At 43.1% G+C, this 71,756-nt stretch overlaps 4 protein-coding genes, 1 long non-coding RNA gene and 1 pseudogene across 6 annotated transcripts in view; 3 read left to right on the top strand and 3 right to left on the bottom strand.

Annotated features, from left to right (window-relative positions):
- On the top strand, positions 20,597–22,061 carry LOC110433628. The gene is made up of 3 exons (XM_021456125.1): positions 20,597–20,956; positions 21,060–21,470; positions 21,647–22,061. The coding sequence occupies exons 1-2, from the start codon at positions 20,597–20,599 to the stop codon at positions 21,351–21,353; spliced, it is 654 nt and encodes a 217-aa protein (XP_021311800.1). The 3' UTR covers positions 21,354–21,470; positions 21,647–22,061.
- On the bottom strand, positions 23,148–24,252 carry LOC110433988 (annotated as a pseudogene).
- LOC8054689 (peptidyl-prolyl cis-trans isomerase CYP20-3, chloroplastic) lies at positions 26,456–31,766 on the top strand. The gene is made up of 6 exons (XM_002455437.2): positions 26,456–26,719; positions 26,799–26,943; positions 27,041–27,129; positions 29,448–29,502; positions 29,915–30,000; positions 31,336–31,766. The coding sequence occupies exons 1-6, from the start codon at positions 26,522–26,524 to the stop codon at positions 31,489–31,491; spliced, it is 729 nt and encodes a 242-aa protein (XP_002455482.1). The 5' UTR covers positions 26,456–26,521; the 3' UTR covers positions 31,492–31,766.
- On the bottom strand, positions 32,005–34,785 carry LOC8054690 (death domain-associated protein 6). The gene is made up of 2 exons (XM_002457638.2): positions 33,779–34,785; positions 32,005–32,655 (listed from the first exon to the last, which is right to left on the bottom strand). The coding sequence occupies exons 1-2, from the start codon at positions 34,584–34,586 to the stop codon at positions 32,570–32,572; spliced, it is 894 nt and encodes a 297-aa protein (XP_002457683.1). The 5' UTR covers positions 34,587–34,785; the 3' UTR covers positions 32,005–32,569.
- Positions 69,018–71,236, bottom strand: LOC8078133 (transcription factor MYB61). Of its 2 annotated transcripts, XM_021457512.1 has the most exons (4): positions 70,815–71,236; positions 70,560–70,689; positions 70,190–70,467; positions 69,018–70,075 (listed from the first exon to the last, which is right to left on the bottom strand). In XM_021457512.1, the coding sequence occupies exons 1-4, from the start codon at positions 70,945–70,947 to the stop codon at positions 69,447–69,449; spliced, it is 1,170 nt and encodes a 389-aa protein (XP_021313187.1). In that variant the 5' UTR covers positions 70,948–71,236; the 3' UTR covers positions 69,018–69,446. The 2 variants fall into 2 exon arrangements, with proteins under 2 accessions (XP_021313187.1, XP_002457686.1); XM_002457641.2 differs by having other exon boundaries at positions 69,018–70,467; positions 70,815–71,235.
- The window catches only part of LOC110434024, a 1,046-nt gene continuing 711 nt past the window's right edge, over positions 71,422–71,756 (top strand). Inside the window, exon 1 of the long non-coding RNA XR_002451470.1 lies at positions 71,422–71,663. This is a non-coding gene — a long non-coding RNA (uncharacterized LOC110434024). The remainder of the gene's footprint in view (positions 71,664–71,756) is intronic.

The raw sequence follows: 71,756 nt of genomic DNA on the forward strand, positions 1-71,756 counted from the left end.
GGTTAGCCGGTGCGATAATTTTTAGAAAGGACTATTCACCCCCCTTTAGTCCGCCATCTCGACCCTTCACGTAACTACCTCACCAGCAGGGATTGCTTCCACTGTTGTGTAGTGAACACGCCCCGGACGAACGTTCCCTTGGTTGCCCTTCTTTGGCGGGTAAGGACAGTTGCTTTGCCAATGCCCTGTCTGGTTATGGTTCCAGCACGGACGATTGGCAGGTGGAGTCTTGGCATAGCCGGGCCCAGTATTCCCCTTAGGAAGAGCAATGGAGTATCCCTTGTGGAACCCCGTCTTCGCCTGATTCTTCTTTGCTGGAGGGCGGTATCGTGTGTTAGGAGTTGGAGCACGATACTGGGGCCTGGCTGCCACTGGAGTCTTGGAGTGAGATGCCCCTGCCCCGACCTCAAAAGCTCGCTTGCGAGTCTTGGTCGCAGTGTACACAGTGTTGTAATTCTCTTGGGTAAGAGCATCACTGACAAACTCATTGAAAGTTGCACACTTAGTGCGGCCCATAGTCTTCAGCAGCTTGGGGCCAAGACCCCTCTTGAAGCTAGCAATCTTCTTCGACTTAGTGCTTACAAACTCAGGAGCATACCTCGACAGATGATTAAAAGCATGCAAGTACTCCTACAGAGTTTTGTTGCCCTGAGTTAACTGCATGAACTCAGTATGCTTCATTTCCATGACCCCAGGAGGTATGAAATGCCCCTTGAAAGCTTCACAAAAGAGATTCCAGCCTACCACAGTGTTGTCTGGGAGAGCTTCCCTATGCTGGTTCCACGAGATACCTGCTGGACCCTACAGTTGATGAGCTGCATACTCTACCTTCAGGCTATTAGTCACCCGAAGTAAGCAGAACTTTTGTTCCACCGTGTTCAGCCATTCATCTGCCTGAAGGGGTTCTTCAGCCTCTCTGAAAGATGGGGGCTTGGTATCCATGAAATCTTTGAAACTGCTGTACTGATTAGGTGCTGGCGGATGTTGTGCATTACGACCACCCTGGTTTGCCATCTGATTAATGGTCTCAGTGAGCAGCCTCTGACTTTCCACCATCATTTGCATCAACTCAGCTGGATTTGGTGGTGGAGGAGGAGGGGGTGGATTCATATTCGCACGATTTTCCGCACCTCGAGTGCCACGAGACATCTGTAAAGACACAGTCAGTGAGTATTGATGATGACAAGATTTGCCGCAGAAGAACTTATAATCATGCCTGAAAGTATTCGAGAGAGTAACTTCAGAGAAAAAGGCACAATAATTCAATTCCACAAAACAACATCACCAATTCTAACACATGGCACAGATATCCATAAAATGCACGACAACAGAAAGTATCGTCACAGCCGTTCGAACATGAATAAGTCATACAACATCAGGTCCATGAAGTTATTACATCACCACTGTACAGGCACAAGTCAAAGATCAAGGTTCAGGATTACAACACAATTACAAAAGCACGACTGCCATAGGTCAACTACAAAAGATCCTCCCAAGGCGGCTACCAACTACCCACTACACTCCAGGCTCGTCGTCCGAGTCAGCGTTGAAGATCGCCTCTCCATCCTCGTCGCTAACCGGCTCAAGCTCCTCGTCCTCCACGTCCTTGTGCAAGGGTGGTGCAGCTGCAGCCGGTCCATCTACCTCCATACCATCATCATCGGCCACGATCACCTGAGGTCCCACCTCTGGGTACTCTAGTACAGGGCGAGGAATAGGGTGTAGCAAGTTGTTGAGGCGGTGAATCTCCACAAGACCAGCCTCAATCTGATCCTGCAGATAGTTCTCCCACTCAAGCGACTGGATACGGTGCATCTCCCATGCTCGACGCCTGTTCTCCGACACACGGAGTGTAGTATCCCTCTCACAAGTGATCTGCACCAAGCGCTCCTGCACGGTCTCCTTCTCCCTAGCCAACTGACTCATCTGGTCCTGCTTATGATCTCTCTCTCTACTGGCCTTCACCCACTGCTGCCTTCGATACTCTGCAATGTCCTCCCAGTCATTGCGGTCCTTCTGGGCCTGCTCTAGAAGTCTAGCTTGCTTGCGAAACTTGCGAGCACGCTTTTCAGCCTTCCGTTGCATCTCCTAAGCCTGGCGAACAGCCACCATCACCTGGGCATAGGTGTCCTCTCGCTGACTGAACAGCTTGAGCACAGCCATCATAGCACTCATAGCAGGGCTAGAGCTCTCAGCTCGCTCTCCTCGCCCTCGGACCAACGCACAACCATCAGCCTACTTCCACTCCACCGCTGCTGGGTCAGCATGGGGAATGGAGGCCGCTGGCCCTCTTGTCAGCTCATCGCCAAACCTCTAACACATATTGAGCAGCATAGCATGGGCGGCAATCTGAGCTGCTTCCCATGGGGTCTACCCATCTGCATTACAGGACCACCCTTTCCATGCAGGCCAGCCCCCGTGTGGTGGGACAACTCCCTACACAGCGAACCACTGCAAGCCTCCTGTCATGTCCACCTCCCACCACGAGTACTGAGGTGGCTCAGTATACCCCACTGACTGCAGCACCCTCCAAAGCACAGTAGGAGTGCCAAACTCGCTCAGAAAGGTGTCGCTGGGGAGAGGTGAGGCGGGCACGTCCATCTGTGGAAAGGAATAACTATGGGTAAGAGAGGATTAATTAAGCAACATTTATTTAATTAAAATAAACGATATTATAAGAGAAGGAGTAGACAGAATGTATGTATGAATGTAATATGATGCATGCACGAACCGTACGTCCTCACAAACTTAGAGAATTAATATTCTAACGGATATACGGTGGCATACATTCATCTCTCGATACGGTAACTATCGATTTACACGTGCGATGTTAGAGTACCTGCAGAAAACTTCATTGCAGCCCAACAATACCCAATATCTCACTCAAGAAAGCAGTAAACTAAGTGCACATTGATTATACATGCCCCGACCATGCACAAACAATGACACCACAGATACCCGAAAAAATAAATTCTCCCCCAATTAAGTTTCTTTCATGGTTCCATGGTTTAACATGCAACCACTCTAGAAAACCACCGCGAACACTCCCCTAGACCGCCATTTGGACGATCATGCTCTCACAGCTCACACTTACCAGAGCGTAGGTGCGACGTTGCATAATTTAAATCTAGCGACATATGCGGCTAATTCACATACAAAGGCTACATCTACCATTAGACCACAGGGTAGCATAGTGCGGTCATCACACATCCATGCCTGAGTACCGGAGATGCATAATTAAAACCCCCAAGTTAGTACTTTAAATAGCCACCTAAAATCCTTATATAGGCAAGAAGGATCCGACCACTGCATAATTTAGGTATTGATTTTCACAATTTATTTAAAAACTCTTTTGTTTTTAAATACACAAACGCTGCATTTGTAATGTCGAACTTGCTCTGATGCCAGCTGTCACAGAACCGACCAAATTATAAGAGTTTAAGTGTAGAAACGATCAATCTAGCAATCAAGTTTCCAGACTTGAGCGCATATAATCCCAGTAATCAACCAAAATCACGAAGGACTTCAAACCAACTTTGCAACATACCAAGATCGTAATAGTTCAACATAATACAGCGAATGTTACATAGTTTATTCATTGCCGACAAAGCGGCACCACATCGGAGTACTTAGTTATTACAACATAAATTTTGAAGTAGCGGAAGCAAATTAGTTTACACACACATTTCATCAGTTCTTATTACTGCCAGAGTCTCATCTCATCCACCAAAAGCATCAGGGTGCGAAGTTGTTAGAGAACCGCGCCCAACGGTTTAGTCCTCATCCCCAGCGGGATGGAGACAGGTCTTGCAGAAGCCATCATAAAAGACATCATCTGCAACAGGTTGGAATAAACCCTGAGTACGAGGATGTACTCAGCTAGACTTACTCGTCTAACCAAACATAAAAGACACCAAGGATCATGCAAGGCTGAGTATAAGTGTAGCTGGCTTGACTCAGATAATTTGCCAAAGCTTATATTGGATAGTACACTATTTGTAAAAGCATCATATTAATCATCATTAGCCTACCACTAGATTAGCACCTATACTAAGCACTTCACTGAATTATTAGCAAACAATAATAACCATATCAAGTTCCATCATATGTTCTTCCTTGCTATCCTCAACATCATTATTAAGAACTATTGTACTTAGTGAATGTTACGTTTGCCGCTGCTCTGTCAAGTTCTCACTATCCAGGAAAGATGGCGATTCGAATCAATTCATATCCAGCTGGAGGGTTATTCCTAGCACTCACCCAAGCATCCCTCGTCGGAGAGCAAGCGGGTCACCTTTGGTACAACTCAGGAATCGCGGCTCCGATCAGCGTCGCAATCCCAGGGCTGCCACTCTGCTAGGACGATCAGGACTTTTAAATCACCTGCCCTTGGTCTTACGCCAATGGCCCCCCGCACACTGTTGGGTATTTTAAACGCAAACAGAAAAATTCGCAAGCGCACGGATACCGATGTAGCCTTCACCTAGGAGTATTCCAGAGTATCGATTTTCCACAGGGAACGTGAGTGTACTAATTAAGAATCAAGATCGCCCAAGGATAACTATATAATTATTTTTGGTGGGAAGAGAGGAAGTTTCCTGAGAGTTCTCTAGTTGATCTAAGAATCAAGAATTACTTCAAGATTATCTATATCGGGACATCAGAGCACTAACCACAGAAAGAGATGAGAAGGGGGCCAGCAAGGTCTGACTACGGTCCTACAAACACCGATCCGAACGTGGTGGAATACGTCGACCGTTGGGCTGTCACTACCCTAAGGCTACCACAACAATCCACAGGATTGGGTGCAATTCCAGGTAATCGCAAGACTAAACACCACGTCTAATCTATTAATTACTACTCTAGCGTTATAAAGACTAGAGCACTTGATGCAAGCGGGAATCCAATAAATAACTTGAATGTAAATAAAAGTAATTAAAGAACTCAGGAATTATGAATTGAAGAACCTGGAGAATGATGAAGGACGAACCAGTTGCTGCAAAAGTACCATGTTGAGGAAGATCCGACAGATCCGGCTCCTCCTCCGCTCTCCTCTTCTCTCTCCCTATTTTCTTGATTACAACTAGAACTAACTAGAACTAGAACTAGAGGAACTAGAACTAGAACTAGATGAACTAGAACTAGATCTAGATGAACTAGAGGTAGAACTAGAAGAACTAGAGGGATCCTCTCTACTTGGATGAAGAATTGAAACCCTAGCTTTGATTCTGTAGAAGAGGTATGATCTCCAGGGGCCAGGGGGGTCTAGTTTTATAGTCCCTTCAAGTGAATCTGGGCCGTCGGATCAAACCGACATTGATCATGTGGTTTTCCTTCAAGTATTAGGTCGGTGGAGCGTTGTCCCTGAATTGGACTCTGTTTGGTCCAAGGGGGAGGGCGGGCGCCCAGTAAGGTAGGGCAGGCGCCCAGTGCCTGAGCCCTCTCGGCCTCCGCTTCGGTCCCGTGGCTTCTGGAGTCTTCTAGATGGTACATAATTGTACGGCACGTTAATATCTCTATGTAAACCCGACGTGTGGGCCTTTCCTCCATATTTCCTGATAACCCCCTGCAGAAATAGACAAACACCAAAACTCGTGGAATTCTGTCAGATAAAACCCTAAGTCTAGGTGTTGGTTGTATTTGGATCCTTTTCTATGATTAGTTGATGGTTAAATGTAAGCATTAAGGACCGTCAACAAGCTCCCCCAAGCTTAACCTTTGCTCGTCCCTGAGCAAAGATGAACTCAAGAGTTTCTGCAGTGGTTTCATAACTTAAAGATACACATGCGTTTAAACAAGATCTCATCTCTGGTTAGAGTAAACTGTTAAGACTTAAAACTTACTCATTTACCTTTCACCATGGGACTTGTAACCGTCACTTCTGTCTTGAGTAGTTAAAAGATAGAACAGTCTAGTCAAGCACCATGTCTCTTGTTCTTCGATTAACTATAGCTCTGGAGTTTTTGCAGATTTTCAAATAAAACTCGGAGATTCCTTGTATGACTCTCTCTCTAGTCTCTCTTTTGTGGTATTTCTGGATCCTTACCAAGGCAGTAAAGGTGTATGCCTTCTCTCAAAGTATGTGGTATTTTTGGTATGAGGCATAGTGGCATTGCCTTCTCTCTCACCCTACTCTAATAAGTATTTTGATATCTGGAGCTCATAGGTGGGAGACAGCTAATACATACTTACAAGACATTTATTGCATAGTCAAACCATGGATCCAGAAGAACAAGTCAATAAGTCAAATCAAGATGTGCATGTGTGGCGAATGAATGGTGATAATGGTGAAAGTAATGGTGATAACAATGGTGAAAGTCTAATTCTACATGTGCTCTTTTGAGGGGGTACATACCTTTCTTGCTCTTTTGAAACTTTTTGAGGAGAATGAGATGCTCTATATTTTTTTTCTTTTCTCTCAGGTGGGTATCTTGTACCCCTAATTCTACTGTCGGACACTTGTCCATTTTTACCTCTCGTCTCACTTTTTCTTTTCTTTCGAGGTTCCGGGCACTTGCCCCTTTTTATTTTCTCGTATTCTTCTTTTTTCTCTCTTTTTTTAGAGCACTCATCTCTTGAAATAATGTAGCAAGTGGTAGTAACCAAGATAACTTGAGCATTTATTTCACAGGGGAAAATTGAAATGTTTTTGGCTATTCTCTCCCGGATTAGGAGTAGAATATTTTTAGGTGGTTCTGGAGATGGAAATGGGTGGATATATGTGGATGCGTACTTCCGGAGTAGAAGCAGTATGTATGAGTGAACGTGCAAGTGAATCTTGATTTTAACCACATGACATGCTCCTAAGGGTCTACACAGCTTGACCACACTCAATGCTCATAAGCAGTAAAAAGTAAATGTGTGGCTCAAAGTCTAGCAAGCATGTATATATGGCTGTGGTAGGAATTTAAACTCTCATCATACAGGAACTCATCATGCAACATTTTAAAGATTTTCAAAGATAAAGTTCTCCAGAATTCTAGCATCTCTAGGAACAGATAAACAGCAGCTCAACCTTCCCATATCATATCCGTTAACGACTTAGACTTCAGATCAAGTACTCTTCCCACAAGTTCAGGTTTAGAGCAAATCATAATTAATAACAGTCATGGCTAAACTTGAGAGAGATTTCAATTTTTGAGAACTAGTCATGGCAGAGCAACTATTCATCATTTCCATGTGAGAGCTTATCATGAGGGTTCATAGCAAACTTTATTTATTTATTTAGCAAACTAAGCAAAGATATATATAAGCACAAAATCTTTATTTGGGTTTTTATGATTATGCATCTTTTTATTATTTGAGTAAAGTATAAACGTGAGTAGAAACACTTAGCTGGATAAATGGGGGTGCTCTCCCCCAAGCTGGATTTTGACGAAGTTTCTTCTGATGTAGCTAGCAGGTGGCGGAGATGTATTTGAATGTCAGCAGCACCCTGACAGTGATTAGGATGTTCTCCGTCTGCTAGTCTTCTTTGATCCTTGAATTCTGTGGAGTTCAAATAGACAACAAAGCTTTGTGGAACTGGTTAAGTGTTAGCATAAATACCTAGCCTTTATCATGTTGAGCCTCCTCAATAAATGTTACTCTCTTTAGTAGGATCATAAATTTATTTTTATATTTTCATTTTTTATAGGACAGGAATATATTTATTTCATTTTTATGCCATCACAGTGAATGTACTTATGGGTTTTATGCCATGAGCATACTCACATGAGCTTACTATTTTTAACATTTTTATTTTCTTTTCAAGATGATATAAACCTGATTAACTAAGCAAACTATTTTAAAATAATTGAAAGGAAAAGATAACTACCAAGTTTACCTCTTGGCAAGGTGTTCGGTGTTTTTAAGTCCTCCGAATGGGACTCTCCGTTTCCTCAGTCGTCCTGGGATTTGCTGGATGGCGTAGTCGGTGGTTCCGGCAGCACCTGGTCTTCATGTATAACTATCTTCTCTCTCCACACCTAACTCGGTGCTATGGTCTCCTCAGGACAGTTCTGATCAAGCTGTATGTGTTCAGACCTTACTACTTCTCCTTCGTAGTCTGCTCATCCGTCCTTGATGATTTGCCCCCTCTGGTTGCGGTTGCGTCGTCTTCTTTTTGTCCTGACCTGCTTAGAGTCTTCAACTATATAGTTAGGGTCAGTAAAATAGCGGCGTACCTTCTCAGAGAGGAAGTGCATGTGGACTTCTCCAGTTCCAATGTAGATGATTGCTTTAACGGTGCTGAGGAACTATCTTCCAAGGATGATGGGTGGATCGTACTCGTCTTCTCCCATGTCAATAACCTTCAACCTTTCAGAATGTCTGATGTGCCATCTTGAGCTGAATGTATGTCGGTTTTAGGGGTATGGTTCCAAATAGGAGTTGATAAGTGACTGCGGCTATTATGTTGACGCCTGACCCGATGTCGCAAAGCTTCTTCTGGAAGTTGTATCCATTAATGGAGCACTGGATGCTTGGCATACTTGGGTCGTCCTTTTTGGTCACGAATGGTGACTTAAGTCGACGGGCTTGTCCTCCTTGAACTATAGTGACCATCTTAGCTGACTTGGTCCACATTTGCTTGTTCCTATTCCTCCTGTTGGTCCTCTTCCTTAGTTCATGTCGGAATTGCTCTGACATTTGTGTAGTCTTGTTCTTGAAGGAAAACGTCTTCTTCCTCCCCTTGATGTAGAAACTGATCTTGGCAGTACTAGCGTAGATGATAGCTCCTGAGGTGTTCAGGAATGGCCTCCCTAGGATGGGTGCCCTCTTATCAGTATCAGTCTCTATCACCATGAAGTCTGCTGGAACGTATAAGGTACCAACTCGGACGTAGAGGTTCTTCAATATTCCCTTTGGGAAACTTAGCGTACGATCTGCAAGCATGCCGGAGGAGATCGGGATGACGGTGCATCCTGGATTGCCTCTCTTGACCGGCAGAAGGTCAGTAATTACTTCCATAACGGGGTTACTCCAGTAGTTACGTCCTCAAGCATCTCAAGGCAGTGATTGCCTGAGTGTCCAGTATCTCCAGTGTGTTTGTGCTCGTAGATCTAGGTTCTTCACTCGGTGGAGTCTGGGAGTTGTAAAAGTCCTTCATATTTTGCTCGAAGTGTACCTGCTCATAGAGACAAGGCAGAGATCAAGTGCATGGGCCCTGTTGGTGGAAAACACCAATAGAACCAAAAGTGTATTTGTTCTTCTCTAACCTTAAGCATAGTGAGCAAGACAAAGTTGATGGATAATAAGATCATGAGTGTAGCATTTAAAACATTTGTCAGATCAGATCACTCAACCTAATGGAAAGATAATCTATCTATACTTATGTTTTTTTATATCTTCCAAAGATTGAGTGTGCAATATTTTAGCTAATATGATTAGGAGTGTGGAATCACAAAGGTGGAAGGACTAAACATGTTGAATCGATTGGGTTGGTTAATCTAGAGTTGTAGATCATACATGTTTGTCTCTTTTATTCATGTGAACGCCAGAACCAAGGAGAAGCTTATAGAAGTGATAGTCAAGTACTTTAAGATGTTACCTTACTTGAAAAGTGATAGTACAGTATCACCTTGTGGAAGCTTTCCTTTCTTAGCGGTTGTGCATCGTGTTTGTGGCACCCTCCATGGATCATCTCTTGTGAGCTATGCCTTCCTTGTGTAAATTGTTAACCTTCATGCGTCTCTCTCTTTGTCTCCAATGTGAGTTTATCTCAGGACTTCCCAAGTCGATATTGAAAGTTTTCCTGCAGGGGTTAGTCCAACAAAATATCCAATATCTACTATAGCATACTATCGGCTCAAAGATCAACCTAGACACCATGTCTAATTTTATTTAGGAGGGAATTTTAACCTAAGCATCATGCTTAAATTAAAATCCTTTGGAAGTAAGATCATCATTCCTAAACTAAGCACCATGCTTAATTAAGAGATAAATGAAACTACTCCAACCTAGACATATACTAATGCAAATAAAGGTACCATGAGGGCATTTATAAAGATCTACTCAAGTGGAGATGAAGTAGTGTGATTAGTATTTAACAAATTTAGCATGTCTCAAAGGTAGGGACAACCAACATAGCAACATGGCAAAGAATGTTTTTATGTAAAGTACTCCCCCAAGCTTGAATTTTGCAAAATTCAAGTTTGGATGAATTAAATTCAATGTTGTATGATGATTGGTTAGACATACCTTGTGCTTGTCATTCATCCGATCTTCTTGCTCCAATCCTGGAAAGGTTAGTGACAAGAATACCCGAAGGAATTTTTCTACAATTATCTTTATATGCTCAATACACAAGGCAATGTTGCAAATAATTAAAAGCTCATGTTACAATCTGATCAGTGCTTGTTTTAGGACACTAGCTTGTCCTTGGGAAACCATCAATTTATGTCGGCGAAGTGGTTTCCCCTCCAACGCTGACCTATATCAAGATCAACTCAACGAGATCTGCAATATTTATTATAGACATATGTATCGACAACCGCCCTTTTAATGTTTTTATAAATAGAAAGGATGAGGGGGTTGGTGATCTCGAATGTGGTGATGTTGGAGAGACCAATGGATTGGTAAGATGTTGCATATGAGCATGGAGCAAATGAAGTGACTATGAAATAAATTCCATGCTCATTGATGCTTAGAGTGAAATCCATGTGGTATGGTGAAAGTGATAAGGTGAGTATGGTAAAAAGGAAAAGAAAAAGGATACACAGACGACTTGGTTCGAAACTAGCACAGCTACCGTTCTCTGGCAATGGCGCCAGAAAGCTTGTTGGGTATTTTAAACGCAAACAGAAAAATTCGCAAGCGCACGGATACCGATGTAGCCTTCACCCAGGAGTATTCCAGAGTATCGATTTTCCACAGGGAACGTGAGTGTACTAATTAAGAATCAAGATCGCCCAAGGATAACTATATAATTATTTTTGGTAGGAAGAGAGGAAGTTTCCTGAGAGTTCTCTAGTTGATCTAAGAATCAAGAATTACTTCAAGATTATCTATATCGGGACATCAGAGCACTAACCACAGAAAGAGATGAGAAGGGGGCTAGGAAGGTCTGACTACGGTCCTACAAACACCGATCCGAACGTGGTGGAATACGTCGACCGTTAGGGCTGTCACTACCCTAAGGCTACCACAACAATCCGCAGGATTGGGTGCAATTCCAGGTAATCGCAAGACTAAACACCACGTCTAATCTATTAATTACTACTCTAGCGTTATAAAGACTAGAGCACTTGATGCAAGCGGGAATCCAATAAATAACTTGAATGTAAATAAAAGTAATTAAAGAACTCAGGAATTATGAATTGAAGAACCTAGAGAACGATGAAGGACGAACCAGTTGCTGCAAAAGTACAATGTTGAGGAAGATCCGACAGATCCGGCTCCTCCTCCGCTCTCCTCTTCTCTCTCCCTATTTTCTTGATTACAACTAGAACTAACTAGAACTAGAACTAAAGGAACTAGAACTAGAACTAGATGAACTAGAACTAGATCTAGATGAACTAGAGGTAGAACTAGAAGAACTAGAGGGATCCTCTCTACTTGGATGAAGAATTGAAACCCTAGCTTTGATTCTGTAGAAGAGGTATGATCTCCAGGGGCCAGGGGGGTCTGGTTTTATAGTCCCTTCAAGTGAATCTGGGCCGTCGGATCAAACCGACATTGATCGTGTGGTTTTCCTTAAAGTATTAGATCGGTGGAGCGTTGTCCCCGAATTGGACTCTGTTTGGTCTAGGGGGGAGGGCGGGCGCCCAGTAAGGTAGGGCGGGCAACCAGTGCCTGAGCCCTCTCGGCCTCCGCTTCGGTCCCGTGGCTTCTGGAGTCTTCTAGATGGTAGATAATTGTACGGCACGTTAATATCTCTATGTAAACCCGACGTGTGGGCCTTTCCTCCATATTTCCTGATAACCCCCTGCAGAAATAGACAAACACCAAAACTCGTGGAATTCTATCAGATAAAACCCTAAGTCTAGGTGTTGGTTGCATTTGGATCCTTTTCTATGATTAGTTGATGGTTAAATGTAAGCATTAAGGACCGTCAACACACACCACACTTCCTCCGGTAGTGCGTACTTTATACTTGCCGGTCTTCCGGCCTGAGTTATACTACTAGGCTTCGCGGTCGGAATGAGTTATCCAGCCAACTAAGTGTCAGGTATGCGTTCAACATGACAAGAGGACGTACAATGATCGGTCCTTAGCTGCCACAGACGGAGTTACTACCACCTTGCAAAACTCCGCCCGGCTTATGTCATTTCAAACAGATTCTTTCCCACGATAGCACATATAGTCAATCGTGATCCAACGACAGCCCTATCTCACGCAGGTGACAGGGTATCACCCGACTTCTACCGATTAAAGCATGGCTAAGCAGCTACTCGATCCTAACTCTACTACCAGGTAACGATAAGATATCTGGACAAGGAAAGGGTATAATGCAGCGAGGGCTTCATCACAACTCCTATACGTAATGCATCAATAGATACAACATAATCAAGTATGCTTTTGAAATTAAAGTGGGAGACTTAAGATGCTTCGGGGTTTGCCTTTCACGAGCGAAGCTGGCTCGTGACTAGGGCACTCGACCTCCTCTACGGGCTCCTCTTGTCCTGCTGGCTAGGCCTCCGCCTTCTGAGTGATCTCCGCGCCTTCATTGATCACCCTCTCGAGCTCGAACGAGGTTGTCGCTTCCGATGCACCTATTGCATGCATGATGAGTGATAAATGTGTGCACACTAGATGATGATGAATGCTTAGTAACATGCCTATAAACTTCACTGGACACTCATTTTAGGAGTCAGCTTCCATCACAAGCTCATAAAAGATTACCAAGTTAACTAACAAGACTCAACAAATTAGACCAATAAACAGCAACAACTAATTTAACAGAACAGCTCAAAGAACAAATCATAACTAAAGCTATACGGATCCAACAGACATGAATGGGGACATTATAGAAAGCTCATAAAATTGTTTACATATCATCTTTAGACATCACAGGTCAACTAAACAAAGTTCCAGGTTCTGTTCCAGAAAAACAGAGAGCACCTAGTTCTGGAACTCAACTTTGAAGAGCCATAACTTTTAAACTACTAGACCAATTGATCCCAAATTTAAACTGCAGCTAGCTCACAAAGTTTACAACATCTTTGATTTAGACAAGTCTTTCAGAAAACAAATTTATCATCAAACAATGATCAGATTACTCCCTTGCTGTCCAGAACAGCTATATAACCTTCAATTAATTATTTGATGACATAGCAAAAACATATTCAGTACCAACCAAGTGGCTTATAAGCACAAGCATAAACTAAGAGTACCAGAAAACCACATGTGGACTACTAAACACTTAACAACAAGACATTTATTAATTTAATTCCATAAAAGGTCATATTTACAAGTTACCAGCAAGATTGCTCAGAAAAATCTACAAAAATTACCAAAGCATAAACATGGCACCTGGACATCACCATAAAATTTTCAGAGCAATTGCACATGCCAAACTTAAAATAATTAATTAACATGTAACAAGGTGCTTATTTCATAAATTAAGAAACATGGCTTAGATAGTGTCAAACAACATATTTCAGATTATTCACATATTACTACTACTATGAACAAGCTTGGAACCAAAGGAGAACACCAGCATAAGCATAAAACATTTATTATGATTTAAATATGAAATCTGGCCATAGTATTAACATAAATTACATATCAGAGATACAGCACTCCAAAAATCATGAAATATTTATCAGAGCATTCTAGTACTATCTAGAGCATAGCATAAAAAATTCACAGCAATTGGAGTAGTATATCACAAAATCTGAATTTACACATAATTAAAAAGATTAATTCATAACAATTATTTTTCATAGAAAACATGGTACATATTATATTTTTATTAAAAACTAGCCATCCCTTGGATCATCACAAAATTTGTTTCACAACTTTTGGAGCTCACAAACTAGAGATATGATTTTTGCAAAATTGCAAGAAATCTAGAATTTAAATAAAAAGAGAGAACGGAGTCGTTGTGTCACTGACAGTGGGACCCGCGTGTCAGCTTCCCAGAAAACAGAGAACACACTCGCCGGCGAATGCTCGCCGATGATGAGCTTCTCCGGTGGATCCAAGGGCACCAACGTGCTCCTTGAGTGATTCCGCGTCGATAGAGGTAGGTGGCTCTAGGGTTGGAGCGACGGAGAGAGGTCGCCGTCGGCCATGGCAGCACGACGGAGCTACCTCAGCTTACGCCGGTGAAGGGTCGAGATGGCGGACTAGAGGGGGGTGAATAGTCCTTTCTAAAACTTATTGTGCCGGCTAACCGAAACAAATGCGGAATTAAAACTATCGGCCTAGCCAAGACTACACCCCTCTATCTAAGTTCTCTAGCACCTTGTAAAAGATCCTAAACTAGAAAACAAGGTGCTACCTTAGCAAGAGCTCACCTAACCAATTCTAGAAGCAAGGTCACACAAACCTATGCAACTAGTACTTTGCAAACCGGGGGAGCTCCTACACAAATTAGTGAGGCAAAGCGCACAAAGCCTAAGCTTACTAGGAAGCTCAATAACAAGACAACTAATGCCAAATTAGAGAGCGCAACTTACTTAGCTATACAAACTAAGCAATGTGACTAACAAGGTTACACAAACCGAATTAGCCACGCAAGGTAACTACTTCTAGCTACACAAGCAAGAAGGTAACTAGCAAGCTACACAAGCTAAACTAGTTACAAGAGAAACTACACAAGAACAAATAAATTGAATGTAAATACAAGCTTGTGTAAAGTGAATGCAAACCACCGAGAAGAGTAGACAATGTTGACACGGTGATTTTTACCGAGGTTCACTTGGTTGCCACCAAGCTACATCCTCGTTGTGGCGATACACCCACTTGATGGATCACGAGCTAATTGGCATTCCAAAGCCAAACCCTCAGCGGGTGCCGCACATCCACTCTCAAGATGGGGATCCTCCAAGCCACAAGCAATCCACTAGAGTTGCTCTTCGCGATCCCCGTGGGGTGAGCACCGTACCCCTCACAAACTCTTCTCCCGAGCACCGCACAATCTCCTTGCGTGCTTCGACGGAGTCACAAGCCACCAAGCCGTCTAGGAGGTGGCAACCTCCAAGAGTAACAAGCACCACCGGCTTGCAACACGAACACCTAGTGCCACTCGATGCAATCTCTCAATGCAACGCACTAGAATCGCTCACTCACACAATCGGATGATCACTATCAAGCATAAGTGAGTTAGAGGCTTCACTAGCACTCCCCAAGCATGGACACTAAGTCCCAAGGGTGCTCAGCACCAGCCAAGGCCGAGCACCACTTCTATTTATAGCCCCAAGGGCTAAACTAGCCGTTGCTCCTTCACTGGGCAAAACTCGTGGGCACCGGACGTACTGCTAGAACCACCGGACGCTCAACTCCCAGCGTCCGGTGCTCAGGCGTCAGCCACGTGTCACTAGCCGTTCGAACTCGACCGTTGCCGCCAACGGCTACTGCGCACGCGCGCCTGCACAGCACCACCGGACGCTCTATTGCGTCACACCGGACGCGTCCGGTGCACACCGGACTCGTGCGTAGAGAGCTTCGCAAACTCACACGGTGACCGGACGCAAGCCACCGGATGCACTCTGAGCGTCCAGTGCTCACCGGTCAGAAGCTCCTCGCGCGCACTCGCTGACGACACACACCACCGGACGCTCGAACAGTAACTGCCCAGCGTCCGGTGCGCTCTGCTCACCTGAGCCACCGACTGACACCACACCTGACGCTCTGGGCCAGCGTCCGGTGCTACCACCACCAGCGTCCGGTGAGTGTTTCTCAGCGAGGAACACTCCCGCGACTTCTCCAAATTTCCCACCGGCGCAATAGAAAATATGCACTTAATTTTCTCAAAGGCGCCGAACACCACCAAGAACCCAAACCCCTCTCAACCCTAGGAACTCCACCTCCTTTGCAAAAGTGCCAACACCACCAAGTGTATACCACCATGTGCAAGTGTGTTAGCATTTTCACAATCATTTTCCAAAAGGAGTTAGCCTCTCAAACTTGTCACGCCACTTGATCCTAACACGTATGCAAAGTTAGATCGCTCAAGTGGCACTAGATGACCGATATGCAAACAAGTTTGCCCCTATTGATAGTACGGCCATCTATCCTAAATCCGGTCATAAACTTCTCTACACACCTATGACCAGTGAAATGGAAAAGCCCTAGGTTATACCTTTGCCTTGCGCTTTCCATTTCATCTCCTCCAATGTTGATGCAACACATGCACCAACCAATCACCAAATGATACGATCCACTTCATATCATCACGTGACCGTATTGGTTCATCGATCTTGACCTCACTTGCTCTTCATCGTTGCCTCGGTCCATCGGCGCCAAGTCTTGCTCAAGCTTCACCGTCACACGCGGTCCCTCGCTTCAAAGCCTCCGACTTGCCCTTCACTCTTGCAACCGGTCCATCAAGCCAAGCCTCATCTTGATCTTCTCCACCTTGGTCACATGACTTCATGTCATGTCTCATATGCAATGAGCTCCTTCATCATCACATCATCACCTGTGGACTAATCTCCTGTGTATCTCACATAAACACTATTAGTCCACCTAAGTTGTCATTCAATTACCAAAACCAAACAAGGACCTTTCAGCCGGACATCTCCGACCGGTAGAGCGTCGGGGAAGGGTGGCTTAAGCATCAGTGAGACAGCACGGAGCTTTCTAGGTAGAAACACCTAACCCTAATGGCTCTGGTGAGTCTGCTCACGTACGGGGTGGCCGTCGGCGGTGAATGCGGCGGTGCGGTGGCCGTGTTCCCGCACGACGGTGGCAACAAGGCCGGAATGTCATGACACGGACCACAACCTCAACCTAGACAAGTGCTAACGTGACTCAGAGAGAAGAAAGGAGACAAGGATGGAGCAGCGGCGAGGTTCGCCGGAATCGGGGTCGCGATGGCCGTGAACCCGACGACGGCAATCTCGCAAAATGCGGCTCACCTCGGGGAGATCTCGGCCAGCCAAGAGGTGGAGAAGATGGAGGAGCTCGAGGCGGACACGGAGACGCTTGGAGGAGAGGCGAGGCGCAAAGGCGAGGGCGCGAGGAGCTCGCGAAGCTCTCGACGGCAATGGCGATGGCGCTTTCGCCGTCGGAGTCGCGAGAGGGAGGGAGGGAGAGAGTGGATTGGCGCTGGCCGAGTGCGGGGTGTCGTGGCGTCCATGACAGCGTCGATGACCTGACGAGTGGGGCTAGCGCCGGCGTACGGTCGCCAAATGGCAGCCAGGTGCTGCGCTGGTCGGCCACGACGGCGAGCCGAGCTCACCATCAGAGCTTGCATCGCTTGTCTGATAGAGCTACTTAGGCGCTGAATAACTTCCAAACCGTGGTGAATTAGGAGATGGTGTAGTTGATATTCTTGAAGTACTAATCGAGTTCTACAAGTTTGTCAACTAGAGCAAAGACCAAATCGGCTTGGATAAAGAGATATTTTTCAAAATCGATCAGGCAAACTGGTGGCGCCAGGACTTAGCAAAATTTTGCTAAGTGTCAAAACAGCCCACAAATCTGCCTTGTAAGCACTTTTTGAGCAAGTTGTGATCATTTTCATGAGATGGCAATGAAACAACTTTTGTTCCTTATAAAATTTGATACAACTTTGCTTTAGGAAGTTTTGACATGCAAACATTTTATGAACCACTTTTTAAAAGCCTAAGCAAAAGAGGTTTTTAGGACCTATGAGTGAAAGTATGACTTAGAGACATAATTTGGAGATGTGACCAACATGAACATTGTTCCAATTGTTTAGTTAAGCATAGATGAACTATTTACCAAGGCATAGAACACAAACAAGAGCATGGTACAAGCAAACATAAGCAGAGAAGACATAATTAAGCAAGTTAAATCATATACTTATGCATAAAATGACATGACCCAAGGTAAATGATGATCATGATATGCTTATGAAGATGATGATATTCATGTTATGCATGTAAAAGAATGCAACCATAACACTGGGGTGTTACAACTTATACCATCAAGGTTAACTCAGAGAGACACTACAATCTTATATTTAGTGAATAAAAAAATCAAAGATTTGTTTGACCAAGCCATATGCAATCGATACACATGATTCTGGAAATAATTAGTAGAGAAGTGTCCTGGTTTGAAAACTTGCATGATCTTAAAATTCTTCATCTGATTCACGCGTGAGAAGCCTGATCTTAAAATTCTTCATCTGATTCACGCGAGTGACTTCTCAGTTCTCACGACTCACGGAACAGACCATAGTTCAATTATTGTTAGCAGGATTCATAATAAAAAATGATAATAATGCTCAAGCCTAAGATCCAAGATATCCTGACCTGGTTGGCACACTTCCTACAAAAGCATTCACATTTTTGTGCTCTAGTTTTAAAAACTGGATTCCTTCATGAAACAAGCCAATCAAGCTCGTAGCCGAAATCAACACATGAACAATCATCAGGAGAAGTAAGGAAAGACACCTCGAAGCATCAATTATATTCCCGAAATAATAATCAATAAATAAACCCACCGCAACAATGCCTTAGAGTCTGAGACAACAAAAGCTGTGATGACCTACCTAGTCAGTGGCGGAGAACGGAAGAAACTTTAGGTATGGCAAAATTGACATAAATAATAAATATAAGATTTAAAATTAAAATGGTCTATACACATATAAAGTTACAAAGTCGGAAATACATAGGATTAAAGTCCAGAGAGGAGTTGCAGCATAATCAAGGTATGATTGCTGCCATACCTTGCCATAATGGTCCTCCGCCACTGTACCTAGTGTTCCCAGAGAAATTAAATTGAAAGGCGGGCAGGGGTGATGTAGAATGCAATAAGATGAGGATGCCAGGCAACAAACTGATCCACCCTTCTCGCCTTTCTTGAATCAGAGACGATGGCTCCAAGCCCAGGCCTGAGCCCGATCGAATCAACGTGCATGCCTCGGCGAGACGGCGATGGGCATGGGCATGGCTACGCCAAGGCTAGTTGAAGAGGCATCGTATGACCGGGTGCGGATCAGAGGCCGCGACTCCGTGAGCACAGACAGCACGCGACGAACAACTACAGGGCAACGAACAACCTAGCGAGGGCCGTCGTGCGGCCTGGAGATGGGCGGCGAGCGGCACCGCCGAAAAGATCCCGGTGGTGGCGACGTGGAACCCTAGCCATGCTACACGAAGAGTCGTGGAAGGGGAGAGGACAGAGGAGGTGATGATGTTTCTTTTTTATTTGGTGTTAGCAGGATTGAATCACGCGTGCGTGGGGAGCGTTAGAAGCTGCACGACATGGAGTGCGCATGGGGTGCGGCTGGTGAGAAGCCTAGCTTCCCACGTCCAATCATGACCATCAGATTTGGTTTGTGTGTTTTAATAGCCTTTAGTTTTAATATAGATAGATTTTTGTGTGCATTATCATGGATGCACAATAGTTGGAGGCTTTCAGCGGAACGCTTTATTGGATAGACCAAATATAATTTAACTATTCCATTATAGTAGAGATTGTGTGAGTTGATGCGTAACTTGTGTAATCTTCAACGAGCGGTTGTAGTTGTGAAATATGAAATACATGATGGATGGTGCCCTCTAGCAGGTCAAGACGATAGGCTACTGAGTCACGCACTCCAGCACTTTATATGAGCCAAAGTATTTACTCTATGTGTATCGTGTCAATTAAAAATTTTAAATTAGATTAACTTTATAAAAAAGAATATCAATATCTATGACATAAAACAAGTATCTTATGAAAATATATTTTATGATAAATTTAATAGTACTAATTTAGTATTATAAATCTTAGCGTTTGTTTTTAGAAATTTGATCAAAGTTTAAAATTTAACTTAAGACAACTCTAAAAATAATTAATTAGGGTAAAATAAAAACATAAAAGGAAAAATATGAAAACATACAAAAATACATTAAAAAGAGAGGACAAAGAAATAGAAGAAAAGAAATATAATTTTTTTTGAGCAACATAAAAGAAAGAAAAATGAAAAATAAAGAAATAAAAGAAACATAAAAAGGGAGAATAAAATCCCATAGAAAATAAAAAGTAAAGTAAAATGAAAAAAGAAATAGAAATAGAAGAAATGAAATGAAAGATAAAAAAGAAATGCAACCAGCTGCCTGAACCGCTGGACATCGGTGCCGGTCTGCCGGGCGTGGGAACGTGAGAGCCACTACTCTTGCTCCTGTCGGCCGCCACTCTCACTCGGCCTCGACAGTAAGATGATGGCCCAACAACAATTTAGGGTCCAACAATGATCGCACTCTACCGGAAAAAGTCCACACTATCACCTTGAACTCCCACGAAAGTCCATTTTTCTTCCTAAACTCCAAAATAAGGCAAAAAAATATCTCCCTCAAATTTTAAAAAAATTAGAAAGATATTTTGCTCAGTTTTAGAGCTTAGAGAGAAAAACAAACATTCATAAAAGTTGAGAGGTAACGTGGACTTTTCCCCACTCTGCTACACTATACACGGGCTAAGAGCATCTCCAGCCCAACCCCTTACTTGGGCCTCTACTCCAAATTTTAGGAGTTTGGACAAAAATCCAACTCCAATGGACACTCTAGTTGGGCCCCTATTTTACATGTGCCCTCAAAATTTGATATCAGGCCTCCACATCTGGCACCCCCTATCCCGTGGGTCCCACCCACTTTTCCCCTCCCACCGCGTGACCGCGCCTCGTCCGCGACCGAGCGCCGCCGCGCGCTCGACCGCGCCGCACCGGAGCACCTCGTCCACCGGAGCCGGTGCAGGAGGCTCGTCACGCCGGAGCAGGAGCTGCGACCACGACCGCACCACGCTGGAGCGTCTCGTCTGCAAACGCACCGCCAAGATCCGCCACCGTGACCGCGCCGCCAAGATCCGCCACCGTGACCGTGCCGCCAAGATCCGCGAACGCACCGGAACAGGAGCAGTACGTATAGTCCTATTCTCTTCATGCTAGCAGCGGTGGCCGGCGACGCACGCAAGCAAGCAAAGCTGAACTAAGAAACTGATGTTGTTGCTGCTCCCTGCAGGTTCCTCTCCCATGGACGGCGGCGTGTCCCGTGGAATCCCTGGAGGTGGGGCTGCCTCCCCGTCCGGCGTTGGCTCCCACGCGACGTCGTGCATTCATCGCGCCGCATCCCCGTCCTACCTCGGCTCCTGTCGACACCAACCTGTCTCGTACCCAAGAACGTCCATCTCCCAGCAGCGGCGGCAGGATGCCTTCTCCCGGCGGCGGCAGCGGCTTACCTCCTCGGCTCTGCAACGACCCGCCTCGACTCGGCCCTCGCGCATTGACCTTCATGGAGCCTCACGCCGGCACCTAGGACGCCAACAGCAGCACATGGGACGCCGGCAGCACCACATCATCACCAGCACAAGCACATGTCTATGAGGTTGCCGATGACGACTTCAGCCAGATTCATTGGACGCCTGAGTACTCGGTGAGTTGTGCTAATTTCATTCCCAAGATACATGGACAAAGCAACAAGCAGCCAGGAGTATCTATCTTGAGAAATGCTGCTGGTTTCTTATTACTGCTTTCAATTCCTATCTTACTTTTATATCAATTTAGTTCTATAGCAACATATGCTTGTTTCAGACTTTGAGCTTGTTTCAGACTTTCAGCTGTCTGTACCTTTCATGGTAGTTTCTTTTGATGAAGAAAGAAAGGTGGGAGAAGGATATGATGGTTGAGCAGCGTAGGCTTCGGATGGATGAGGAGCGACTGCAGTGGGAGCAGGAACAAAAGATCATGTTTTGTGATATGACCACCATGGATGATGATCAAAGGGCATATGTCAAGGCGAAGAGGGCGAAGATTGTCAAGGCGATGAGTGCTAGTGTAGGCGAGACGGCTAGTGGTGAGAGTGCAGTGTAGGTTTTTGTAAACATACACTTGCCATGTTCAGGCAGTTCAATTATGAGTTATTAGTTGAAGGATTTTGTAAACACTTGCCATTTCCAGTATATCTGTACTTGACAGCTGGTTTATTCACAGCTGGTTTATATTAGTTATGAGTTCAGTTGACTTATGAACAGTTTTGGCTTTGTGCATCTTCTGTACTGTAGTATGTCTTTGTTCAGTGAAGTTGATAGTGTCTTTATTTATCAGTACTCAGTCTTTGGCTTTGTGCAAGTTGCCATTTCTAGTTATCTGTACTTGATAGTGTCTTTATTTCCATTATATATGACTGGTTGGTGCTTATCAGTACTCAGTCTTCTGGATATGGTTGGTGCTTAGTGCTTATCAGTACTCTCATAGTGGAAGCATGTTATCCGTTTTTCAGAAACCTATTAGTGAAACCTGTTACTGAAACCTATTATTTTCTTTAAAAAGCTTTGTTGGATACTAAAAGCTATGAGACTACCCCATTGTGGAAGAAAACCAGTTGTATTTCTCAGTTGTAATGAAAAGAGATTCTTTCAGTTCAGTTCACTGATGCTTTATTTTCAGTTCAGTGAAGTGTAGAAACTTAACTGGCTCAGTTATCTGAACAGTCCTTCCAGGAAATGGTTGTGCACTGAAAAGAGAAGATATTGCTATTCTTGCAGTATCACTGATGAAAGGTTATTCTTCTTCACTTGCTTTCCTGTTGGATTTGTAGTACCTGGATCAATGTTTGTGGAACAATAGCAAGTTTCTGTTTTTTAAAGGTGTTTACTGTTTCTGTTCAGCTATAGAAATAGCAGTCAGCTGTTGACAGAGTTTGTATAGGTTTTCATGTGGTTTGTGCAGATTTCAATAGCAGTTCCTGTAAATCCAGAACAGTTTATTTGTGCCTCGGCTGCCAACTTCGAACCAGCACACTGATAAAAGCCATGAGTTATTCTTGTGTGCATAAATAACTGTGAATGCATCTTTCAATTTCGAGTCAAAGCATAGTTTACTGATAAAAGCCATGAGTAGCAGTGGGTGATATTTGATTCAAATGGTAATAATGGTCGTGCATAGACAGCAGCACACTACACATGGTGTCTTTTATGCCTACCTCAACCTCAACACAGGACTGACCTTTTTTTTACATCACAAACTGTAGTTTCAGCCACTCATACATCACAAATGTTAACAGTGACTTTCCATAAACAATTCAGAGTTCATCCAGATATGCAAGAATATCTCATCACAAAAATAGTATCTCATCAACTTTATTACAAAATCACTGCATATTACATAATTTAGTCTTCCCTGTAGACCTACACAGCTGAACTAGGGATTACAAAATCACTAGAATCTCAAACTACCTAGAACTATGAATTGCCCACAAATGCTCTACAAGATCATCACGAAGTCGCTCATGTAAAGACCTATCCTCAATCTCGTCGTGTATCTTCAGGAAGTCCTCTAGCACAAGAGGATTATGACGTTGGTAGTCCACAGGTTGCAACACCGGGATACCCTCTTGATGGTAGTTGAAGTCATCTTCCTCATCTCGCTCATCCTCAATTATCATGTTGTGCAAGATTACACAAGCTTGCATTATGTACCATAGATCTTCCTTGTGCCACATTCTTGCAGGACCCCGCACTATTGCGAAGCGAGCTTGGAGTACCCCAAACGCTCTTTCGACATCTTTCCTCGCTGCTTCTTGTGCCATTGTGAAGTGGACTTTCTTGTTGCCCTGAGGTCTTTGAAAAGCTTTAACAAATGTTGCCCAGGCTGGGTATATCCCATCGGCAAGATAGTACCCCTTTATGTACTTGTTTCCATTGACCGTGTATTCCACTTGTGGTGCCGTCCCAGAAGTCAGACTTTGGAAGAGTGGAGAGCGGCGCAAAACATTGATATCATTTAGAGAACCGGGAAGGCCGAAGAATGCATGCTAGATCCATAGATCTTGTGATGCAACGGCCTCAAGGATCATGGTTGGCCCATCTTCTTTCCCTTCGTATGCTCCTCTCCAACCCACTCGACACTTGTCCCATTTCCAATGCATGCAGTCAACTGAACCAAGCATACCTGGGAACCCTCTTGCACTATTAATTGCCAACAGCCTGGCTGTGTCCTGGGCATTGGGGGCCCTCAAGTATTCTTCACCGAAGACCTCGACGACAGCCTTCACAAAATGCTTTAGACACTCAATGATGGTGCTCTCTCCCATCCTCACATACTCATCCAAAAAGTCGGCTGAGATACCGTAGGCAAGCATCCGAACGGTGGCAAGAACCTTCTGTATGGGAGAGGCACCAAGCGTTCCGATGGCATCAGGCTTCGGACGGAAATGGTCATCATGAGACTCCACTGCATCCACAATCCGCAGAAAGAGCGACCTGGACATCCGAAACCTCCTTCTAAAATGTCTATCACTATATACACACTGGTCCGCGAAGTAGTCCAGGTAGATGCGATTGTGACCTCCCAAAATGTCTCGTGGCACTTTGCGGCGACCCAGCAACGATCCACGAAACTTTTTCTTGCGCTTGTTTCTCCTCAAGCCCTCAAGAAGACCAGCAATGATGAAGAGGTCGTCAACATCAGATTCATCCTCGTCATCCCACCATGGACGAGCTCTAGTTCCAAACGTTGACATCTGCCATAGCAACAAAAAAATACATTAATAAAACAAGAGCAAAGAACTTATTTTGATGACATGACATACTAGCTCTGAATTTGCAGTAAGAAACATCTCCTTGTTCCAACCTTCTGTATTATGTGTTTCAGTCATAGTAAACATAAACATGCAGAGCCAGAGCAATGTGTGGAGACTTGGGACACAATGTGCAACTTATACTAGCAAGAAGTCCCCACAACTACAGGATTCTCTTGAATTTTCTGATGTTTACCTACTCTGTAGCAGCCCTGGTTGCATCAAACAGAGGACTGACTGTGTGGTGCTCATGCTTTGAAAATAGGTCTGTCAGCGTCAACAACTCTACTAATAAATGATATCGTCGATTTCTGCATTCCTTGACTATGTAGACTTGGGACACATTCCTTCATCTGTACTAGTAAATACATGCAGAGGCAAGTCATTTGTGTAGAGTAGAGATTTGGGACACATTCTGCAAAGTGTATTCAGCAAACATGTCTCCAGATCTAAAGGAATTTTTCTCTGAAATTTTCAGATGTGTTATGCTACTCAAGGTGAACAGAGGATGTGTGAGTGTGGTGAATGGGTGGTGGTAATTAACAGGTCAGCTCGCTGTCAGCATCACAGACTAGATCTTCTACTAATAAATCGCAATCATTTGTGTCCAGTAATAACAAGTGTATGTATATAACAATTAACAAGTTGGATGCAGCAGGCTCCACATAATTCAGTAGGGGTGCAAGAATAAGATGCTGCAAAATTCAGTAGGGGTGCAAGATCCATCACCGGTGAATTTTGCAATGAGCAAGAACTCAACAATGAAGAAAACTAGAATTTTCAATAATTTGCAGAAGCAATCACGAACTAACCTTGTTGGACATACTGGGAATTGGGCAAAAGGCACCGGCGGCCGGTCCCTTCCACGTTCAGAACCTAGTCGATGTTGGTGGCGACGAGAATGGGCATCTTGCCTGCAACTGCATGTGGATCGAGATGGAGTCAATCAAGCGAAGCTCGTCGGGCGACCGGCCAGGAGGGCGGAGCATACGATGGGATATTCGTACCTTCCGCGAAGATGGAGTGAATCGAAGCTGCGGAGCATACAAGGGCGGAGCTTGTTGGTCGCCCAGCCGCCAGCCGTCACGTCGCCCGCCCAGCCACCGGCTGTCACGTCGCCCGCCCAGCCGCCGGCCGCAACGTCGCCCAGCCGTCGGTCGCAACGTCGCCCACCCGCGGACAGGGCTCGAGCTGCTCTGACATATGGGTCTCGCTGATTTGCAGGCCGAGATTGAGAGGCCCGTTGGAGTTGGGCTCTGATTTTGGCCCTCAAATTTTACAGGCCGGTTCCAAAAGGGAGATATTGGGGCCTGATTTAAGGCCTGTGGTTGGAGTTGCTCTAAACTTTTATTTACAAGCTATGATAAAAAAAAGTAGAGGCTCAAATTAAGACCCAACTCCAATGGAAAAAAACTGACCAAGTCCTTATCTCACATATTCTTGTCTTAATTTATGGGTGGGGAGAGAAAAATGGGTGAGATCTATTGGATAGGGTGGTTCTAGATGTGAGGGGCTGAAACTATAATTTGGGAGGACATAGAAAATGGCAGCCTAAGTAGGAGGTGGGTTGGAGTTGATTTTTTTTATCAAGTCTCTAGATTTAGAATAGGGACTTGTTTAGGAGGTGGGCTGGAGTTGCTAAAACTACCCACAATCGTAGCCCAGTTCACTAGCCCACAATCATAGTTTAGTGGGAAGAGGCCCAACAGGCCAACCCTACAAAGGCCTCCACGCAAGTTGCCTCCGGAGGCCTAGCCTCTCTGTGGGCCATTCGAGAGCGTCCCCTTGCTGGGCTGCCCTTGCCCACCACGCCTTCTTGATTTCTTCTCCCTCCACTCCAATCCGATAAGCCAAACTTTCAATTAAAAAAAATCCGATAAAAGCCAAGCTAAACCCAAACCCAAACCATGGCGTCCATGCCGGCCGTGTCCGCCACCTCCGTCCTCGCGCCGGCACCGGCGTCGCCCCGCTCCCAACTCTGCTACTCAACGGAAACGAGACGCGGCGCGCTCTCCCTCCGCCCCGCCCGCGCTATCCCCGCGCTGAGGCTCGTCGGCCACCGCGACGCCCGTGGCGCCGTCGTCGTCCGCGCCGCTGCGGCAGAGGTATGTGTGGCTACGGGCACCTACCGGCGCTCCCCCGAGGCCGACCGCGTGCTGACAGGCCGCCGGTGTTTCGCTACAGGGAGCCGTGGATCTGCAGGCCAAAGTGACGACCAAGTGCTTCTTCGACGTGGAGGTCGGCGGGGAGCCCGCGGGCCGCATCGTCATCGGGTTGTTCGGAGAGGTCGTACCTAAGACCGTCGACAACTTCCGTGCACTCTGCACTGGTGCGTACGCTGTGGATCGAATTTGAACCAGCGTTACTCGCAGTAGCTTAATGAGTCGAATTTAACAAGCACTGCTGCTCTTTTGGTTTGGGGGCAGGTGAGAAAGGGTACGGCTACAAGGGCTGCTCATTCCACCGGATCATCAAGGACTTTATGATTCAAGGCGGGGACTTCCAGGAAAACAATGTAAGCATTTTAACAGTACTCATTTCGCGTGAATGGCTACTGTAGATTTGTTAAATATTCCTACAACTGAAGAAGAGGAGAGTAGAATTGAAGTTTGTATTCATCATTCAACATAGTAAGAGGGTGTTTAGTTCCCCGTAAAATGCAAAATGTCAACTACTTTAGAATGATGGAATGCAAAATGCCAAAATTTTTAGGGTTATGTTTAGTTCCATCCAAATTGTAGAATTTATTGCCCTCACGAGGGCCTCTTAGGCTTTTTTGGCCTCTTGAGGCCAAAAATCCAAAATAGAGAATAACCCCCTTTTTGCCAAAAATTTTGCATGGTGTTTAGTTCCATTATGCAAAATAATGGACCAAAACTCAAATTTTTTTGAATAGAAGGAGAACTAAACACCCCCTAAATCATTGCTCACAAGTAAAGATATAATGAAATCCAACGTGGAAGGAAAACCTGGAAGCTGAACAAAATCAGTTATGAAATTTTGTCTTCCAAAACATAGATAAAGTTATATTGCACCTATTGATCTGCATACTCACTGCAAGTCTCCTAATAGTTGAGTATCATGCCTTGCTCAAAAATCAGTTTATTAATTATCTGATCTACTATTGGATTTTAGGGTGGGTATCACCAGTCTATGGCAATCATATGGGCCACTGTTTATTGGTATGTGGGTTTTAGAACTATAGCCTATACTTCCAGTGCATCAAGTCCTCCATGACCCATGGAATTTGTTGAGCCTGTTTGGATCTGATTTGTATTGTCTCTGTAGACATGCTTGTGGAACATTGAGCATTATCTCATCCAATGTCTATTGGGATATCACTCTGTACTATAATTGCACTTTGAAGTTAGCATCCTACTATCTTCATTGCATCACTAAATATCTATTCTCTTGTGTGTAGATAAGTTGAAACCATTTTACAAACTATTAGCACAATGCAGCTCCCTTTTTGCAATTTGTCACTTCTATTTCCATCGTTAATCATAGTCAATAATTTGTCTGCAAAACTGCTTGAATGATTGTGTCTCACTAGATAAGCTTAGATTTTCTTTTGTTTGTAGTCACAAGTTTCCTATAATGCAGCAAGGGAATGGACATAATGTAAAAATGTAGATTTGTGTAACTCATAATGCAAAATTGATTGTTGGGTGACGAAGTTGTGCAAAGTACATTCAGTTTCAAGGTTCGGCTAGGCGTCGACTAGGCGGCGATTAGGCGCTAGGCGAAGCCCGTCGCCTCGACTATGGCCATAGTCGCGCTTCGAGGCGCTGGGCGGCGCGGAGGCGGGCGTGAGCGCAAGCGCGGCCAGGCGCGCGCGCGGCCACGAAACGAAGGCGAGGGAGGGATAGAAGGGAGCGCGGCACCATTCACTCGTCCCCGAGTCGGATTTGGTCGTCCGTGCCGCCGGTCCTCGTCGCCGGGCGACCTCCCTGCAGGTCCTGCTCCTCCTCTGCTCCTCATCTTCTCCTCCCCTGCTCCTCCAATCTCTTCCCTGCTCATCCCCGAGGCGCCCCCCGCTGGTCCTGCTCCTCCTCCCGCCGGTCCTGCTCCTCCAAGTTCGTCCCCTGCTCTTCCCTGACTTGTCGCCGCTGCCCTGCTCGTCCTCGATTGGAACACCTCCCCGCCGGCCACCCCAAGTCCCCAAGGTGAGCTCCCTTCCCTCCCAGCTCCTCCCCTGCTCATCTCCCCTCTTTGCTCTTTGCTCTTTGTTCAGTAGCATGCACATTAGCTGTAACTCATATATAGTAGTTATATATACATACATATATATATATATATAGTCATATATATAATATATATAATTTATGGCTATATTGCCAAAACGCCTAGGAAAACGCCTAGGAGCGCCTAGGACCGAGTACTCCCGACTAGGCGCTAGGCAATGGGTCAGCGCCCCGATTACGCCTAGCGCCTAGCTGAACCTCTGAAGTAATTAAGTTTGGGTTTATGTTGCTGAGAAGTACATACAAAACAAATAATGTTGGTGAGAACTTCTCTGCTCTTTGTCAGTATGGAACCAAATCAATATGCTGATGATGGGTGGGGTAGGGTTCCACCTCACAAGTTTGCACCATGGAAGTATGCAAACTAGCAAAAGCTACCACTGGCTACTTATTAGTTATGGGTAACATTATACTTTTCAAAGAATTGACAATTTTTTCACAAATTGTGAAAGGTGTAGGAAAATTACTCATGAAACTGAATATAAAGTTCAGGAAGTTCGATAATGTTTATTCAGAGTAACTAGTTCTGTCAGGAGCTAAAAGATCGTCTTCACTTATTCTAGTGCTAAGCTATTAGTGGTGACCACAGGGTACTGGTGGGAGAAGTATTTATGGTGAAAGCTTTGATGATGAAAATTTTACGTGTAAGTAATTCTGAGCCTTCTACTTTATTACCTTCTACTGTTGTATTTTCATTTGAAAGTACTGCTATTAGTTCTGTTCTCATTATGATGAACTTTTGTGTGGACTTTCTCTAGCTTTTTTGTCACTAACAATATGCATTATTTCCATTGTCATAAAAATTAGATTCTGCATGCATTGGTGATCCTTCTTACGTGATCAGATACATATATATTTTTAATGGGGTCATGGACTGCCCAAGGAGGCTTGAGAAATGCTCACTTCTACACATTATTTAATAATACAGACAAGAGCTTACAGGAAACTGATTCTGAATGAAGTTATGTTGGATTGCAAAATGTCAAGATGTCTGGTGCCATTTCAGTATTTCACTAGTTCTTAAACTGAGAGGTTCTTTGGCTTACATTGTTGCAGTGAAGCATGTTGGCCCTGGTGTGCTAAGCATGGCAAATGCTGGCCCTAACACAAATGGAAGTCAATTTTTCATTTGCACTGTGAAGGTAAAGCATTCATGATTTGTAGTAATGATAGAGTTCATTTTGCTCACTATTTTGCCTGCTGGAATATCTTAAATTTTTGCAGCATTATGAATCTAGCTTTTGAGTAATGATTCACATTGAAATCTAATGCTGATCAGTGAATGTAACATTGATAGTCTTAAAGAATATAGGAAAATTAAGAACAAGTGGTACGGTTCTTAGCCTTGCTGCGTAGATTATAGGGCGGAGAGTAGAGAGAGCTGGAGCGTGTTCGTTGGCGGCGGTGGGGAGCCGTCGCGATCAGGGGTTAGGGCACACAGGAACGAAGAGTAGATGGATGCCGGGCGCCCAAGGGTGTCAAGTCGACACAATCCCAGGCTGATCTCTATTCATCTGATAGGAAAGCCTTTTAAAGGCAATTACAAACTGACTCTTACTAGGATTATGGAATAAGTAACAAACTCTAAGACTCCTAAGATTTCCTAAACTAAACCAGAGTCCTGGACTTGTGGTAGCTGTTGAGACCACGCGGCCAGCACATGGGCCAAGCCCGACGCTGCCGCTCAGCCCTGCTCCCTAGCCTTGCGCCTTTCATATGTCTTGCCCACCGTAACAACAAGTCAGTATTTTCAGTACTTATTTGTAGTTCCATTGGTAGATAGCTGTTGAACCAGAGTAGTAACAAGTTTATATACACCCTTAACAAACTTGGCTAGAAAAATCCGTTTGTCTCAGAAAAGGGGGAGGAAGATATATTACAAATCCTAAACTTCTAAAGCGAAACATTAATCCTTAAACACATATTTTCACTGATTCCTTTTTCGAGGGTTTACTGTCCAGGCCCATAAAATTCTGAACGGCCTCCTCTTACTGTTGGTACATGAACTCAGTCTCCTAGTATCTTGTTACTAAAATAATTATCTGTTGTTCTTTAGACAGATTTGTAAAATGTATTTTGTCGTACTATTCTTTTTGGACCTTTGGTCAAAGTTACCAACTGATTATGTTTAAGTTGTTTGGCTAGTTTTCAACGCACCTATATATTTCACAAAATTCTTTGAACTTTGTCTATTAAAAATCTATTCATATAGTTTGATTTATTACATGTCATAAGTGAGCACCATATGACATTTTCAACTCGATAACATTGTTTGTTGTTGTTTATGTATGGACAAGACAAGATTCAAGGTAGCACATGTACATCTAGATGTGGTAGGATAATATATCATGAATAAACTATCCCTTATCAAAACATAGCCTTGGACTTCTTAAGTTTGTTTACTTCAGCAAGAACCGGCCATCGAGGTCTTGTATATCTGGGTATTTGGCTCACTGAAATAATGGAATTCTTCTCAGACACCGTGGTTGGACAACCGTCACGTCGTGTTTGGACATGTCTTGGAGGGGATGGACGTGGTGAAGCAGCTTGAATCTCAAGAAACCAGCAGGTCCGATACTCCCAAGCAGCCCTGTCGAATCGTTAACTGTGGCGAGTTACCCCTGGACAGCTGAGTGAAGTCAATAGCTCAGTTTTGGGGATAATTAGTTGAAGAGGAAGTGCCGATAATTTTTTTTATTTTCAGTGAAATCCTCTTGCTGAGTGTGAACATGAGTCTCTCGGAGTCTTCTCTTACGTTAGAGCATCGACGCCCATTCGGTGGCATCATTCAGTCATTTGAGTTATATATGCGAGATACGCGCCATGATGAAACTTTACTCAGTTGTGGACGCGTTTAGCAACGAATATCATGAGTCACCTCAAAGTAAATATGGTCAGCATTCTTTTATACTACGTATCAGACAAGAAAAACACTGGACCCATCTAATACATTTTTGGCTGAGAGACTGATCGTTTGTCTGAAAAGACAGAAATACAACTGCTACTGCTACGTGACAAACATCCTTCTAGAAACCATTTTTGCATGAGTCTGTTCTCTCCTTTCGCTTTTCCAAGTGTACACTACAGTAGAATCAACACATGAATAAAGCTGTTGGGTTGCCTTGCTCCCCACCGGCCAAACAACATCCATGGAAAATCTCCTAGAGCTCTGTGTTCTCATTCACCTGCACTCCCTTTATACTCGTACAGCAATCATGGAATTCAAAACACACACACGGTCCACAGCGCTGCACGTGTCACACTGTCAACCCAGCGACCCGTGCGCACTGTGCACGTACGGCTAGCTCCCTCACCAATCTTTTTTTTTTCATATACAAGTCACCAAACCATATGCATGCTAATCCTAGCTTACAGTTTGCTTTTGCTTTTTTTTTTTTCCTGAAAGAAACCCTGATCCTAGGCTCCTAGCTATCCATGACCACACGAACACACTTCCTAATGACGCATTTCTACAGTTGAACACAAAAACGTACGCTGTGGCGGAACAGAATCAACGGTGTTCTGCCCCAAATGACGACAAATCTTTTTTCTTGATTTTTTTTTCATTTCTTCTGACGAGATGCGAAGACTATGATACTGTTGGAGACGAGACGACGGGTAATAATAATCTGTCCTGTGAATGTGTACGCATGGTGAGCTTTTGCATCCGTCTTGATCGCCGGCCGGCCGCTGGTTGCTTCTTGGTGCCGGTCAAGAACCGAGACGAGAGGCGGACGCGAGCGCCACCGCCTGCGCCCACACCTTGAGCCGCGCCTTCACGTCCTTGGGATCGTCCCCTGTTACGAACAGCGGTGTCTGTCACGTCAGTACTACACACTAGACACCCACTGTGAGATTGTCATATCATGGAACGGTTGAAGAAATTAACCAAAGAGAAAAGAACGCTTGGCAGCAAAGCAAGCACCCCCACCCCCCGGCCGTGCCTGATCCTAAATAATCATTCATGCGCTTGCTAAATTGGTGATGGTACGTTCGCGACCATCGAGGGTCCGTGGCGGCAAAGGAACCCGGAAATCCCGCGTTCATTAGTCATTACTACTGTATCATCGCGGGCTAAAAGTGCGCGCCATGATGAGAGCAGCGCGTCCAGGAAAGCAGCAGGTGGACACGGCCGGGCGAGCAAACACTTGGCGCCTGGCGGCTTGCATTAGGTGAGCAGCAGTGCACGAGGCCGCGGGGCAATGCAAGGGGATCATGAAAAGGGCATGCAGCGTGACGCATCCACGTCGGCGACTAGCTAGGCGCAGGTTGATCGCAACGCAGCACACGAGTTGCGCGAGTCCAATTCCCAGCCACACAAGTATATAAGCGCTTAACGGACGCGCCACGCCACTGACGAATCCTATTCCTAGTACAGTGGTAGTGTATGTACTAGTACGTGCTTTTGTGTGATGAGACAGGGTCAGGGGTGTGCTCATGGAGCAACGACACATGTCGCGCGTGCTCTTTAAACTTGGTTCTTCCAGTGCACTGCCTGGCAAGGCAGGGCAACGAGAGAGACGGCTGCCGATCGAATGCGATTCCGCCCGTGCGACGCCGAGCCGAGGTGACGTGCGTGCATGGCGGGCAGGCAAAAAAGGCCCCCGTCGACCGTCGTCGGTTTGATGCCAAATGGACGTGCGCGCAGCGACGAAATTGACCTCCCCGGCCGGCGAGGTGCGCGACCTCGATCATCTGATCGGCTCGGCGCCTCGACCGGACCGATCGACGACGCAACTCGGCGTTCGGCCGGAGCACTCGACACTCGTTGACGAACAGATATGATGGTTATTGCCTAGCAGCGCAGTATACTACTACTGTACGTACTAGAAAAAGAAATTTGGGAGGCTGGCAGGGACTAATTAACGTCGATGACAATGATTTGGGCCGGGGTCTTGTGGGTTAGTTGTTCGTGATTACCGGGGCTGGAGATGCGCCAGCTGCCGGAGGCCGGCGAGTTGCCGCCGCTGCTGGCGGTGTCGACGCCGGAGAGCGCGTAGCAGGGGATCTCCACGGTCCAGTCGCAGGGGAGAGCCAGGCCCAGGTCCCGGCACGCGCGGACCTCCTCCATGTCCATCGCCACGCCGCCGCGGCTCGCCGGGGATTCGCCGCCGCCGAGGACGACCACGGGCACCTCCTCCTGCAGCTGCCGCCGCTGCTTCCGCATCCGCCACGCGCGCTCCAGCCACACCTCCCGCGCCACCCGCGCCCGCCGGTGCTGACGATGCCGCCTCCCGCCGCGCCCGTCGGCGTCGGGCGGCCACCGCGCCTCCGTCTCGCTCGCGTACTCCTTGTCCTTGGCGCTCGGCCCGGCCCACAACGGCGACGACGACTGCGCGGCGGCATGCGCGCCGCCGCGGTCCGGCGTGCCAGGGAGCGACGCCGACGACGACGGGGCCCCGCGCGGCTCGTCGTACGGATGAGGCCACGGGCGGTACGTATCGGCAGCGTTGACGTCCGACCGCACCTCGAACTCGTCCTCCTCCTCCTCTTCTTCCTCTCCCTCGTCGTCGCCGCCGCCGTCCTCGACGTCGGCGTCGCCGCCGTCGGAACCTTCCATGGACAGGCGCGACATGCGCTTGCTCATGTCCCACTCCTCCTCGTCCTCCTCTTCGTCTTCCTCCTCTGCGATGAAGTGGTCGTCGTAGCCGTCGTCGTCGTCGTCATCGTGGCCGATGACGTCTCGGAGGGTCGGGAGAGGCGGGGTTTCTGTCGATGGGGAGGCCATTCCGAGCGGAGCAACCTGACCCTGTGGTAGATGAAACTAGGAGGCTAGAGAGCAGGCTGGAGCGCTGGGCAAGAAGCAGCCAAGAGAGCCGAGTTGATCGGAGAAGACTTGCGGAGCAAAACGATTGTATAGTTGGAGACGTTTTTGTTTGGTTGCTGAGTTTGTTGGTGGAGTGAGGGCATATGCGATATTCCCAAAGGCAGGAGTGCCTGCCTGCCGGATGGGCTTTATATATTGGCTGGAATTCCAAACTCTGAATGGACTGAACTGTAAGTAGGTTGTCCCAATCCTTAAAAAAAAAAGTCTGTTTGTTAATCCCACATTATGCTTGCTTGCGGATTTGTAATTCGGTTCTGGGATTTTTGGGGGTTACAGTCAAATGTTACGCAGGTGAAAGGGGGGGATCGTTGTAAATTCTGATCTTATGGTTTGAATCAGGTTATTAGGTAAATAGGTAGTTTGTCCTCGTGAATTTTTTGCTGGAGTGCTTGCTTCTTTCCTCGAGTCTTGTTCTGAAGAAACTTGTATTTCCGTTACATCCGCAATGGAAATTAGATCGAGCATCCGATCCGGCAAGCCATTTTCAAGAAGGAAACGCATCTCGTAAAAAGGAGTCGGACCACCCACTACTGGAATTCCCAAAAGCAGTCGGCAAAAGCTCTAAAACAGGTGGCAAAGGCTTTGCCGACTGCATTACATGTGGCAGTCGGCAAAGAACACCCGGCAAAGAATTCGTCGGCAAAGAAACCTTTGCCACCTGCCAAGAGGAAAGCAGTCGGTAAAGCCTTTGCCACCTGCCAGTATGGCAGTCGGCAAAGGGAACAAACGCCGTTGTGAGATGACGGAGCTCTTTGCCGACTGCATTTCTTGGCAGGTGGCAAAGCTGGAATAAGTAAAATTTTGGTCTATTTTTTCTATTTTGCATCACAGCAATCAAATCACAAAATATGATTATATAACTAGAATTCACATATATCACACACAGATCCATATATATATATATATATATATATATATATATATATATATATATATATATATATATATATATAACACATAAAACCATACCATAACAAAGGAGTCCAACAAGTCCATCATACAACAAACGTGTGTGCGTTCCTTTGCACAAAACTGTGCTCATCGTCTATCTAACAAACAGATAAAGAAACATCAAGTGATCCATCGTATCATCAGAAAGATCATATCATCCTCTCCTGGCATGCTTTCACGCAGCAATTCAAGATACACTCGATTAATCCTCTACCCTGACGGCTGCCCGCAGACGACTTGATCTTCCTTAATTCGCACCACCATTGTCAGACCCGTCCCGGCTGCCAAACCTTCAATCACCATAGCAGATGGATACCAGACCACATGTTAGTAGTTAACAACAATAGGACTTCAGCCCATTTCTTTGATTTTTGACAAGATAAGATCGATCGAGCACAAATGGGTGAATTTCTTAAATTCTAAGGCCAAGACTAATAAGACACAAAAAAAGATGGTTTTATGTCGCATGCTAATGGCCACACAAATAAAAGGCCTCCCAATTCCAAATATGTGTATAGAAGGTAAAAACACAGTCATTACAGTATATTAGTATAATGCCCGTGCTAACGCCATGACTTTATTTTAGGGATGCATATGAAAATAATTAAATTAGAGGACATTTTTTATATAGTTTAAGTTTGACGCTATTGTATATGACCATATATATAATTCGGAAAACACTCATGCAAAGGTACTCGCCGCCTAGCTTTTGAAAACTACAACATACAAAAGTACTATATGTTTCTAATTGAATCATTCATGCAACTATACTAATTGCCTACAACATTGTTATCCTTGATTCTTACTTTCAAGTTCCCCAATTTGCTGCAGAGCATTAGCCTAAGACTTGCGGGGAAATATTAAAATAACATCTTAAAGTTAATGTGACCATATTTAAAGATATTTCAAAGATAAATTTACTATAAAACAAAAATTACAAATCATGAATGCTTCAAGGCAATTATCTCAAAATTCTTTAAGCTAAGTGACACATCTTAATATTTCCCATGCTAATGCTACAGTGATATTTGGCAGTACAAATCAAGCAAAATAAAAAATGATACAAAGTTCGATTAATATGTTCACACAACAGTCAAAGAGTTGGAACCACAATTGAGCAAACCCTCCATCGCAATTTTCTGACCAAGCATAGTAAAGAGTCAAAAGAATGTTCGTGACACAATATTCATGTTAGAGAGTTTATTTTGAGGCCGTGTCCAAAAACTCGTCCAAATTTTTGAAGTTCTTGTCGACGGAACATGACCATCGAGGTGTGGTATAAGTGTTTTTTAATTATATAAAATTCAAATGAAGTCAGAAAATTACGAAACTTGTTGAGGTGTCATATTATCATATATGTAACCTATGATAAAAAATTTAAAAAGTTTAGACAAAGTTACGACATCAGATGTGTAAAACCCACATATCTTCGAATGTGTTAACATGTGATCACACATGGAGATGTATGGGTTTTGGATATTCGAAGTCGTAACTTGCTCCAAACTTTCTCCAAAATTTTTTATAGCCTCCACATATGATAACATGACACCTTGACAAAATTTGTAATTTTGTAACAATTTTTTACTATATTTCATTAATTAATTTCTTTTAATTCGATTTTCCGCCGTATAATCCTACTTTGAACTGCAGGTGCATGAAATAATGAAATCTAGATATTTGAAAAATAATATTCATGTCGAATAATATATTTTTAGACCATATTCAAAAACTGACCCAAAATTTTGAAGTTCTTGTCCACAGAACATGATCATCCAAGTGTGGTAGAAGTGACTTTTAATTATATAAAACTCAAACGAAATCGGAAAATTCCGAAACTTGTTGAGGTGTCATGTTATCACATGAGGAGCCTATGATAAAATTTTGAAAAAAATTGAAGCAAGTTATGATGTTAGATGTACAAAACCCAAACACTTCCGCATGCGATCACATGCGATCATATTGGAAATGTGTGGGTTTTGTTCATCTGATACTGCAACTTGCTCTAAACTTTCTCAAATTTTTTTATAGCTTCCACATGTTTTAACATGACACCTCGTCAAGTTTCGTAATTTTCTGACTTTGTTTGAATTTTATATAATTAAAAACCACCTATACCACACCTGGATGGTCATGTTCCATAGATAAAGACGTCAAAATTTTGGGTGAGTTTCTGAAAACGACCTTAAAATAGACTCTCCAACATTAATATCATTTTTTGAATGACTATATTTCATTATTTGATGCACCTGCAGTTCAAAGTAGGATTCTGCGGTGGAAAATACAATTAAAGAAATTAATTAACAAAATATAGCAAAAAGGATCACAAAATCACGAAAGTTTTTAAGGTTCACACTTATTGCATGTGGAGTCTATGAAAAAAATTTGAGAAAGTTTGGAGCAAGTGATGACGTCAAATGTCCAAAACCTAAATTCAAACTTCAAAAATAAAAAATTTTATCTTTGCCGACTGCCTAACGGCATGGCAGGTGTCAAAGGGGACGGCGATGGACGCCGTTAGTGTCCCGCCACCTTTGCCACCAGCTTTTCTTTGCCACCTGCCAGACAGCCACCTTTGCCACCTGCTTTTCTTTGCCACGTGCGAGGCAGTCGGCAAAGAACGTCTTTGCCGACTGCTTTTCTTTGCCACCTGCCAGGATAATTTAGCAATCGGCAAAGAGAATATTTGCCGACTGCCCTGTCTTTGGCTGGTGGCAAAGTATTTTAGCAGACGGCAAAGCCCAGTTTTCCTGTAGTGACCACTGCACGTAAAGTTGAAAACGGACGGGATGAATCCCGTTTCGTCCGCAACCGTATACCGTATTTTCTCGTTCGTTTTCGTTTTTTACGGGATAAACGGAAACGGGACCGAAAACAGGACGGATTAAAACGGGAGCGGGATCGAAAACGGTAGAGCGTTTGTCCGTCCGTATTTGCGGAATACCGTTTTTTTTATCAGGATATCCCGTTTTCTATCTCGTTTTCATAGAAACAGGAAAGTAGTTCAACATAGTCCCTAAGCCCAATATGGCCCAAAATGTCTCTTGTCTTTATGTGATGTCTTTATGTGATGTATGGATAATTTATATTTGTGTGAATTGTGATCTATGGACTATGAATATGTTCTTATGAGATGTATGGATAATTTATATTTGTGTGAATTGTGATCTATGGACTATGGATATGTGGTATTGTATTAATGTGGTCGCTAGTCACTGATCAATGCATATTTGATATTTGGTATTGCATTTTGGTCTCTCTATTTGTGCTATCATATGCGGCTTACATGTTCCGGTTTAAATTTTCGTTTACCGCTTGTTTCCGTCTATTTTTCGATCGTATTTACCCGTTTTCGTATTACCGTTTATCCCGCTACCGTTTTCGCTCCCGGTTGTCCGGCTTCCGCTTTCGTTTTCGTCTAAAAATGTGAAAATGAAAACGATATAGCGATTTTCCGTTCGTTTCCGTCCGTTTTCAACCTTGACTGCATCGTCAGTAACTCACTACTGGGCACCATGCCATGCTGGTCCAGTCTATGTGGTGTGGGGTCGTTCTCTAAACCCAGCATGCTAACGTTGTAGAGAAAGATGGGATCGGCCTCGTCATGAAAAAAAACATCTTGATGGATGCACCAGTACATGGGTATACTATACAGACGGTTGGTATCATATTTCTACAGACGTTTTCCAGCACCGTCTGGCCAGTAGAAATCGTCCATTTCCACAGGCGGTTGCTTGAGAGCCGCCAGTAGAAACCATTTACACATGCGGCTGTCTTAGGGAACCGCCTGTGTAAATGTTCATTTACGCGGTTCCTTAAGAGAGCCGCCTGTGGAAACCTATTAAAATATGTATTATTTATTTATTTATTAATTTATTTATTTATTGTTTTATTGTTATTATTTAAATATAATGATATTGGTTGATCTTCTAACATAGCAACATGTAATTTAAATACTTCATCTGATACATACATTTGTATACATCAAAGTTTGGTGCTCAAAGACATAAAGTTAATTATAAGAGTATATCCATCATCACACATCATATATATATATATACATCAAAGTTTGTTTCTGTCCTCTAATAACCCTCTTTAGTAAGTTTGAGCTTACTAATCTCTGTTAGCACTCGGAACTGTGGCCTGGATAATTGGCTTTCATCATCATGATATTTGCCTTCACGTGGAATGACATGCTTCATGATGAACGAGCAGCTGTCCTCAACTATATTGTCTAAAGCACGTTTGTCCATGCGCTCCGCCGTCCCTTGCTTATATACCTGCAAAGAAAGTTTATAAACATTATATATTTTAGGAAAAAGTCCACTTAACCCCCTGACCTTTGGACCAGTGTCTAAGTTTCACCCTGAACTACAAAACCGTCTATATTACACATCAAACTTTGATGAATGGTGCAAAACACCCCCTAGAGTAGTTTGGCAAGGCTGTTTTGCCTATCTGGCAGCCAGCGTGGAGGTGGATGGCCACGTTAGGCTTGGCTGCCCTGCTGAATGGGATTAGAAGATGGGGCCCGCACGTCAGGGCATTCCTTCTCATAGAAGCCTCCCCCTCCCTGTCTCTTCCCCTGCCTTGCCCACGGCTCAGCGACGATGGGTGCGGCGTGGCGGCGGTGGCTGCTACGCGGTGGAGGTTGGCTTCCTCAAGCTCTCACAACGCTCGGTCAACCATTCCCCAAGTCATCATGCGTGCGTCGTCCGGCCATAGCGGCGCTGGGAGCTCTGCTTACGAGCACCTTGCATCGGACCGTGGGGAGAAGACTGGGCTCCCGCTTTTGCCGTGCCCCAAATGTGGTGCGGAGGTCTTGGAGCTCGTTTGTGGTCCCGGATCCAAGGTACCTGGGGCCGTTTTCTTCAAATGTCGGTTCCATGAAAGAGATGTAAGTCCTCAATGCCATCTTTTTGCTGTAGGGTTGGTGTTCTTGCCTTTGATTCGGTACTGTATCTGATTTGGGCAACAATTAGCAAGTGCAGGTGCCAGGAACATGCCTTTTTTACTTGTTTCAAGACAAGTATGAGCGTTTGCTTGTTGCAAAGGGACTGATTGCCAGAGAGGGCGGCCATGAACACCATCTTGTTGTGAATAATGATGAACTTGGAGGATTGCAGGGAGAAGAACATGATGTGGAGGCACTGAAGAGTGGGATTGCTGGTTTAGATGGAAAGCTGAAGAAGCTTGTAGTCCTAGGTCAAGTTGGAGTTGTCTGCTGTGTGATTGTTACTGTGTTTGTTGTGGTTGGTGTCATCAGCATGATCCTGAAGTAGTATTAGGTATTGTAATGCAAATTTGGTGCAATGAACTCTGTTTGAATGAAATGGAATGTGTTCTGGTCATTGAAATCAGTTTGGCACATCGAATTGTGATGCATTGGTTTTGATTGAGTGAATATAATTCACAGATTTTTTATTGTAAAAAAACAAAAATTGGCAAGGCAAGTTGAAAACAAGATTGATTGATCTAGAGTTTGACAACAAGATCCAGTTACATAGCTGCTATGCCCAAAAGCTTTCCTTATCTATTAAACTACTTGTCTATTCCTGCCCCAGAACATTGCCATTTGTATGGCCAAAAGAGTGCCAGTTTCATGCACAAAAGAGTGGCATTTTCATGGCCAAAATAGTGGCATTTCTGTCCACTAGAGTTACAATACTTAATTACAATCATAGGTGGTATTCAGTTGTCCACTAGTTGTTGTCACCAAACATAAGCCATCCCAGCCTCCCTCTTCCCCTTGTAGATGTACCAGCTTGTCTTGGTGCAGAAAAAGGTTGTCTTGGAGCACCAAAAGCTTGCCTTGGAGCAGCTTGATGTCTTGGTCGAGCACCTTGGCTGGATGGAGCACCTTGGCTTGATGTAGCACCTTGGCTTGATGGTACCTGTAAGAGCACGTCAAGTGTTATGGCTGCCTTGAAACAGTAAATGCTTCAAGTATTACAATACCTTTTGTTTCTTTGTATTTCTGCTTGTTGTAGCATCAGTCCCAGCCTCTGCATTTTTCCTCTTCTCGGTCCTTGCTCTTCTGATGTGAGCATTTCCTTTGTTCCCAGCTTCTGGATTCTGTGGACACCTTCTTGAATTATGCCCTGTTGTGCCACATATCCTACACCTCATCTTGATGCCAACCCTGCTGAGCTTTGTCCCCTTTGGTTCTTCACCTTGCTCCCTTCTTCTCTCTGTCTTTGGCCTACCAGGCTTCTTCACAAAGGCTCGGGGTTCTGGTCTTGGCATATTTGCTATTGGCCAATTATCTGGGCCTTCAATTGGTTGCAGGACATGTGCATATGTCTTCTTGTAGGCATGTATGGTGTAGCAAGGAGCAATGTAGTCATCTAGTTTCTTTGAAGCTTTGTAAATGCAACTTATGGCATGGCAGCAAGGTAACCCTGACAACTGCCAATAGCCACAAGTGCAAGTGCCCTTTACCATGTTCACTACATACTTTCTACCTTCCTTCTCCTGTACCTCAAAACCATCAGCTCCATTCCACAAAACCAAACAACACCTAGATCTCTCAATGTTCAACTTCAGCTTTCTAAACACATTTGGACAAATAGTTCCTGGCCATTTTTCAACCCTTGATCTGTTCTCTTGAATTCTGATCATGACCTTCTTCCTTATGGCTTCATTCATGGATATCACTGGGAAAAATCTAGCATCCAAGATGCTGTTATTGAAACTTTCACAGATGTTGTTATCCACTGAGTCACAATTGGAGCCAATTCTAAAGAAAGCCCTACTCCAATGTTGTGGATCAGTTGACATCATGTCTTGTGCTCCCTCAGGAGTGTCTTTTGCTAGGTAGGCCATGTACAAATTGAACAAAGTTCTACAGGAGGCCTTTGCACACCTCCACCATTTCTTCTACAGCTTTTTGTCAGTATACTTCTTCCTCCAGTTGGCATATATGTGTCTTGCACACATTCTATGCTCAGCATTTGTCACTAGCTCCTTCACAACTTTCAACAAGCCCTTCTGCTGATCTGAGATCAACACCCAGTCTTGACCACCATTGTTGATATTGAGATCTTTCTGCAGCAAGCCAATAAACCAGTACCAAGTGTCATAGCTTTCTATTGGAACTGTTGCACAGGCAATTGGATACATTTGATTATTTGCATCTCTTCCTATTGCACACAGCAAGTTACCATTATTGGCACCTTTGAACCAACATCCATCCAATCCTATGACCTTCCTACATCCAGCCAAGAAACCCTTTTTGCATGCATCAAAACATACATAGAATCTTTCAAAACTTTCCTGTCTTGCTCTTCTAGATCCAAACAAACAACAACAATGCTCCCAGGGTTGGTATTCAGTAGCTCCATCTGGTAGTCATACACTCTAGTGTACTCTCCCCTCATCACATCTAATGCTTTATTAAGCACTATTGACTTAGCTCTTTTGACCTTTGACCTTGACACATCAGCTAGAAAGTCCTTTTGAACTCTGTTTTGAATGTGAGCCACCTTCTATGTGGGGTTGTCCTTTATGTCCTGGTAGTAGTGTTTAGCAATCAGTGTAGAAGTGACAAGGTCATTATCCCTCCTTGGTGCACAAGTGTGAACATCATGAAAAGTGGCCACTTTGAACCATTCTCACTTGGTGGTAATGGAACCATATATCTTCCAATTGCAGCCTGGCCATGTACACATTGCCCTCACCTTTGCCTTTTCATCCTTATCAAATCTGAGATGCCTGTGGGTCTTCAATCCATACTTTATTAGTGCCTTTTTGAACTGCCTACTATCCCTGAAGCACATACCTAGAGAGAAAATAAGAACTGGAGCCTTACTGTCATACCTATTCTCTAGGCTCTTCCACCTAACAGTCTCACCTTCACTGTTATCATCATAGGAGTACTCCTCACTTGAGTCTAGATAAGGACTACCAGGTTCATCCAGGTTTGGAACCTCATCAACCAAATCTTCAACCCTTATCAGATTGAGTTGAGAACCATGAATGCCAATCTTCTTTCCTTTTGCCTTCATTTTAACCTCATATGCAAACTTCTTCATCTCAATTGCTTCTTCATCATCAGCAGAGCTGTCCTCATCTGCAGGCAGCACATAATCTTCATCTGACTCATCTTCAGAGCTATCATCATATTCAGGCATTACTTGTTTTCCTTTGTCATATGCTCCTTCACAAATTGCTTTGTACTCCTAGTCTTGAAACTCATGAACAACTTCATCATCACTGACATATTGTGTTGCTTCATCAACTGTTGCCATAACATCATCTTCTACCTCATCATCAGCAGCCTCATCCCCTGCCCATATTTCTTGATCATCAGCAGTAAGCTCCATACCCACGTCCTCTGTATACATGTCAACCCATTTACGAGGAGTGTGCTGATCAAGAAGGACTTGACAGGAAGCATCATCTACCAACAAGACCAATCCATTCCTCATTTCCATGCCTGGCTTCAACCAGTACAGTCGTAGAATGTTGTCAGTTGGGAAATGATCGGCAAGATGGCCCTTGATCTTGAAATATGACAACTTGTCCACATCAATCTCAGACACTCCTAAATCTCCACCAACATAGGTCACATAACCATTGAGATTGACAAAGGAACCACCAAAATGAAATCGTATAGACAACTTGTCCTCACTGGCCATCCTGATAACCAATAACACAGTACACGATTACGCATGAAGTAAAATCACAACAGTGAGCAGTAGCCCAAAATCAAGAATCAAGAACCGCACCAAAACCCTAACCTCACAGACAATGAACCACTACAATCGTGTAAAGAAAAGAACACACATTGAGCCCTAAACCAACCTAAAAACACCTCTATTGCCATTACATCAATGATTCGAATCCAACCTAGGGCTAGTATGCCATTACCAAGACACCCAAGAAAACACAGAAAACGGGAATACCCCAAAATGCAGACCAAATCGCTAATCTGAACACTGCAACCAAGGAGGGTGAGCAGCGAACACGCACCTAGAATTCGTTGACGAAGCCGATCACTCGAACCCGCCGGTGTTCATCGCCCTCCACATCGATGTGCGTCGTAAAGAAAGAAGAAGGAGCCGCGGGCAGGGCAGGGGAAGAAACAGGGGAGGGGGAGGCTTCTATGAGAAGGAATTCCCTGACGTGCGGGCCCCATCTTCTAATCCCATTCAGCAGGGCAGCCAAGCCTAACGTGGCCATCCACCTCCACGCTGGCTGCGAGATAGGCAAAACAGCCTTGCCAAACCACTCCAGGGGGTGTTTTGCACCATTCATCAAAGTTTGATGTGTAATATAGACGGTTTTGTAGTTCAGGGTGAAACTTAGACACTGGTCCAAAGGTCAGGGGTTAAGTAGACTTTTTCCATATATTTTATGACTTCCAACTTTAATAGACTATTACTTATATTACCTTGTTAGAGTTCCTTGCATATCGTCTGTTTTCTCTCATGTTCTCGCACACGTAGTAGCCACAGAGGACAGATAAGGGTGGTTGCTTCATGCACTGTATAACAGGAGAGTGGTTATTTAATTATAGTTGCAACTGTGGTCATATGTGTATGATTTGTATTCATAATAGTAAATTTTTATACGTACCGGACAGTTATGTATAAGCTCCAATGGTTGCCGTGGTCTCTTGGACTCGCACTTTCCATGATTTATCTTATAGAACCTGTATGCCCTATGATCTCAAATAGAATAACCATGTTATTGTCAAATTCTCACTATGCTTAAGTATGCATGCATAGCTTGACTTACAGCTCTAGCAGTTTGATGAATGGAGCATAGCTTTCTTTCGGGTAATCTGCGGAGTCTAGTACCAACACCCTTCCCTCCTTGGGATAAATGATGAAGCATATTCAGTGGTTCCTGCTCGAACTAAATCCATGATGCATAAATGCATTGGAATAGTTTAGATAGATATTTGTAAACTCACACTTACCCAAAGTGGTACGGGGCCACCACCGCTTTCTTGTCTTGAAACTTTATTAGTGAATGTCCAATGTAGAAAGCGTATTTGGCTTCAAAATGAAGTTTCAACTTTCAGAGTTTCTCATCCCGTTCTGCACCTTCCAAACCCTGTACCTCTATGCTGTCATTCCCAATCCGGAATGTGTGCCGACCTTCGTCTATATCTATTGGGCAGAGATAGGCATTCCTTTCTTCGACACTTATATGCTGGGAGTTGGCTTCGCTCTAAGCTAAAAAGTTAGGGTCATTCCTCTGCTCTAGAAAAATAGCCCACTGCTCTTTAGTAATCTTGTATTTGGTTGTCGGATCCATCCCTGTCTTTGCATACTTGACATTCATCTCCGACCTCCAATTTCGAAAACTAACCGCACGCTGCTTCATTGTATATGCCTTCACTAAATCTTCTGGCACATTCCTAGAAAACTGGAACCTTGTCTTAATTTTATCCCAAATTTTGATCTTGTGATTATTCGACACACCGGACCAGTTCTTAACTGTGATATCAAGAAAGTCCCTCACACAGAAACCAATTGTGTTTTTGTATTTGGGTAGGGCCTCCTCTGGAGCTAGGGGCTGTCTGGTAGGGCTCACATCTGTGATGGCATATGTGTCATCTGGAAATTGGTTCAACCCTCTCTCGCCTTATTTCAAACCTAGCCGCTTCCTTTTCCTAGACTGACATGGCCTCTCACGGCTCGTCGTTGCGGTCGTCGGTTCCGGTCCGTCTTCATGTGCCACTTCCTCCTGAGACATCATCTCTCTAAACTGAGACATTGCCTCCTGAGTATAGACATGTGAATCATGGGCGTGTTTATATGTAGAAACTATGAATAGAAATTATTTAATTACATAAAATCGTGAATGTCTCTAATTTACCTCATCGACTTCTAGATTGTAATCGGGGTCACGTGCCAATTCACGACGGGTCTTCCTCACTTCTAGAGGCTCTATGTCGTCGCTAGCTTCTTGTTCGTAGGACGATTCTAATGCTTCGCCCGTTTTTACTTGTTTCGTGACCTCACGATCTTGTTTCATAGGGTCGGATGACCCTTCAACTTGTTCCGTGGGTTGGGACTGCAGTGCTTCGTCCTTGTGCAGAGAACTCATCGCAGAAATCCATGTAATTTATGCATAAAATTAAATCTATGTATCATGGGGTATATACACTAATATATCATACACTAACATATAAACTAATATATATACTAACATATATTATAAAGCATACACTAACATATATTATAAAGCATACACTAACATATATAATAAAGCATAAAATTAAATTTACATATTCAATTTACATACACTAATACACTAACATATATTATAAAGTGTACACTAACATAAATAATAATATTTATTGATTCCTATACATACAAAATAATAATATTTATAGATTCAATCACATGCGCAAAGTCGAGGTCTTACAAAAAAGATAGCCATAAATTAATTAAATACATGCATATAATATTTACATACAAAGGATTAAAGACATAATAATTAATTAAATTATGTTAGCATTATATATAAAGGATAGGCACAAATTCTCACTTCTCCCTCACTGAGAATATATATTATTAGTAATATAATTAATAATAATATAATTAATTATGTGAGCATTATATAATTAATAATTATTATTATTTATATACAAAGAGATAAAAAAGACATAATAATTAATTTAATATTAATAATAATATTTATTAATTTCCATATATACATACATCATATATATCTGAATAATTGAAGTTAAAAAAAGAAAAAAAACTCAGTTCTCACTTCTCCCTCAGTGGACCGGCTTTGAGCCGGCCCACTATGTCCCCTCTGACAAGTGGGGCCCCTGTGTCGGGGTTGTCCCCTACCTTGGGCCAGCGCTCTCAGGCTGGCCGCCTCTCTCCTCCACGACCGGCCGCCACCACCGCAAAACCCTAGCCGCTACGCCGCCATTCGCACCCCCGCAGCAGCGCCCGCCAAACCCTAGCCGCCGCGCCGCACACAAAGCCACCGCCGCCGCACATAAAACCGCCGCCGCCGATAGAGGACGTCTTACCACGTGGGGCGTTGAAGGGCTCGGCGTAGACGAAGAAGACGACGCGTCGGACGGCGGCGCCTCTCCGATGACCTTGGTGCGGCGGAGACAAAGACGAAATCCGGCAGCCTGACGGCGTGTTTTGAAAAACTGGCCCGCCTTGTGACTTAGAAAATTTTTAGTGCTCTTCCAGTGTTATATACCGCGGCCATTTCTACAGGGGGTGGTATTGACCACCGCCTGTAGAAATCATTTCTACATGCGGTTGGCATTGACCACCGCCTCTAGAAATGGGTGGCTATGTGAACCGCGTGTAGAAATGCATTTCTACAGGCGGTTTGCTAGAAGAGCCGCCAGTAGAAAGGATTTTGAATTAGTTTTTAAATTATTTTACAGAATTATTTTAAAAGCTTCAAAAATTCATATCTTATCAAATATTGGTCCAAATATAGTGAAAAAAAGTTTATTATGTTTCTATTAAGTAGATCTACATGTTAATAATATTAAATGCCATGTTTGAGATACTTTTATATGTAGCTCTATTGAAAATGATTTAAATTTAATATTGACCCCATATCTTGTTTAATACATAAATAATTATAAGAATACCAAAAAAATTTGAAACTAATTTTGTTGGCTTCTTGGTACTATTTACATGTTGTGAAAAGTATATTCCTTGATCCACCACATAGTCCACCACATAAAGCGGAGTAACCCAAGTGTTAGGACATGGTTTGGTGCAAGTGCTCTTCTACCTCTTTGAAGCATGTATGTTATGCCTATCTCCAAATGACTTGAATTTTTTTGCAAGTACCTAGATCTAAATTATGGCCCCACACAAGATCTCTTGAATTTCTAGCTATCTAAGCTATTATTACATTTTTCTCCGCGCCAAATGAGATGAAAAATGGTGGATTACATCCGGATCCCACTGGAGGTTTTCATAAAATTCAACAAAATTTTGATTCCTAGGGTAGATGAGACCCTGTGGAGAAGTTGGGCACCATTCGGAGTCGTTTCAGGGGTAGAATCAGTTCAATCGCTAATTACTTAGAGACGTTACGTGGAAATTCAATTAAACGAGATAAAGTACCAAACCACGTCAGAAAAATCCCAAACTTGGTGGATTGAACACCCATGACACTAATAAGACTTAGAAAAAGTTTAAGAAATAAAGTACAAACATAGCATAAGGTACACATTTTATCATAAATGGATTACATGGCAAATGACAAACTTGGTGGATTGAACATCAACGGCACTAGTAAGCCTTGGTAAAAGTTTGAGACCAATACGATATCAAAGTGTTGAAAGGTCCAAATGGCTAGAGGGGGGGTGAATAGCCTATTTAAAAATCTACAAACTTTACTAAACAAGTGAGTTAGTAAAATAAGTGGCGAAGCTCTTCTAGCACTAGCACAACTAAGATATGCAAGCCACCTATACAAGTCTAGCAAGAAGGCTAAACACTAAAAACACAACAACTCTAAACTAACAAGAACTAGGCTACACAAGCTAAACTAACAATGTAGGCAAGTATGTAAAGAGGGGAGAGTGATTGTTATACCGACATTGTAGAGAAGAGATATATCCAATCAATCACGTACACAATCACAAGAGATACCTCGGCAAGAGATGACACAAGATTTTTTACCGAGGTTCACTTGCTTCCCGGCAAGCTACTCCTCGTTGTGGCGATACACCCACTTGATGGATCACGAGCTAATTGGCAATCCAAAGCCAAACCCTCAGCGGTTGCCGCACATCCACTCACAATATGGGGATCCTCCAAGCCACGAGCAATCCACTAGAGTAGAGAATTGTGATCTCCTGCGGAAAAGGCTGAAGAACCCCTCACAAATCACTTGGTGAGGCTCGAAACAATCTCCAATCACGAGCTCGACACCACCGCTGCTCCAAGCCATCTAGGGCGTCGAGAAACACCCAAGAGTAACAAGAAATCTGCAGCAAACTCTCAATGCAACGCACTTGAATCTCACTCAATCTCACTAGAATTAGCAATCAAGCAAGGAGATGAGTGGAGGGAGTGTTCTCTAGCTCAATGTAAGCCTCAAGTAATCAAATGTGCAAGAGAGAACCTCCTAATACCGGCCACCTCCTATTTATAAGCCCCTCAAAGAAACTAGCCGTTGGCCACTTTCAATGGGCTGAAATCGGGGGCACCGGACGCTACCAAGTGATCACCGGACGCTTGACCCCCAGCGTCCGGTGCTCAGGGGTTGGCCACGTGTCCTTCTTGGATCTCACGTGTCAGACCCTAACGGTCACCTGCGGACCACCGGACGCTCTGCAGGTCCACACCGGATGCGTCCGGTGCACACCGGACTCATGCGCAGAGAGTTCCGCAAACCTGCAGGGTCACCGGACGCTAAGCACCGTTAGCGTCCGGTGCTCACCGGACCCATGCGCAGAGAGGGTCGCAAAACGCCCGCACACCGGACGCACACCACCGGACGCACAGAGAGCGTCCGGTGTTCTCAAATAGACACCATCTGCCTAAGTCAGGCCACACCGGACGCATGAACAGGGAACACCCAGCGTCCGGTGTAGTGCGTCCGGTGCTCAACCCTAACAGGGCCAAGCACTGACAGCACACCAGACTCTGAGGCCAGCGTCTGGTGCCTCCGCACTCAGCGTCCGGTGAGTGTTTCTCAGTGAGAAAACACTCCCGCGACTTCTCCAAAATTCCCATCGGTGCCATAGAAAATATACACTTGTTTTTTCTCAAAAGCGTCGAATCCCGCCAACCCACACCCTTCTCATCCCTAGGAACTCCATCTCCTTTGCAAATGTGCTAACACCACATAGTGTCCACCACCAAAGTGCATGTGTGTTAGCTTTTCACAAACATTTTCACCAAAGGAGTTATGTTAGCACTTTACTAGATCCTAATGCATATGCTGAAGATATGGACCTAGTAGCACTTGATTCGAGAGACGATCGTGATTTCCCCTCTTGATAGTCGGCTATCTACCTAAACCCAGTCAATCACTTCTCTACTCATCTTAGACCGGCAAAAGTAAAACCCTATGTTTATACCTTTGCCTTGATAACTTTGCTCCTCGTCTATCACCATGATCTCCACTTCATGCTTCATCTCTTTGTAATCATGTGGCCACCTTTCCATGCCACCATGCACCTTCATCACATGTGTTGCTATGCCTAACTCAAATCACTTAAACACGAGGCATTAGCAACTTGGTGTCATTAATTACCAAAACCAAACTTGGGCTTTCAAGTGTTACGACATGGTAAGTCTTAGATGTAGAAATAAGTATAGGGTCTTACATGTAGAAATAGAGAAGGGCACATAGCATAAGGTACACATTTTATCATAAATAGATTACATGGCAAATGACAAATAAAATCTAGGCAGCTACTGTTCTTCCTTGTCCATCGTGACGCACCCAGGGCAACGAGCTCTGTGGAATGCTTCGCTCAACATTCCTTATCTTTACTAGATGGTCATCTACAAAGAGAGACATGTCACTGAACTGGTTAAATTCATCCAAGTCAGATACACCATCAACTCTGATGGCTTGTTGCTTCCAGGGAAAACTATGTGCTTTGGATGGTCCGTAATTTTCTTCTTATCATTAGGAGAGAGGACCTGCTCAGCATAGAAGACCTGTGCAGAATGGTTAGCCATTATCCATGGATCATCTTTGTAGCCTACCTTGCTTAGATCTAGAACTCTAATCCTATAGTTGTCCACTATGACATGTTTGTCTTCAACTCATTGACATCGAAATACAGGGATCTGAAATGTAACATAGTCTAGTTCTCATATGTCCTCAATGAAGCCAAAGTAAGTTGTTTCCTCACCAGTTTTAGAGTCTAAGGCGTCGCATCGAACACCTCTATTTTGTGCCATGCTCTTTTAGTCCTTGGACTTGGTACAGAACGTGAAGCCACTAATGTCATAGGTTTACCAAGTCGTGACCTGGCGTGATGGCCCAGATGCCAAGACCTTGATTGTGCGATCCTCGAGTGTTTCCCCATCTGGAATGTCATGCTCCCTTAGCCATGAGGTGAACTGATTCTTATGTTCCTTCATTATCTATTCATCTGTGACCATGATTATGTTTTTGAAGCTCTTCAATGTGTAGATTGATCAAAGGCTCCATTATCGAGAGCTGATGTAGGACGCTGTGATGTGCTTCGAGGACTGAATTGTAATCTTTTGGGATGTATGATTTCTTTCCCATCCTACCTCTTCCATTGAGCCTACCCTCGTGCCGTGACGGAGGCAAACCTATTGCAACCTGGTCTTTTAGGACCCTATTGCAGAATGGACATCCGGACTCAATGGCCTCTTCGGTTAAGTACCCCTCTACCATAGACGCCTCTGGACGAGCACGAGTTGATACATAGCCATTTAGTATTGACATGAAACATTCATATGTCCACATCTCATGCAAATACATGGGACACAATGCCTCTATTTGTGAAACCAAGTGCACCACAAGGTGAACCATCACATTGAAGAATGCTGGGGGGAAACACATCTCAAACTGTGAAACTGTCTCCACTGCGAATTCCTTAAGAGACGCCAACTCATCACGTTCAATCACCTTCTGTGAGATCCTGTTGAAGAAGTAGCACAACCGTGTAACTGCAACCTTTATCCACACTGGGTTTATAGCCCTAATGGCAATAGGGAGGAAAGTAGTCAATATGACATGACAATCATGTGAGTTGTAGTTGGTGAGTGTAAGGTCTTTCATTGACACAATACTCCGTATGCTAGAGCAGAATCCAGATGGGATTTTCAATTTCTTCAACCACACACACATCGCATGTTTCTCTTCATTGTTGAGGTTTTAGCTTGCTACCGGGAGGTGGTACTTCCCATTTTCTAGCCTAACAGGGTGAAGTTCTTTTTTATGCCTAACTGTACCATGTCCAAGCATGAATTTAATCCTTCCTTTGTCTTGCCCTTCATGTCCAACAAGGTGCCAATTACGCTTTCAAACACGTTCTTCTGAACGTGCATACCATCGATCGAGTGGCGGACGTCTAACTCTAGCTAGTATTCCAAATACTCGAAGAAAATTGACTTCTTCTTGAATGTAGCCCCTAGAGCTAGCTTGACATTCTTTCTTGGTTTTCCATCTTTTGTCTTCTTCCCAAAAACAAATTTAAGTTTGCTGACTATGCTGAAAACTCTTTGGCCTTTACTGTTACCTGATGGAGCAGTAGTCTATAGTTCACTATTATTGTCAAAGTACTTATCCATCTTTTTCAGCCGGTACCTGTGTCCTTTTGATAAGAAGCGTTTGTGCCTCATGTACACTATCTTCTTAGATGCAGTTAGGGACACGTAAGCAGTATCATCTATGCATACCACACAACCAAGCTTTCCCTTAAACTGCCCTGATAATGTAAAGAGAGCTGGGTAATCATTGATCGTAACAAAGATAATGGCTCTCAGTGTGAATGATTCTTTACGGTACTCGTCTAACATTTGAACACCTGTTTCCCACAGTATCTTCATGTCCTGCATTAAGGGCTCCAACATCCATATCAACTCTAGGTTGTGTAGGTCCAGAGATAAGGATGGTTAAAAGGTACTTTCACTTCTGCATCAACCATGGAGGGAGGTTGTAGATGGTGAGGACCACTGGCCATGTGTTGTGCTTGCTGCTCCTCTCAGCAAATGGATTCATTCCGTCAGTACTCAGTGCGAACCTAACATTCCTTGGTTCATTAGCAAAGTCCTTGTGGTTTTCATTGAAATCTTTCCACTGCTGGCCATTGGCTGGGTGTCGAAGCTTCCCATCGTATTTGTGCTCATCAGAAGCATGCCAGCGCATAAGTTGGGCATCCTCTAGGTTAGCAAACAAGCACCTCAATCGATCGATCACAGGAAGGTACCACATCACCAAAGCAGGAATCTTTTTCTGCGCATAATAGTCTACTTCTTCCTTTTCTTTGTCGGTGGGTTTTGAACTACTCTTCTAGGTCTTTTGTTGGGCCTTCTTTCATTTTTTTCCCTTAGGCACAGAGACAACACACTCTTCCTCTATGTAGTCTTTATTTGTCTTGTACCTACTTGCACCACACTTGGGACAGCTGTCCAAGTCCCTATAATCATTGCCTCGATATAGGATACAGTGATTTCTACAAGCGTGGATCTTCTCAACACCCATTGTGAGTGGGCTGATCAGCTTCTTTGCATAATATGTGTTAGCAGACACTTTGTTATCCTTAGGAAGCATGTCTGCGATAATGCTTAAGAACGCATCAAAGCCAGCATCAGAAAGACCATATCTAGCTTTGCACACCAACAACTTTAGCACAGACCGCAGCGTCGTGAACTCTTTGGTGCAACCCTTGGACTCATCATACAAAGGCTCTTCTACTGCCTTCATTAGGGCCTCCATACCTTTCATGAAGAGCACTGATGGATCTTCCGCATAACGACGCAACATTGCCTCTAGAAATTCTGTATCTTCCGCAGCCATGTTAGTTTTAGTGCCATCTTCATTTCCTCCAGTAAAACCATGATCGGGAACATTTGGCACAGCATGTTCAGTGGCTAGACCATCGGTATTAGGTTGTTGTGTCTCGTGTACGAACTTAAACCCGTCAACAATTCCAGTTGTATAAGGCGCAGAGCTACCCTCTCCATGCTTTGTCCAAATCAAGTAATCTTTCATAAATCCTCGACGGACCAGATGAGTAACGATTTGTTGAATGTCATCAGATACAACAAGATTTCTACAATCCATGCATGGACAATGTATGTGCGTCTTTCTTGTTCTTGAAGCATGGTTTTGAGCGGCATCAATAAACCTCTGGACCTCAGTTATGTATGATGGATCTAGTCTTGATAAATTATACATCCAAAATGACCTCTCCATCACTACCTGTAAAACACCATTCATATGATCTAAGGGTTTACAAAGGATTTATCTAGGGTTTATTAGCTAGGGTTTATGGTTAAGCTTGAGATTAAAGGAAAAAACCTAAGTTACATAATTAAAAAATAATCTAAGTATAGCATAACTATATAAATACATCATTCATTATAAATAGATAGATGATGTGGAAGGTGATAATAAAAAACCTAACTACCATATAATTAAAAAAATAAAAAAATCAACAATTATCTCTCTACATAAATATACAAGAACACACCATTGGTTTAATCTTGTAAAAACTAGCTAAATTGAGAAGCAAACATGTTGAGAGGCATTATCCAACCATATTAAGCAACCCCATCTAACCATATCAACAAATAAAGACAAGAAGCTAGCTATTCTTCTCTCACTCATGGAACATACATACATGTGGATAAATAAATTGAAAAATCTATAAAGAGAGAGGGACGTAAATTAGAAAACCTAAGTATAGCATAACTATATAAATACAACATTCATTATAAATAGATAGATGATGTGGAAGGTGACAATAAAAAACCTAACTACCATATAATTAAAAAATAAACAATGATCTCTCTACATAAATATACAAGAACACACCATTGGTTTAATCTTGGAAAAACTAGCTAAATTGAGAAGCAAACATGTTGAGAGACATTATCCAACGATATTAAACAACCCCATCTAACCATATCAACAAATGAAGACAAGAAGCTAGCTATTCTTCTCTCTCACTCATGGTGAAACCCTAGATCCAAAAAGTGGCTCAAATTGAGCTAGAATGAGCAAATTGAGGCAATAGAGACATAAACTAACCTCTTTTAGCAACCTCCTTCCTAGAAATGAAGATCAAAACCTCCCTCCTTGTATTTTGAGAAATCTGGAACTCCAAAATCGCCCCCAATGGAAGGTGGGTGCGAGATACTGTTTTGGTCGAGGAGGAAGAAGGGGTATTTATACAGAGATAACACAGGTGATAAATGGTTTCCACAAGCGGTTGACTTAAGCCAACCGCCAGTGTAAATACTCCATTTACACTGGCGGGCTTAAGTCAACCGCCTGTGGAAACCTTTTATCACAGGCGGTTGACTTAAGCCAACCGCCTGTGATAAACGTTTCCACAGACGGCTGGAATCTCTGACACCGCCCTATTTATAGTCGTAACTGGAACCGCCTATGGTATAAAAAGGGGGCGCCAGCTATGAGCCTGATGTTCCATATCGGTGGAGAACCGGCTTTTCTACATTTCTCCTTACACCTTAGCCATGAATATTGAGTATGTAACAATTGTGCACAATTCGAAGTAGTGAAGGATTTTTTTTCGTTATGGATCATCGTGGTTTGCAAAGATGCATGGATTGGTGCTCTTGTGTGCACTGGATACAAGATATTACCTCAATCACACTAATAAGGCTCACTTGGTTACTGCGCTAAACTTTAGTTCCTATCACATCAGATGTTTGGACATATGCATTGAAGTATTAAATATAGACTATTTATGAAACTAAAATTATAGCTAGAGACTAATTTTTGAGATGATTTTTAAGCCTAATTAGTCTATGGTTAGACACTAATTGCTACAGTAACACATGTGCTAATGACAGATTAATTAGGCTTAAAAAATCATTTCGCGGAGTACTAACGGAATCTGTAATTTGTTTTCTATTAGTCACTGAATAGCCCATAGATTGCTCTATGTAACATCAATGTGACACCTATTAAATTTAGTCCCTACAACCACACACTCCCTAGACCCTTTTCCTTTGATTCTACTTACGGTATTAATATTAAAGAAATAAATTGTACATATCCAAAGACAAGGTAAAAATGATAATAGAAGGAGAGCAGTAGAGAAAGAGGGAGGAAAAGAAGGTAAAGAGAAGGTAAAGACAAAGGAAAAGAAAAACGGTAAAGATAAAAGAGGAAAAAGAAACAAAAAAAAAATCTAAAACCAGCTTGATCAACTCAGTTTGAAATTGTTTCTGAACTTCCAGCTGTTTGTCCCAAGTCTGTGTCCATGCTTTGATAGCTATTCTTCTTACCTCTTTCTTGGTTCTATGTTTTCAGAGTTCTAGTGTTTGTAGAGCGCCAAATTTGATAGTTGAACACGAGGTCGTAACATTATCAAAGACTTTCCTATCAGAGTTCTATAGCTTAAGGTTAAGGCATTAACCACGTGTCGACAAGCCTGACGGTCTTAATTCTGGAAGTTTGCACGACGACACATATGCTAGTCTCCCCTGTTTAGTACCCAATGGAACAGGGTAAAATAGAATGTGTCCAGATGTCCCCCTTGCCAACACCAAAAAAAATCGTGTCAACACCATAAGGTCAGTCAATGGTGAATTTCACCTCCAGTTTTCAACACATGAAACATTGACATAAAATCTCACAGTGCAAAGTTTTTGTACGATTTCATAACTTATTTTACTATTTTTTTCTCTCATCCCTATCTTTCCTCTCATCCAGCTCTTCCCATATGAAGTCGAGCTCCTCAACGCGGGTTTTATCCTCGTTTCGTGGTGTTGGAAACGCCGCCGCTTTCGTTTTGTGGCCATGAAATAAATTCCTTCTCTCCTCTTTTTTAGATGCAGTTTGCTGATATGACACTATCTTAAATGTACATGAAACCTTCCATAAAACTCCATTAAGATTGGCTAACAACTAACTCATCAGTTAGATGTTTTATGAACATTAAGCGTATTTAATTCATGGGATAATCAATGAAGTAGAGCAAAAATGATCTATTTTATTTTTGCCAACATTTGGACGTGGCATGAACAGAGATGGATCTACCCAAATTGTCTCTACATACACCGCTACACAAATAATTTTATAAGATAATGCTTTTTCATTAACTGAGAGAGTCATAAAATCCAACCACCTCGATTTGATGTGCTCGACTGCACTAGCATTTGCTTTCGATAAGAACAGGTATAGCAATCGTCTTTCACCCGGCGAGAAGGATCCATGTCATAAAAAACCAGCCACGTAAAGAGAGATAATTCAGAGTGGGCGGTAAACTCCTCGCTAGCGGCCTTGTTTAGTTCCCAAATTTTTTGCCAAACTTTTCAGATTTTCCGTCACATCAAATCTTTATACGTATACATGAAGTATTAAATATAGACGAAAATAAAAATTAATTGCACAGTTTGGTTGGAATTGACGAGACGAATCTTTTGAGCCTAGTTAGTTCATGATTGGACAATATTTATTAAATACAAATAAAAATGCTACTATTTCTATTTTGCAAAAAATTTTGGAACTAAACAAAACCGTTGGTGTACAAGGAGAAAACGTCTTTTCCTAGCCAGTTGCGAGCGAGAAGCTGGTGTTTTTTTCCAGCTTCACAGTACTTCTAGATTGTATACACATGTGATGATTAAATGCTACGGCTAGCAAAATAGCTAAACCAACTAGGGCCTTGTTTAGTTCCGAAAACTGAAAAGTTTTCGGAACTATAGCACTTTCGTTTGTTTATAGTAAATATTGTCCAATCATATATTAACTAGGGTTAAAAGATTCGTCTCGTGATTTACAGTCAAACTGTGTGCTTAGTTTTTGTTTTCGTCTATATTTAATGCTTCATGCATGTGCCGCAAGATTCGATGTGACAGGGAATCTTGAAAACTTTTTGGATTTCGGGGTGAATTAAACAAGGCCTAGTTAAATTATTAGCCTTGCTCTAATCACAACTGTAGCCATAAGTAGAGCAACTAAGCAAAACCAATCATTTGTTCTACCAAAAAAAATCCATGGGATCACCTAGATTAGATTACTCTCTCCGTCCTTTTGAACTATTATTCTTAGAGCATCTCCAACAGTTCGCTAAAAATTATTTACCATATTTTGAGTTTTGATAACTTGCTAAAAGATTTGACAAGTGAAAAAATTGACCATCTCCAATAGTTTGTTATTTGGGTTTGCCAAATAAAAAAAAGCTCATACCTCAACTATCTACACGCCGTTTTTCCGTGCGTCATTTTATTTTGAAATTTATTTGCTGTTATTTTATTTTGAAATCATCATCTATGAAACATATTTTTTTATTATAAGTATATTTGTTTGAATTTATTTGCTTCAATATTATTATCATTTGCTGTCATTTTATTGAACAAAATTATTTGTTTTACGAAATACAGCAGCAGCTGTCTATCAGCAGCAGCACCACAGCTCGGCAGCAGCTGTCGCTGTCGCCTGTCAGCAGCAGCACGGAAGCAGCTCGGAGCAGCTGTCGCTGTCGCCTGTCAGCAGTAGCATGGCAGCAGCTTTAGGGCCTCGTTTAGATTTGAAATTTTTTGGATTTTGTTATTGTAGTACTTTCGTTTGTTTGTGATAAATATTATTCAATCATAGACTAATTAGGGTTAAAAGATTCGTCTCGTGATTTACAGTCAAACTGTGTGATTAGTTTTTGTTTTCATCTATATTTAATACTCCATACATGTGCCACAAGATTCGATGTGACAGGAAATCTTGAAAACTTTTTGAATTTCGAGGTGAAAGCCTATACCCAGCACGGCAGCAGCTCGTACCGATGCACCAACAAGTACGGCCGTGTAGAAATACGCGGGCGGCATCCGGACATGGCAAATGAAGACTTTTCGCAAACATGTTTAACAAATTGTTGTAGAAGATTTTTTATATTGATTTACCAAATTTTGTGGGATGACAAGTGATTTACCAAACTGTTGGATACTTTTCGATAAACCAAATGTATTCAACTTTAAATAAATATTAAAAGAAAATATTAATATTTATGACATCTAAATAGTGTCACTAGATAAATAGTTGAACCTATTTTCATAATAAACATATTTAATATTTAAAGACATAAATATTGTTAATATTTTTTAAAACCTAATCAATTTTGTTTTAAAAAATAACCAGCATAAATATCCAGCGACATCTATGAAGCAAGGAACAGAAGCTGTACGTGTAGCGCGAATTGTAGTACGTCTAGTCCGAAGCGCGTTGAGGCTGAGAGCGGGCCCGGCTGTCTCTGCCGACGTGGCCCGACGACGGGCACGCCAAGCGGTCAGGAGTCCCTGTCGGAGGCCGGCAGCCGGGCCCCGCCGGGACAGGTGGCGCCGCCCAGGACTCGGCCAGGTCAATGCGTCTGTGTGGCCGAGGCCCGCGGGTGCAGGGCAGGGGGTCGGTGCCTGCCGCGTGGCGTGGACGCCCCCGCGGCAAATGCGAAGGCGTTTGGATCCCTTGGCTCCAGGCTTGGGACACCTGGAATTAATTAGGTTCTGAAGAAGATTGTCAGTACTAGCACTGGTGGGTAATCCGTAAATGATATGGAGAAGTTAGTTAGGGCCTTGTTTAGTTTCCAAAAAATTTTGTAAAATTTTTCAGATTCCCCGTCACATCGAATCTTTAGACATATGCATGAAGTATTAAATATAGACAAAAATAAAAACTAATTGCACAGTTTGGTCGAAATTAACGAGACGAATCTTTTGAGCCTAGTTAGTCCATGACTGGACAATATTTGTCAAATACAAACGAAAGAGCTACAGTGTCGATTTTGCAAAATATTTTGGAACTAAACCGTTTCCATTTTTTCCTTTCTGCGAAGGAAGCAGGCCTTGGTGTTTCAACTTTCAACGACAGTTGCTGAGCGTGCTCTGGAGCGTACTCGTACGTTTTTCGCGATCGGGCCAGACCCGTGAGCGTACTCGTACGTTGTTAGCCTGTAATTATTTCCTGCGATGTGGAGCATTGCTAACCTAGCATATGCATTACTGCATGGTAGTACTCGGCACATGCGATTAATGTAGCCGTTGTACTAAGCTAGTTACTTATTATCACGTGATTAATTCAAAGGCGGTGACGGATGACTTGACGAGCTTCATCAGTAGCAAGCGAAAGATCGAAGGTGCCACCGCCGCGGCCGTGCCGTCCTTGGATGTACCGACGCCGACACATGGACATGGAGCGAGCCACTGCTTTTTCTACTGATTGCCTCTCTCATGCGGGCAATAAAAAAAAACATGTAGTGCAGCACCAAGTTTTATATCCTCTGGGAAGGAAATAGTCTCATGCTGTACATTTTTTCCTTTTAAACGCCGTTCTCTTTCGCGTTACTTGTATCGGAAATGCGACGCATGCATACCGTGCATTGAAAAATGGCTTCAATGATTCTCGAGCATGGCCGGTCTCAAGTCTAAATAATGAAAGCGATCTCCCTCTGTTGGGCTTGCTTACCCCCCAAGTGCTACGTGGGAACGAGCAGAACGGTTACCGGCCTGCTTTGGGAAAATTTCAAAACTATTTAATGCCAGATTATGCTGGCCGACCTCTACTTTTTAATTATACAAAATAGTCAGAGGCCGCCCTTAAAGAGTGAGCCAGAAAATGCTGGGTATGTTAATGATTCTGCATCAAACACAGAATATTTGTTTCTCTAACTAGTGATGATTGAGCAGTACTACTACGCTATCATGGCCTTGTTTAGTTCATGAAGTATTTTATAAAAAACCTAAAAACCCAAAACCTTGCGACTCTCACCAAAATTCTAACACTAAAAGTTTTTGATTTTGGTGTTCACTTCCCAAAAATTTTTGCAAAACTGTTCAGATTCCATTCACATTGAATCTTGCGATACATGTATAGAGCATTAAATATAGATAAAAGAATAACTAATTACGGTTTATATGTAATTTACGAGACGAATCTTTTGAGCTTAATTATTTCATTATTGGATAATATTTTTCAAATACAAACGAAAGTGCTACAGTGTCCATTTTGCAAAAAAATGGAACTAAACAAGACCAATGTCCCTATTTAGTTTTGCAAAAAATTTAGGGCCAAAATATTTTGGACATGTTTACTTCCAAAATGCAAAATAGCAAAAAATTTTGTATTTTGTCCAAAATATTTTGGCCCTAAATTCCACTCTAAGGCCTTGTTTAGTTTCAAAAAATTTTGCAAAATAGGAATAGTAGCACTTTCGTTTGTATTTGACAAATATTGTCCAATCATAAACTAACTAGGCTCAAAAGATTCATCTCATCAATTTCAAATAAACTGTGTAATTAGTTTTTATTTTTGTCTATATTTAATATTTCATGCATGCGTCTAAAGATTTGATGTGACGGGGAATCTGAAAAATTTTGTAAAATTTTTTGGGAACTAAATAAGGCCTAAAACATAAATTTTTTTTAAGATTCCCTGTCACATCGAATCTTTAGACACATGCATGGAGTATTAAATATAGACGAAAATAAAAACTAATTGCACAGTTTGGTCGAAATATACGAGATGAATCTTTTGAGCCTAGTTAGTCCATAGTTGGACAATAATTACCACAAACAAACGAAAGTGCTACAATGTCACGAAATTTTTCTCTTCACCAACTAAACACGGCCTAAACAAGGCCATATATCCTATAAAGACAAACTCCACTAAGCTAATTCTCTTGCACCTCCTTGCGCCATGTCATCATCCACTTCTACTGTTGCCTGCCGCATGCAATTAAGTGTTCACTCACAAATGGTTTCATACCTACACATAACCATACATGCATACTGCTAGCAATTATTCTCTCACGTGACCTTCTCTCTTTCTGTTGAGAAACTGACTACTAAAACTATATATAGATGATCAATAGACCACAGTAAAATCATATTTATATTTCTTCTTCATACCCATGGCAACACACGGAGAATCCTCCTAGTTACTAGAAATTAACATACCCATGATCTGTGACTGTGACAGCCTACTAAAACTATATATTTCGCCTTGTTTAGTTGCCAAAAAATTTTGCAAAATTATTCAGATTTCCCGTCACATCGAATCTTTAGACGTATGCATGAGTATTAAATATAGATGAAAATAAAAACTAATCCCACAGTTTGGTCAAATTTGAGGAGACGAATCTTTTGAGCCTAGTTAGTTCATGATTGGACAATATTTGTTAAATACAAACGAAAATGCTACCGTGTCGATTTCCTAAAATTTTTTGGAACTAAACAAGGCCTTGCATGTTTCCTTTTCCCAGTTGCCGTGTGCACATTTTGGGCAATCTCCACCGCAAGGCGCAAGCTGCTTCTGCTGCTCTTTCTATGTCCAGATCAGAACGAAGCGACATGGAACGAGTCGAGGAACGGAAATCAGCCCAAACTTTTGGTCGGTTCGGTGCGGCCCGGCCCAGCCAGTTCAGGAGCCAACAGGGCCAAGGCACGGTAGTGGATCCAGAAAGAAACCCTGGCGTGGGCTTTGCTGTAGACTATAGAGTGCTAGGATCCATCCGCTCGGCTCCACCCAACTTTTTATAATTTAGCTTTTTTTTTAAGAAAATTCTCTTTTAGACCTCTAAAAAACTTAAACCCAATTTTAGATCTAGGGATTCGACGTCATGCTTCATGGCGTCGAGGTTACACGTCTGGATCATGGTGTCGAGCTCCCTGACCGAGCCCAGCGTGGCGTCCGACGTGGTCGACGCCGTAAATTACAGCGTCGAGCCTTGTGGTCGATGGAATGTCAAAGCCTCAAAACTCCCGCGGATGGCAAGGCGGCATCCTCGACCTCGAATGAGAGAAACTTTTGCTAGCTAGCTAGCAGTAGCACAAACATAGGGCATGGGACGGTCGGAGCGGAGGCATGCACTGCACGGAGATTCCAATCCAATGCCTGCCTCGTTACTGCAGCCTTCCGCCCCCTTCGAAACACAGAGACCTGACTCCTGAGAGCTTTTTGAATGCTCTCCTTCTCCCTCCTCCGGCCACTGTAGCGTCATCATCACCCGGACCGGACCTCCTCTGCACAGGCAGCCCTTGCTGGATGCTGCGCTTTGTACTGCCACATTTTTACTCCTTGTTTAGTTTTAAAAATTTTTGCAAAATAAGAATAGTAGCACTTTCGTTTATATTTGACAAATATTGTCCAATTATGGACTAACTAGGCTCAAAAGATTCGTCTCGTCAATTCCAACTAAACTGTGCAATTAGTTTTAATTTTCATCTATATTTAATACTCCATGCATATGTCTAAAGATTCGATGTGACGGGAAATCTGAAAAATTTTGCAAAATTTTTCAGGAACTAAACAAGGTCTTAAAGGTACCCAGGGCAGGCCGGCTCGGCTAGAGAGCTCGACGCCGTGATCCATGGCGTCGAGACGTGTAACCATGGCGTCGACCTTCTGGGTTCAAAACTGAGTTTAAGTTTTCCAAAGGTTCAAAAGAGATTTTTTTCAGAAAAAGAGCCAAATTGTACAAAAATTGGGTCGGCTCCACCGGCGTCGGCAGCGCCGCGACCGCGACGAACACAAGGTGCCAACCCCGCGTGTCCCCGCCCCACTTCCTCAACCACGGCCAGGTTCTTCCTTGTCTTCTCCGCGGTCCCCGCCAGTTTGGCTTCGGCTCCGACCTGCCAGCGCCGGCCAATGGGGGTTGGTTCGCCCGAGGTGAGCGCTCTCTCCATTTCCCCCGCTCTTCGCATTCCGCATTGCACCCTCACACCAAAACCCTGAACCCATGATGCAACTGTAATGGAGATTGATTCGGTCTAGTGAATTCTCCAGAATCACCCCACCCCCGTCCCCCGCTGCCATTCTAATCGCCCGCCGCTGCTTAGTGCGTACCCACTTCACCTTTTGAGCTAATCACTTGGGCAACAGTATCCTCAAGTTTGGGTATCTATATTCAGAAGAAGAATTTACCCCTTCTTCGGTAGAGTTCGTTGTTCATTTTTCTGGCAATGCTCATGGACCAGATGACTGTGCACCTGCCCCCAAATGAATTTGGGTAGCTGGGTCGAACCAATCAGCAAAAAATAAAGCATATGCTATATGAATTGCTGTTTTTGTACACCTCGGTTTGGCTTTCGAGTCTGTGTTCTCTTTCAGTTATCGATTAGTCGGACTTCAATCGTTTTTCAACACAAATTTCTTATGGAACCAATGTTTTCTTTTCTCTGCGTCCCAGAAAATATTGTTATTCAAGACTTTTACATTCAGATGATTGGTTGACAACCCGCCGAAACCACATTTCGATGGAAAGAAGGAGATAATCCTGGATCTACTCCGACCATGGCAAATATTTTCCCAAGCTTCCTGGGCCTTTCTGTCATTTCTGGTGAACTCATCAATTGTGTCGCCTTGGCCATCAATGGGGAGCAGAGATGAATCACTTCTCCATTTACACTGGGGTCCGCTCATCACTTGTTGTGGACGCTTTAATTGAAAAGCAGTACATCAGGAACAAGAAGAAGGCACCAGCAGCTTCTAGTGGCTAGACATGGGTCGTAGTTAATCTGTTTTTGGGGGACTTTGCTTAAAGATTGGATCCGTAGGGCAATGTAATCAAATCGTCTAATCGATCCTAGTCGAGATGGCACCGATCTGCCCGACTAATCGTGATTAATCATTAATAATCGTAGTGCATATCTGATCACCATGGCACCGATCAACCTGACTACTCACGACTAATCGTGATTAGTCTGACGACTTAACGGCAATTGGTTAGTGAGTTTGTTAGTGTTGCATCCGACCATTAGGCTACATAACTAAGGGCTGGCCAACACATCAGGGGTAAGCAGAAGTAGAGTTTTCATGGCCAGAGCCTCCTAGGGAGGGCAGTCAGGCTCTACTGCTGCCATTGTTCTAGGTTTAGCCAAGATTAATAAAGCCAAGTTCCCTCCTTACCATCACTGCCCCTTATTCAATCTCCACCAAAATCATTCCAGAATCTCTCCCCACCCTGCTCTTCCATCATGATCAACTAGAATCACTCCACCAAAGAATCAAGGAGCTAGAGCTAAGAATCAGGGAGTGAAGCTCTACCAAACAAGCCCTGACTTTTGTATTCAGAGTTTTGGTTAACAGGACGCTGAAACCACCTCAAAAAGGTCATTACATTGGTTCCTGAATTTTTTTCAATGCTGATTATGATCGCATTGATGTGTCTTATGTCAAAATTTCTTTTAAAAATTTGGGTTGTATATTAATTCATATTGAATTAAGTTAAAGAGTTCTTTTCTATATATAGATATAGCTGAATGTGAATTGGAATTTACACGACCAAACAGGGATCAATCCCTTGCTCAAATGGAAAAAAATAGAGACATCGAAACATTCTATCCAGCTGAAATTTGCATGTACAAGGGTTGCACATTTTCAGATTCATAATTGCTTTCCATTAAACTTGGAATCCCTAATTGTACAGAATCTCTTACGGTAAACTCTTGAAAGTTTGACGATGACTAACAAATTGCTTTTTAGCTGCGCTGTTGTGTTCTGACACAAATGTAAACATTAGACTTGTACAGAGCAAGTCAAAATACGGAGACTTTAGAATCATCATATTACGTACAAATTTAGAATTAAAACATTGCAGAACAGAAATTGTAAAGATGAAGTCAGGTTCCTGTAGTAATGATTTGCTGGAGATTTGTTTTGCCTCCCAATATTTCTTGCTATAATTTCCTTTGTTATATCATTCACATCCTTTTTTTCCCAATGAAATACAGGGGGCATGGTACCCACTTGAACCATTTCATTGCGAAAAGGCCGACCGCCGACATGCAGAGCACAAAGGTGGTGGAGCCATTTTGGGCAAGCTCAAGCCCAATTACAAAAGCATCATTTGTCGTAAGGTGATATTATCAGCATTTTTTTATTACTTGTTAGTCCTGTTCTATTGAGGGCCATAATGGGTGCCATGTGTTAGCTGTCACTTGTTTTCATTGGTTGTTCGTACCTGTTCAGCTATATCTCTTTTCATAAGCAGAGTGTTACACTGCCAACAGACAATTGCTACTGTTCCTGACATGAGCTTCCTTTTAGCTCATTTTATTTTTCTCTTCATATGATTCTACTCATGACAGATTTACTGGAGAGTGTCATCGCTGTTGTTTGGCTTAGATTTTCTTCTCTATGTACCTGATCACCAATGTTGTTTACTGAACTATGATCAATGATTAACTCCCATTGCTCATTTGCTCCAATTGGCATGTATAGAGAGATTCACGCTGGCATCTGAATACTACTACTATTTGAAGTTACAAAAAGACTGCTAGAAACTAAACTTTGTTTTTTTTTCTTCATTTTCTTAATCTATTTCCGTGTGTTAATGAGCCTACTGATACTTGCATTAAGCAATATCTGAACAATATCAGTTCATGTGATTATTTGTAGTTAGTTCTCGCTGTCAGAGTCAAAACAGCAGTTGTTGTACAGTGTTAAACTGAATCCTCTAGTGTGTTGCCGTTCTGTTCTGGGCAATGATAACTTTCTAAATTCTTATATACAAGGAATGATTCTGCTGTCTCATGCTCCCATGATTCCATTGTCATGCTCATGTAAAAAGAAAAGACTGCATAAATCAATTCTTAGACACAACTGAGCATGAAGGTAGAACACAACTATTTCAATTTATGCTTTGTTATTTCTTGTTAATCCTGTCTAACTCTGTAGTCTTGTCACAGTGATGTGTCAATAGGCTTAGTTGACTGTCTTTGTTCTCCATTTGAAGTCAAATATTTGCTACGTAAATGTTATATAATGTGTAACCTGTGATGTTGGGTGCAGCACTCCCCATTACATAATGTTTCCATTGTTATGGTTTCCTTATTTTCTCCCATTTCCACAATTTTCTTTCATTCAATTTCTCCTCTTGCACTGATAATCTTTTTTCTTAACATGCAGATGCATGCAAAGAGACAATATCAGAAGCACCCTCACCTTTACCATCACAGTATGGAGGTACATCATAAAAACAGAAATTTAAGTACACATTCCCATGTGACTAGATGTTCATCTTCGATTATCAAAATTACGCACTACACAAACTCCTTACCAGAACATAGTGATTTTTTAGGGTGTTGATGTATGTCCAGACCACTTAGGTCCAAGTTCTTGTGAGGTGAATTGGGGTGCCTATTTACTTTGTAATATGAAGCCAACTAGTTTCTTCTAGGTTGGTCTTGAAAAAAGATGAACATAGTGACTTCGCTATAGCCATCTTTTATTTTTTAATTTTGTGAGGAGATGTGTAGGATTTTGAGTGCTGTATCTTTTTTTTGAACAAGTTTATGGATGCATTTTGGGAGCCTGTTCGTTTGAGCTTATCTACTGAATCTGCCATCCATTCAGCAGTATTTTTCTCTCACAACAAATCAACGAACATTACTTTCAACCATGGCTTTTCAAACAAGCAAACGGGCTCGGTTTAATTAGTTTTTAGAGCCACTGTCCTTATTTGTTTTACATAATTTTTGTATACAGAAATTAGTTAGTAACTTAGTATTATTGGTTCCATTGCATTCGTCAACTATGTGATGCTAGGTTACTTTATGTTATTTCGAGAGAACAAAACCCTATTCATTTGTGTTGCATGTGAAAGAATCCTCTAACATTGAAGCTAGTTGTGTGAAGCTGAGGATAGAAAGCTGCTAACAACAGTTAAAATATGATGAAAATTAACCATCATTGATATTCTCTTGCCTTGTTCTAGATATATACAATCAAGTTAAGCCTAGTAAGGCCTCTTTGGAACACAGAACTTTCACAGGAGCCTTACAAGAATCAGTTCATTTTCACAGGAAAAACACAGGAAACTGGATATGCATTCCAAACGGGGCCTAAACCAGATTATAGAATGATCTTTGCCAGCGCTGGTCAGCATCATCATTACCCATCCCTTTCTAACTTGAGTGGGCTTTAATATGCCTTTTTGTTTCTTAACCAGGTATTCTCACCACAGTTGCATTATTAACTAGTACCTAGTGTAAAAGGCTTGCATTTTATATGACTAAGTGTCGATTATGTAAGGTATGTTAAATACCTAGCCCTCTTGGGCATTAAATAATCGTTTCAGCACATGGCCTACAAATCCTCTAAACAGGTAGGAGAGCTGCAATTTTGAGTTAGTGATAGATGAATGTACATCACCTTACTTAAGGTGGGAAAAGAAAGTAAGTGACCTGAAAACCACGTTGTTTTATGCAAAAAGGGCAAATTAAAATCCTGACTAGCTGATTCTATTCCTCTTTTCTTTGTGAGCAGCTGCTAGCTTCTCTTCATAAGTTGTTGAAACACTGTGGAAATTGTCACATAGTTATACTCTAAACCTAGCTGATTCTGTTCCCTCTGTACCTTTTAGTTTAAGAAGACACCCCTGTATGAGTAACGGTTATCCTATTCCCTTTATCTACTTTGTTGGGCAGCACATGTAAGAAAATTCCTCATTTTCTTTAATCTGTATATGTGTTTCACGCTTGAGGATTTTAACTCTTTGGAGCGAAACCAAGCAGTCCTTTTCCACTATGTATTTTCAAGCGGAAAGTGATCAGCTAGCTTGAGATTCTCTTTAGCGAAAGGTGAACAAAGAAAGCAAAAAGGCGAATGGAAAGTAGCACTAAGGTCAATATAACTTTAGCCTTGCCCATGAATATGCAAACGATTCATCCAAGAATTTCTCAAAAGAAAGAAATTGAAAGAACAAAGTGCATCATCAACAATTAATTTGCATCTCATGCATGTACCAGCTGAAAAAAAAATCTGAAATTTCTTGTATGCTTCCCAAGAGCTACGGACAGAGTATTCCACATTTTTGCCTCATTTATTTTGTAGAAAAAGATCAACCATGACTCACATATACAAAAAGGTCGAGCTACATGCATGTACAGATAAAGACAGCAACTTTTAAATGAAACGAGGTAAACTCCTAGGATGTACTTTCTCTAGTCTATACATTATGCTGTAATATAAATTCATTTTTTTTCTTTTTCATGTACTGCAGTATCTTTTACTGATGAACAGTTATCAGTATTGATCTCTGTTTCATCATAAGAATGTACCTACGGAAAACACCTCCACATAGCCTTCAAATAAATCTGTGAAGAAATAATTGTGTTTTCTAGGCTTCATTAACTCAGCTTTCTGCTATTTCTCTGTTCCCTGCATGCAACATGTTGCCTAGATATTCTCAAAAGACAAGGACATTCTCTGCAAATCCTTGTCATACAAATCTGATACTACCTGCAGATGTTGCTGTGGCTGCAGATTTTGAGACCAGGCTGCACAGAGGCCCTCTATGTTGAATTGGCTCTCGGCTTTGATAACATCTTCGTACAGTGACTGGCTAAGATTCTGCATCGTTGCAGGTGTGTCCGTGAATGTTCCATGGAGCAAGTCAGGCCACTTGAGTTCTTCCTCAAGGTGAACTTGGCTATTTTTATCTGGTGTTAAATCTGTCCATGGGAAAACACTACTTTCCAGAAGTGAGCTTGTGCTTTGCCGCTCAAATCCCAAGCTGTTGCTTCCGCTGCTTCCTCTACTGCTGCTGCTGCTAGGATTAGCAGTTTCCCAATAGAATTGGGTATTCTGAATGCCAGTGCCTCCCGAGTGTGGATTATCTGGTGACCCATTGAGCCCTGTTGATGTTGAGAGAGTTGATGGTGAAACTGGTGGCATCACGGTGGAAATGGTGCTGCCACTTGACTCATTCTGGTTAAACCAGAATGAATTGTTACTACCACCATTCTTGTGGCCAAATTCATTGTTGTAGCACATCAGCTGCTGGAAAGGGAAATTTGGAATTGGGCCTGTTGAGCGGCAGCTAGTGAGGTTTTCATGACCAGAAACAAGCTGGTCAAGGAATAACTCCTTCGGCGGCACCCTTAGATGTGCCAAGCTAGTAGTTTCTTTGCGATGCTTACCGAGCACTGGCAGCAGCTCTGGTGATTGTGCTGTCTCGCTGAGAAGATGGCTCAAGTTGCCAAGTGCACCACCACTTGAAGGGTCAACATCACTGGACTCAGAGGTTCTCTCAGTACTGATTGTTGGCGCTGCTTTGCTGTGTTCAACCTCGGCAAGGGGCTTGTGGGTGTTGGGGTCGATGCCTTTCTGCCGGAGCTTCTTCTTGATGCTTGAGTTCCAGAGATTCTTAATCTCGTTATCAGTTCTTCCAGGCAACCTTGTTGCAATCTGAGACCACCTGTTCATTGATGTGTAAAAGGCATAGTTAAATTAAGCTTGCTTGAAAGCAATTGGTGCAAAATTCTGGCTGTGATTTGGGCTTAGCTTTACCTGTTTCCCAGTACAGCATGAAGTTCAATGATAAGGTCTTCTTCCTCCTGAGAGAATGCACCTCTTTTAAGGTCAGGCCTCAGGTAATTTATCCACCTCAGCCTGCAGCTCTTGCCACACCTCTGAAGCCCTGCCATCATTAATTGAGCAGGTATGAGAAGAATGGGAGAAAGAAGTGGTCTTGTAGAGGAACAGGAAACAGTGGAAATGGATAATTGAGAAGATAGAATAAAGTGTGCAGGATTTGAATTGTACCTGCAAGCTTCGGGACAGTGCTCCAGCAGCCATGCCCGTGCTTGGTTATGTGGTTCATGAGCTTCTCATCTTCCTCAGGAGACCAGAGCCCCTTCCTCAGCTTCTGCTTGTAACAGCAGGAGTGCCTCCCCATTGAAAGCAATGCTGAAACTGAAGCTGAGCTCTGCAATCTGCACAGCTCACAGCTTGAGGAGCAGCACGGAATTCTTCACAGGTAATCCTCTGGTTCTAAGAATCCCTCTCAACGATTTATGGCTCTAGGGTGCGATGATTGTGGAGGAGCTATATGAGCTCCTACAGTGGTGTGTGATAGTGGAGCTTGTGGGAGAACGGCAGCAACTAGTGGCTACTGATATCAGGATTTGGAGGAAGGCACCGGCAAGCTTAAGGGCACTCTTCTTTTCTTTGCAGACCTCCCTCCTCAATTGCACCCCTTCTTTTAAAGCTGGTGGTTGTGGGAGCCTTTGGCTCTTAGCCTTTCCCTTGCTTCTCTGTAAGCGTGTGTGTCCTTATGTCTTATCAGCCCCTAGAATCTATGTCCCTTCAACCGTCGGTGGGCTTCAGCACCTGTACCTTTACTTGTCCCTGATATGCTATTACTGCGAAGTCATTACCATTAACTATTAGAAGGAACTCGCGATGGTTGGTCCTTCCTATATCAAGAAGTATTGTTACTTTGTACTCAAGTCAGTTTAGTGAAAGAGGTTTGTCAAAGTTACATGATTTGGAAAAGGATTGATGTTCTTTTTCTTGTAGTGAATGAATGTGACCCGGAGCAGCTAGTCTGTCACTGCTGCTACGAACTTTTTCCCCGCAACCTCTGCGTCAGATGTATTCCATGCAGGGAAAGTATGCAACTGGGAAACTTTCACTCTCATCAAAACATCTATACTAGGATTTCTAGTATATATGTCTGCGTGCTTCCTCTTTTATGCTAGGTTG

Source organism: Sorghum bicolor, chromosome 3 (assembly GCF_000003195.3).
Source record: "Sorghum bicolor cultivar BTx623 chromosome 3, Sorghum_bicolor_NCBIv3, whole genome shotgun sequence".
NCBI lineage: Eukaryota > Viridiplantae > Streptophyta > Magnoliopsida > Poales > Poaceae > Sorghum > Sorghum bicolor.

Excerpts from the sequence above, each read along its gene's own strand:
- LOC110433628 (XM_021456125.1), top strand. The coding sequence starts at position 20,597 with ATGGACACTCTAGTTGGGCCCCTATTTTACATGTGCCCTCAAAATTTG. Across the intron at positions 20,957-21,059 it reads AACGCACCGGAACAGGAGCA|GTTCCTCTCCCATGGACGGC; the intron begins GTACGTATAGTC and ends TGCTCCCTGCAG.
- LOC8054690 (XM_002457638.2), bottom strand. The coding sequence starts at position 34,586 with ATGGCCTCCCCATCGACAGAAACCCCGCCTCTCCCGACCCTCCGAGAC. Across the intron at positions 32,656-33,778 it reads CTGGCGCATCTCCAGCCCCG|GGGACGATCCCAAGGACGTG; the intron begins GTAATCACGAAC and ends TGTTCGTAACAG.
- LOC8054689 (XM_002455437.2), top strand. The coding sequence starts at position 26,522 with ATGGCGTCCATGCCGGCCGTGTCCGCCACCTCCGTCCTCGCGCCGGCA. Across the intron at positions 26,720-26,798 it reads TCCGCGCCGCTGCGGCAGAG|GGAGCCGTGGATCTGCAGGC; the intron begins GTATGTGTGGCT and ends GTTTCGCTACAG. Across the intron at positions 29,503-29,914 it reads TGATGATGAAAATTTTACGT|TGAAGCATGTTGGCCCTGGT; the intron begins GTAAGTAATTCT and ends ACATTGTTGCAG.
- LOC8078133 (XM_002457641.2), bottom strand. The coding sequence starts at position 70,947 with ATGGGGAGGCACTCCTGCTGTTACAAGCAGAAGCTGAGGAAGGGGCTC. Across the intron at positions 70,690-70,814 it reads CACTGTCCCGAAGCTTGCAG|GGCTTCAGAGGTGTGGCAAG; the intron begins GTACAATTCAAA and ends TAATGATGGCAG. Across the intron at positions 70,468-70,559 it reads CATGCTGTACTGGGAAACAG|GTGGTCTCAGATTGCAACAA; the intron begins GTAAAGCTAAGC and ends ATCAATGAACAG.